This window comes from Polypterus senegalus, chromosome 9 (genome assembly GCF_016835505.1).
Source record: "Polypterus senegalus isolate Bchr_013 chromosome 9, ASM1683550v1, whole genome shotgun sequence".
Taxonomy (NCBI): Eukaryota; Metazoa; Chordata; class Cladistia; order Polypteriformes; family Polypteridae; genus Polypterus; species Polypterus senegalus.
Genome location: NC_053162.1, coordinates 102,896,369 through 102,968,457, shown reverse-complemented (window position 1 = coordinate 102,968,457; position 72,089 = coordinate 102,896,369). Strand labels below are relative to the sequence as shown.

General features: G+C 38.5%; 1 protein-coding gene across 2 annotated transcripts; it reads right to left on the bottom strand.

Annotated features, from left to right (window-relative positions):
• Positions 1-23,422: 23,422 nt before the first annotated feature.
• Positions 23,423-50,659, bottom strand: LOC120535595 (zinc finger CCHC domain-containing protein 2-like). 2 transcript variants are annotated; one of them, XM_039763536.1, is made up of 2 exons: positions 49,063-50,659; positions 23,423-23,460 (listed from the first exon to the last, which is right to left on the bottom strand). In XM_039763536.1, the coding sequence occupies exons 1-2, from the start codon at positions 49,669-49,671 to the stop codon at positions 23,449-23,451; spliced, it is 621 nt and encodes a 206-aa protein (XP_039619470.1). In that variant the 5' UTR covers positions 49,672-50,659; the 3' UTR covers positions 23,423-23,448. The 2 variants fall into 2 exon arrangements, with proteins under 2 accessions (XP_039619470.1, XP_039619469.1); XM_039763535.1 differs by lacking the exon at positions 23,423-23,460 and adding an exon at positions 35,112-35,157.
• Positions 50,660-72,089: the final 21,430 nt, after the last annotated feature.

Sequence of the window (72,089 nt, the reverse complement as noted above, 5' to 3'; positions counted from 1 at the left end):
AGACAGGTCAACATCTTAGCATTTGTGTGTGAACTTTCCAGCATGGTCAAGCTCGACCTTTTCTAAAAGCCAATAACATGGTGCCTTGTGTAACTAGTGCTATACAAAGGTTTAAAAGGCAACAATCTTATGTTCCTCATTCTTTGTTGGTGCATTAGACGCTTGTACTTGCAGATGGGCAATCACTGAATGTTAGCTCTTATGTACACAGAGCTTGATCATGACTAAAGATAAAATCAAACATTTTGTCAGAGCGAGTCACAGACTGGTTGAAGTGATTCGCTAGGTAACAACAACATGTATTTATATAGCACATTTTCATACAAATGATGTAGCTCAAAGTGCTTTACAGGATGAAGAAAGAGAAAAATGACAAAATTTAAAAATATAATTAGGCAATACTAATTAACAGTCTTCTTGGTTTTCAGTGTTCACATTAAAGAACTTGATAATGATGGTCATGTGTACCTCTGGCTTTCAAACCATCAATGTAGGGACAGCACGGTGTTTGATCAGGTGGTGGTGCCACCACCACCACCAAAGAAACCAGAAAAGAATGGCAGAGAAAGTAGTGGTTACTACAGATTTCAGAGGCACCATGAAAGATGATAATTAAATGCATATACAGAATATCAGGATTAAACTAAAATAAAACTGAGAAAGCCATGTTAAAATAATGAGTTTTTAGCAGTTTTTTTAAAATGCTCCACTATATTACCCTATGAATTTCTATTGGTAAGCTTATTCCAGATTTTAGGAGCCTAACACCAGAAGGCTACCACTTTTTAAGTTTAGCTCGAGAATTATAAGCAGACATACATTTCAAGATCTAAGGTTACGATTTGGAGTGTAAGGTGAAAGGCATTCTGAGATATAGGATGGAGTGAGATTATTTAAGGCTTTATAAACCAATCACTGGAAAAGTTGTTTAATGTGACATGGCCTTAACCTCTTAAGCCGCATACGAGTCCCGGACAAACAGCGGTTCAAAACGTTAAGTAATGTGTGCATGCCCATCTTGCCATGCATCTCGACACCCTATACATCAAATGAAACTTCAAAGTCTCGCTCTTCCGCTGATATAAACCATTTTGACACACAACAACCACAGCACTGACACTAAAGCCTTTTTTACAGAGAAGTACATACTTTTAAGAGTTGACTGTGCCTACCTTTGAAGACCCCCTGCAAGTCAAACATCAATATTTCCGAGCAGTATTGATCCCATTGTGTCCGTAAGGCTCCAGCGAATATAATCCAGTAAAACGATTTAGGTCCAAAACACACGATATATTCTCAAAGGGACAAAACTCCAGAAAATGTTTCAACTTGAGACCACCCAAGTAATTTTTTCACTTATATTGCTCATATTAGACGTAATTTGTTTCTGTTGGTGATAACCATGCTACCGCATGAAACACGGAAGTGTTAGCTTCGAAAGACACCTAAGTTGGACCCGAATGGGTCTGGGGTTGACTGGCACCTCATATAGCCAACCAGTGTCACAGAAAGCTTGCAGGGTGACGTATAGCTCTGAACTCTGGTAGAATCTACCAGTTTGATTGGACACTGTGACTGACACTCAAAACTTACAGCCAATGAGCAGACGAGCATTTTGATATGTAACTTGCCATACTAACTTGTAAAAAACAATCGAGCTTGAAGGTGGCATTTGTGCCAGTCTGCAGAGTTGGTCGCGTGGTTGTTTATTGTGATTTCGCCAAGTTTTTTTGCAGTTTAAATATGAATAAAAGTAGAAGTTTAAACGTAAATAAACGCTCGATTAAATAATAGATGCATGTACGTGTTGCAAAAGTATTCAACCGGCACACGGCATATGTAATGGGAGAGAGCGACGTGCCACGCCCTTGTGCTTTCTGCTTGCTAGTGATTGCTGCCATCAAGTGGCACATGGAAAAACGCTGAGCTGTGCTGTAACAGTTTGTAAAAGAAATATATATAGTTTGTGTGCATTTTATAAAAAAAAAAAGTAAAAAATAAAAAATATAAATATAACTAATAGAGTGACACTGTGTGTAGATATAGATTCCTTTAGGTGTAAGCTTTCAGTAGAGCCCTTATTGATATCTGTGGGTTGAAGCATTCAAAAGTTATTACACTTTTTCCATACGTTCCAAAATGTGGATAATGGTCCCTCTAAAAGCCCCTGGGCATGCCCACATAAAAACTGGTGCAAAAAATGTCATTTTTACAGGTATTCTTTTCAAAATAATGAAATTTGAGTAGTCAGCAAGTTATTCTGTTGGTACATAGTGTGTTTCTGTCCCCACCTACCTACTGCAGCTTTATTTTCCTTTATTTTCATAAAAACTCGAGAACAAAAAAATGTCGTTTTTTTGTGAGTTCTAATGTGCATAACATTTGATCAGTCACACCTACAGTGATTCTGACTACTAAGGGTGAAACTAGAGAATGTTACCTTTACAAAGAGACCAAACATGTGTTTATACTCCAGATAGTTCAATAACAGCAATGATTCTAATTTGGAGAGGTCGAATTACGCGATTTAGCAAAAATGACCCCGAATGATAAGGGGTAGTACACTGATAGAAAAATGCTGTATTTATCATCCGGATGGATAGCTGGTGAGGATGAAAAAAAAAAAAAAAAAAAGTTGTCTTGTGTAGAAAGAAAAAAAAAAAGTTAAGAACCAAGCCCTCTGACTCAACTTTTTAATTTTTTTAAATTTAATTTTAATATTAATTTAATCACAATTTGTTCAGTGTTACAGCATAAACACTTGTACATGTCTGGGGTGGGATGGGGATTCCTTATTAACGCGTTCTCCTAGCACAATACCTAATTAAAGTGGTAAATTAAAGAAGACAAGACAAACTTGAACCTGAATGTGTATTGTAATATGGTTATATATAAAAAAAAAACAACTAGTTTTATCATTAAACTAGCAAAATACCAGCGCAGCAAGAAGTAGCGTGTTAAAGAAGGAAAGAAAAAGAAAAGGAAACATTTTAAAAATAACGTAACATGATTGTAAATGTATTTGTTTTGTCACTGTTATGAGTGTTGCTGTCATTATGCTTTGCAGCGGCGAAGTACTGCATTAAAATTTTTATTAAGAAGAAAATTTAACCTTTTAAACTGAGGGAAAATATGCCAATAATTATTTGTTAAGGATCTCTTTGTATACCATGTTGTCCGTCGTCCCTCCGGTTGTAACATGTGACTAAGCTGTGCGCTGAGCTTACTCTTGAGCTTGCAACTTACAGTTGGCCATGTGAACAGTAATCTTGTCTCAAATCTCACAGCTTGGATTGCTGCCGTCATAATCGGTTTGAATTTCATGGTTTGTTTCAATTATGACAGTATTTGCAGGATTTGTTGTATTGAAGTGACATTCGGCATCTGTCAAGCGTTGTAAGCACAGAACCGGTTTCATTGATAAAATCACATCCAGCTTTTGAGAGTTTAAACATTCATAAACATCAAAGTGTGCACTACTGAAATCGTCACCTGTGAATCTAAGATGTTTAAGAGGCATTGGCGGTTGTCGAAAGGTGTAAAATATCTGGCCATTTCGGTACACTTGAAAGCGACAACCGAACAATTCAGCGGCAGCCATCAACTCACGTGCAGAACCATAGGTGAAGGGCTTAAGCATTTCACTCTTATAGTGCTCCTGTGTAGTATAATTATCTCCTTTACCGCCATCATCAGTCCACACCTTGAACCTGTCCCATTCATTCAATACACAAGACACAATGTTCCTCCGGATATCAAGAGTGAGCCTGATATGGCGTGCAATATGTAACAGAGAATGGAAAAGGTAGGTGGTATCTCTGGGCATGGAAACCACTCGGTAAGTGATAGTTCTTTGATCAATAGTGATCATCTTGATAGACATGGTAATGGGGGTTGGAATGATAAAGGAAATGGGTACCTGAGCAATGTAAAGTAAGTGTAAAATACCTATACAATACCTATAATTGTAATAAACAAACAATAAAACAGCGGAGAAGCCATGGATTAAACAAAAAGGCTGTAGTTATCAGCAGGGAGATGTAAATCCCATGGAGAAGCAAGGAAGGGAATGTAGAGACCGGAGACAGACGGCCTTATATAGGCAGGCAGCCAACAAGCGTGAGAGACGTTGGGATGGGGGACCCAACGGCGCCTCACACGGTGACCGAGCTGCAGGCTATGGACGTATATATGTACGTAAGTAGGATTCAGTTAGCGTTGGGAACCCGTGTACCAAATTTCTTGAAGATGGGCCCATAAGTAACAAAGACTGTTGAAAAGTTCAATATGGCGGCCGACAGTGGCATCATACCACCGAAATAAGTACGCACATTGGTTTGTTAGTGCAGGAAGCCGCCTACCAAATTGAGAAGATGGGGCCATAAATAAAGTTCAACATGGCAGAGCGTTGTTGACCATTATGACCATTACGTAGAATTTCGAAATGAAACCTGCTTAACTTTTGTAAGTAAGCTGTAAGGAATGAGCCTGCCAAATTTCAGCTTTCTACCTACATGGGAAGTTGGAGAATTAGTGATGAGTCAGTCAGTCAGTCAGTCAGTGAGGGCTTTGCCTTTTATTATTATAGATATATTTACTGAAATTTAACACTAATGAGCAATAGAAACACTACCATCAACAGGTTTCTCACAAATTAAACAGTCTAAAGAAAATATTTGAAGAAACAACAGTAATAATACTACCCCCTCACCACACTAACCCCAAAAAAATTCTTTTTACATTAGTAACAGGGCAAACATCCTGAGCAAAACCTAGGAGGGAAATGCAGTCAAAACATCAAGCCTCACTTTAATAAGATTTAAGAAGCAGAAGGAAGAGAATCACGCCAACCACAGGATACCTGGCTTTTCAGAATTTCCACTAATGCACACTACTCGGTCATGTGTGAAGTGGAAGACCCATTGATCACCAAGGAGACCAAGATTTCTCTGGTAGACAGGAGTCAAGTTGGGTGTTATGACCCATCTGCAGTTATGCAGCAAAATACACTTCACAGTTTGTTCTGACATCTTTCTCTCATGACCAGCATTCAGTTTGTCAGCAACTTGTGTTACAGTAGCTCTTCTGTGGATCAGACTAGACAGGTTAACCTTTGCTTCACATGCACATCAGTGAACCATGGGCAACTATGACCCTATCACCAGTTCACAGGTTGTCCTTGCTTGGACCACTTTCAGTTGATACTAACCACTACATACTAACAACAATAATAATAATAATAATAATACATTTTATTTATACAAGGCGCCTTTCAGAGAACTCAAGGACACCGAACAGACAATAAATAAAAAAATAAATACAAAACACAATTATAAACAACTTAAAACATCAAGAAATCTAAAAATTAAAACCAAACAAAACCACTATAATTAGGAGGAAGAAGAAAAAGCCATTTTAAACAAATGTGTTTTAAGTTTACATTTGAAAGATGAATATGATTTGATATTTCGGAGATCCGCAGGTAATGAGTTCCAGTGCTTGGGAGCAGAACGGCTGAAAGCTCTGCTCCCCATGGTGGTTAGACGGGTGGGAGGAACGGTCAGATGGGTGGAGGAAGAGGATCTAAGGTTATGGGATGGAATGGCAACATGTAGAAGGTCAGACAGATATGGAGGTGCGAGGTTATGGATGGCCTTAAAAGTTAGTAGCAGAATCTTAAAATCAATACAAAACTTGATGGGAGCCAATGAAGCTGCTGCAAGACCGAGTAATATGGTGAAAAGATGGGATTCCAGTGATGATACGTGCTGCAGAATTCTGGACTAACTGAAGCTTGTGAAGAGATTTGTTAGGGAGACCAAAGAGGAGTGAATTGCAGTAGTCCAGCCGAGAAGTGACAAGACTATGAACAAGAATGGCAGTAGTATGAGGAGTGAGGGAGGGACGAATGCGATTAATATTACGTAAGTGGAAGTAAGCAGACCGGGTGATGTTATTAATGTGACATTGAAAGATAGAGTACTGTCGAGGATGACACCCAGACTCTTGACCTGAGATGATGGAGAAACAACAGAGTTATCAATAATAAAAAGAAAATTGGTTTTGGATAATGATGATTTTGAACCAATGAGGAGAACCTCAGTTTTGTCACTGTTTAATTTAAGAAAATTTGAAGAGAACCAGGATTTAATTTCAGAAATGCAATCAATAAGTGAGGGTGGTGGAAAAGAGGAGGTGGGTTTACCAGCAAGGTAGAGCTGGGTGTCATCAGCATAACAGTGAAAATTAATGTTATATTTGCGAAAAATATTGCCAAGGGAAGAAGGTAAATAATAAAAAGAAGAGGCCCCAGGACAGAGCCTTGGGGCACACCAGAAGTAACAGCGGTGGGTTGGGATGTGAAAGTTTTAAGCTGTATGAACTGAGTGCGGCCTGAAAGGTAAGATCTAAACCAATCAAGTGGAGTGTGAGTAATGCCAATCAAAGATAATCTATTAAGGAGAGTGGTATGACAAATAGTATCAAAGGCGCACTCAGATCAAGAAGGATGAGAATAGTGATTAGACCAGAATCAGCAGCCATAAGGAGGTCATTAGTAATTTTAACAAGTGCTGTTTCTGTACTATGAAGGGGGCGAAAACCAGACTGGAACTTCTCATATAGATTATTGTGAGACAAGTGGGTGTGAAGTTGGATAGCTACTATTTTTCAAGAATTTTGGAGATAAAGGGCAAGTTAGAAATGGGGCGAAAATTATTGAAATTAGTAGGATCACAACCAGGTTTTTTTAATATTGGGGTTATAGCAGCAGTTTTGAAAGATGAGGGAATAATACCAGTAGTAAGAGAAGAGTGAATGATGGCAGAAATAAGAGGGACTAGAGAGGGGAGGCAGGCTTTAACCAAAACTGTAGGCAGGGGGCCCAGCTGACAAGTAGATGACTTGGATTTGCAGATGAGATCTGAGATTTCAGAGGAAGTGGGAAGCTGGAAAGAAGAGAAAGAGTGAATAGGTGAGTGTAGTTCAGAAGAAATACAGAAAGGATCTGGACCAAGGTGCTGATGTATCTTTTGGATTTTCTCATTGAAAAAAGACATAAGAGAATTACAGAAGGCAGTTGAGTGAAGGTGAGATGGTAAAGAGTCTGGAGGTTGTGTAACATTATTAAGTAAAGAAAACAAAGACTTGGTGTTACCTGTATTACTAGTAATTAACTGAGTGTAATAATTAGATTTGGTTTGAGCTATACAATCCTTGTAGTAGAGTAGATGATTTTTATACATCTCTTTGTGGACAAAGAGTCTGGTTTTTTTAAACAACCTTTCAAGTTGCCTGCCTTTAGCTTTCAGAAGCCAAGTTCAGGCGTAAACCAGGGGCAGAAAAGGAAAAGAAACAGATCTGGTTTTAGCGGAGCCAGAGAATTAAGAATACCATTAAGACAAGTGTCATAATATGAGACCAGTTCTATGGGAGAGGATAAATTATAAAAGTCCATTTGCGAATCAATTCTAGAAGACAGCAAATTCAAGTTGATATTCTTAATGTTACGAAAGGCTATGAGGCGTGGAAGCTTAGGAACAGAAAAGGTAAGTTTAGCGTTGAATGAGAGGAGAAAGTGGTCGGTTATAGTGAGTTCATCTGCTATAAGATCAAAAGGAACAACACCAGAGCAGCAAATCAGGTCCAAGATATGTCCTTTACAATGGGTAGGAACATCAGTGTGCTGCTGGTATCCAAAACTCTCCAGGCAAGATAAAAAGTCTCTAGTGAGAGGGATATTGATATTGTCCAGATGTATGTTAAAATCCCCCAGCAGAATTATATTTGGAGTAATTACAGATAGATTGGTAAGGAAGGTAGCAAGATCGTTCAAAAAATTGTTGTTAGACTTAGGAGGACGGTAGACAGTTGCAATGATGGTTGGAACTGGCCCAGACAGACACACAGTCGATTCAAAAGAGCTAACAGCAGGAGCAGGCAACGGCAGGACTTTCCACTTCTCGCAATAAATTATCGCGACACCTCCTCCACGGCCAGATGCACGGGGTTGACAAAAACCCCGGGGTGCATTCATTAAGTTGTGAAAAGTCTTGAGGTTGCTGCCAAGTCTCAGTTAAACAGAGAAAGTCAAACTTACGGTCAATGAGGAGATCCTGAATGAGATGTCCCTTGCTCGTAAGTGAGCGGATGTTCAAAGACCAAAGCTGACAATGTTGCTGTCGCATTTGACAGTGGTGTTAGTCGACCGAGTTAAGCTGGCCAACACGCTATGGTCAGCGTTCCTATCTGTGTTATGTGGAGGGTGCCGAAAATCAGACCAAAAAGAGTTAATTCCTTTCGAGGCGTCCGTTCGGAATCTCCAGCGGGACCCACATGGATGTATCTCCGACGAGGGAAGTATGGCGTCGGGTCGAAATATAGCACCGACAGCAAAGGCACAGACTGGAAAGACGCAGTCGAAGCAGCTCAGCAGCTGGGTACTGGAGGAGGCCAGTCGCAGGTTGAATAACGAGCGACAGAAGACTCCAAACAAACAGCCAAGCAAAAATCCTACCGGTCCACATTGTAGGCGAGGAGGCCGCAAGCAGCTCAGGCGTGCAGAGAATAAACCGGTAAGTTTCAGACGAAACGGAGGTTAGGCTGAAGCTAAATGCAGACACAGCATATAGTATATAGCATATATAGCCACGCAGAGATGTCAGCAATATGGCAAAAGAAATACCATCAAAATCACTAGTCTTAGCAAAAATCAATATTCTAGTTACTGGCGAGCAGCGGCGACCAGTCCCGCCAGCGTTCACTCAACCGGAAGTGAATTTTTCAACACACCATAAGATCTAGCATTTTGGAGATGTGACCTAGCTGTCACAATCTGGCCCTTGTCAAAGTCGCTCAGGTCCTTATGCTTGCCCATTTTTCCTGTTTCTAATATATCACTTTCAAGGACCAACTGTTCACTTGCTGACTAATATATCCCTTCCCCTAAAAGAGGTACCACTGTAACAACATAATGTTAATCACTTCGTCTGTCAGTAGTTTTAATATTGTGGCAGACTGGTGATACACACACTGCATATGCATAGCTTATACGAGGGAGAGTAAAACATTATCCACATTCCGGTTATATTAAAAGTTCTGTTGGCAGCATGGTCTTATCAGCGCTTTCCTTATGAGGTCCCTGTCTCCCCAGTCACTGCTGTGCAGGTGTGGACGTTATGTTTACATTAGATCATTTGTAACTGCGGCAAGAGAAACAATGGCTGTACCACTTGTGATTTGCATGAAAGAACAACAACTTGAAGTGATTCATTTTTTGTGGTCTGAGGGCGTGTCTGGTGCCAATATTTACTGAAGACTTTGGTCACAGTATGGGGAAAATGTTTTGTCGTGAAGAAGTGTCTATGAATTGATAGATAAGTTCAAGGAAGGTCACGCAAGTGTCAGCCATGAAAAAGGAGCTGGAGGCCTGTGCATTCCACGACTGATGACAACATTGAGCGCGCACATAAAATGATTCTGTTGAATGGACGAATGACAGTAGATGTGGCAAATCATTTGCAAATCAGCCATAACTTTGCCTACACAATAATCCATGACAGACCTGGGTTTCAAAAGAAGCCCTAAGAGGATGAAGATTCACATCTGATGGAGAGGTGAAGACAACGGTGCACTCGTGGCTCGCAGTTCAGCCTAAAACATTTTTAATGAAGGAATATGAAAGCCTGTAGACAGATGGACAAAGTGCATTGAAAAGCAGGGAGATTATGTCAAAAATGATTTATTTTGTCTTTTCTGAAAGTTGATTAAAACAAATTCTACAGCAGGAGTGTGGATAATTTTTGACTCACCCTCGTGTATAAACACACACATGTATACACAGTACATACACACACACAGGCCTCTTTAATAGGTACACCCGTTCAACTGCTTGATAATGCAAATATCTAATCAGCCAATCACATGACAGCAACTTGATGCATTTAAATATGTTAACATTGTCAATACAACCTGCTGAAGTTCAAACCAAGCATCAGAATAGGAAAAGAAAGGGATTTAAATGTCTTTGAACGTGGCATGGTTGTTGGTGCCAGACGGGCTGGTATGAGTATTTCAGAAGCTGCTGAGCTATCTGGAATTTTCATGCACAAACATCTCTAAGGTTTATGGAGAAAGGCCCAAAAAGGGAAAATATCCAGTGAGTGGCAGTTCTCTGGGTGAAAATGCCTCGTTGATGCAAGAGGTCAGAGGGCAATGGCCAGACTGATTAGACCAGATATTAAGGCAATAGTAACTCAATCACTTGTTACAACAGAGTTATGCAGAACGAGCATCTCTGAACACCTACCACATCGAATCTTGAAGCAGAAGGGCTACAGCAACAGGAGGCCACACTGGGTACCACTCCTATCAGCTAAGGGCAAGCAACTGAGGCACAGTCTCACCAAAACTGGACAACAGAAGATTAGAAAAATGTCTCGATTTCTTGGACATTAGGGTCAGAATTTTGCATTAACAACATGAAAACATGGATCCATCTTGCCCTGTTTCAACAGTTCAGGCTGTGTGGAGGATATTTTCTGGGAAAACCTTTTGCCCCTGATTACCAAGTTGAATATTGTTGCTAACCATTTCAAACCCTTTATGACAGCAGTGTACCTATCTTCTGATGGCTACTTCCATCAGGATAATGTGCCATATCACAATGCTCAAATCATCTCAAACCGGTTTCTTGAACATGAAAAGGACTTCACTGCATTCCACAATCACCAGATCTCAAACCAATAGAGCACCTTTGGGATGTGGTGCAATGGGAGATTAGCATTATGGATGTGCAGCTGAAGAGTCTGCAGTAACTGCATGATGCTATTATGTTATTATGGACTAAAATCCCTGAGGTAGGTTTCCAGCACCTTCATGGCATAGATTCAATAAGAATTAAGCCGGATCTGAAGGAAAAAGGGGCTCCAACCCAGTACTAGCAAGGTGTACTTATTAAAGAGGTTGGTGAGTGGATATAAATTATACTAAAAACATACTGTACATAGACTTTCATTGGTTGTATGTGAAAGAAAAAAAACTAAAAAAAAAAGCACTCAAGTCTTGTGTATTTTTTAATCACAACATTTAAATACTCTGTCCACAGTTATGAACTGAATAACCCTGTTTGCACATCTAACATCAAACTCTTGCTTGCCTTATTTGGCTGTACATCATTTCCACAAACAACACTCATTAAGTTGCATTGCAATCAATTTAATAAGACCATAAGAGTGCTTTTGCAAAATCTGAATGAAAGATTCCTGTAACAGGCACACAGCCAACAAGGCAACTTTGCACAGCATCTGAAGTTTTCTTGCATACTGTACTAAGCCAATAGTCAGCAAAGCCAAGTTTACTCCTGTAAACTACCCCAGATCTACAGTTCTGCTCTTTCATGAAATTTTATAAATACAGCAAGCATAAAAATACAAAAATAGCAGTATAAAAATAATTTAAAACATCTTCAGTAAAATATTGCCACTTTTATGTGGAAGCTAAAGAGTTGCATTTTAAGCACACACAGCAAGTACATGAATAATTAATATGTCTTAATGACTCTCTCAAATGTCATATGCTGTCATTTTAAAATGTACAATAACTAGGAAAATGTCAATTGAAATAACGGGACTATCAAAGTACCCATAGACCATGATCAGACTGACATTTACATTAGGGATGTCCAACTCTGGTCCTCGTGGGCAGCAGGTTTTATTCACTTTCCTAATCAGCAAGCAGTTTTCACTGCTAATTAATTTGTTTTCCTTTCATTTTAATATCCCTGTTTTTATGGATTCAGTCCTCTGAATTGATTCATTTCTTCATTAAATGGCGGCCAAACAGAAATAAGATGTGAAACAAGCCAACAGATGACCAGTTAAATTGGAACGTCAAACTCCAGCCAATTTAATTCCAACCACTTTCTTAATGAGAAGCTAATTTTGCTGTTAATTAAAGCCATTATTGAATATCAACTTGTTGCTACTCTCATTCTGCTACAGCAGACTGTTGATTTTTTGTTTTTCCTAAGATCACCGTCAAGATGTTTTGATGACCTGAGCAGGCCAACATGACAGAGGCCTTCACCTTTCTTTATTATCAGGTTAGTTGGTCATGTGATGGCTTGTTTTATGTCTCAATATTGTTTGGCTACTCATTAAGGGAAAAGAAACAACAAAGGGGTCCAAGTCACGTCAATTAAAACTAAGGAAAAACAAGTTAGTTAATCACCAACAGAAATGGCTCAATAATTAAGATGGTTAGAATGAAAACCTGCAGCCACTGAGGGTCACCAGGGGTACGTAGCAATTCACACTAAAATATGGCGTACAGACAAAAGCGGAAATCTGCGTATGCACCAAAAAATCCAGATGTACGAATCTAAATGAACGTCAACTTCCACGTTCTTCAGTTACATAAATCCTGGTCAGCTTGAAAAGCTGGGGTGGTCAGATTCAGTTCTGGAGGGCCACAGTGGCTGCAGGTTTTTGTTCCAACCCAACTGCTTAATAAGAAGCATTTATTGCTCAAGTAACACTTTTGCTTCACTTTGGTTGTCTCGCTCGTTAAGATTTTGAACCGTTATTGCTTATTTTAGTCTTGAACAGCTGTATTCTTGGTTTTTAAAAGTTCCTTGTGCAAATGACAAAATAAACCAGCATTTCTCCATTCAGCTTATTTCCATTTACACCTGTGTGTATTTATCATGCACTATTGGGTTTAATTAAATACATGGAAGTTAAGAGAAAAGACATGTCTGTTTTAAACTTCAAATCATTTGGATGATATCCTTAGAAAGGAAAAAAAAAAATCTAGGATATGAGAATGACTTGACATGGCAGAGTTAAAGCACTAGCAAGCCATGAAATTAAATAATTGACAAGGATTGATTTTTAATTAAGCAACGGAGTTGGAACAAAAACCTGCAACCACTGCTGCCCTCCAGGACTGAATCTGCCCACCCATGGTAAAAAGTAATGTATGTGCACAGGCCTGCTGCCACTCTTCAACCCCTGCCAGAATTGCACCTTTTTGAATATGCAAATCAATAAAAATAGTCCTTAAGCACTGCGTTCTGTGAAAAGACAATGGAAAAAGCACAGGGGAAAAGAGAAGAAATTCAGCGAATACCAAGTGGAGGTAAGGAAAACACACATATGGGGTGCGAGCAGCTGTTGCTGGCGTGCCAGAATCCATCGAGGAAGAAAACAGAATATATATAACAGCAACACTCATAACAGTGACAAAACAATTACATTGACAATCATGTTGTTATTTTCAAAATGTTTCCTTTTCTTTTTCATTACTTCTTTAACACACTACTTCTCCGCTGCGAAGCGCAGGTATTTTGCTAGTTAGTGCTATAACGTGAAAAATTTTTTTAGCTATGTGTTCAACATTTCTTGCCTTGCATTTCCTGTCATCCTGCATTTACCCAGATAGTTGCAAACACAACATGAAATGCATGTGTTCCAAATAATGATATATTATTTACGCTCCCAGCACCTCACACCCAGATAAATTGATTTGAGCTGGGAGAACTTTTTGTCCGACTTGAGCAGATACATTTGCAAAACAAAAGACGCTAATGTAGAAGTGCAAAGGAATTTAAGGTGGCCTGGGATTACGACTTTTTTCATAGGCTTCATGGATTCTAGTGTTAAATCTCTACTAGTGCCAGAATCAACAACAAAATATGCAACAAGATCCAGGGACATTTTCAAAAGTAGAAACAGTTGATGTATATTTATGGACCTTTGAGAAAATGTCTTTTGCAACAACTCTTACAAAAAAACATTTACAAATACACAATTTATAATTTGTATCAATGGGAAAATGATAGCTGTTTGTACAGCAATGTAAAGTAAGCAAACTGACATTAAGAGGTCTACCAGTTATTAGCTAAATTATGAAGTTAAACCTTTTAGTTTTGAAATATTAACATAGCAGTATCATGAGTGAAGCAAAGGTTGACTAAGAAGCTGTTAGCCAACTAATCAGATGAGACAATAGCAAGTGCAGAGTCCACTGACAAGAGCATTATCGGCTATGTCAAATGTAGGTTATGCACTTCACCCAATAATTATTTCACAAATTAAGAAAGCTCCTGAGTAATACAATAAAAAACATGTATATTTAAGGGCTTAGGGGGAAAAAAAGGTTAAAGATTATCTCCATGCTGAAAAGGAAAGAATAGACATTTTGTGCCCTATAGCCTTCATCAACCTGCAGATGCCCACTGGCACAGCCATATAAAACTCTAAAATTCAGTCTAGTATCATTTACTACACACTTTCAAGTGTTAGAACTAAGTCTTAGTGTCAAAAAGACATTCATACAAAAGGCTTTCTTTTTCCAAATGGCATTTGCTTTGTATTATGTACATGAATGAGCCTATCTGGAGAATGCCTTTCGGTAAGCCAAACACAAATGTAGGTAAATGGCAGGCTAGTCATACTCTTAACTGTCTGGAGAAAGAATGCATTTTTTTAAAAAAGCCACATAAAATGCATTCAGATTCTAATTGTGTTTGCCTCACAAATTTCAGAACATTTAAAAGCACAAAGCAAATGGATGGATTAGATTTCTCCTTTCATTTCAGAGATTTTATTTTTCTTTAGGCTATTTTATGGTTTAGAGCAGAAACAATTGAAAAAGTATGTTAAACATTATTGGTCATAGCTATTGTAACATGAATCCACACTACACAAATGGTTGACTTAATTGCAAGGTGCATGACAAGTTTTTTTTTTTTTTTTAATTTCAAACTTTGAGGGCGACAAACCCAACTGTATATTATGTGGCAATAAGCACAGTAGATTTTTCAATGGTCTAAACCTCATTTATTAGTGAAGAATATATACACCACACATTTAAAAAGTTACCAAATAACTCAACAAAAAACATCTGCAGAAAGCATTAGTGAATGACACAATTTCCTATGATGGCCAAAGAAATGCTTATTACAGAGGATAGAGAAATGGTATAGGTAGTATAATAAAAAGTGCCAGTCTGCTTTATCAAAATAATGGCTGCTGTATTATGATACCTAATAAAATTATCCTTTAAGCATGAAGTAGTTTAGTTAAATTGGAAGAAAATCCTTTATTGTTACAAATTAATGTAAAATTATTATTAGTTGACTTACTTTAATGACCAATTTGTCTTTATGTACTTTACGTGTGCAGGTGCTTTCTCTGGCACTACTTGATGTCAAGTATGCAAAACCCTTTGATTTCTAGAGAAAAATGCAGTGCTGAAACAAAGAAAACAAAGCTGCTTTGCTTGATTATTTTTGGAATTTTTTTTACTTGCTGTAATGGCAGGATGATATCGAACATTTTCCTTCTGAAAATAGCACTTTACAATGAAAATCACAGAAACAATGATGTGTGTAAAACCAAAAAACATTCAATTTGGACAACTTTGAACACAGTAAAGCCAGCCCAGACATTTGTCTTTTCATTAAAAAATAATCTGAAGAAAGAAAATGCCTGCCTGACAAATCTCAACATGAATTAACATTATTCACAATGTTAATAAATGGGACGGGCAAAAAAAAAAAAAACCTTGCATACTCTCCCCAAAAACTCTATGCTCTACAGTTTTTTAAAAAATTAGTTTTGTTAAATGCAATAAGAAAGTACCTGCTATAAAAGGATCTCAGAAATTCCATCATTCACTGGCTTAACTCAGTTCAAGGTCACAGGAATCCTACACATATCACAGATAGCTGAAAAAGCCTTATGTACTCTAAAACAAAATAAAAAAAAACTAAGCATTGATGATACAAAACAGAAGCAACTGAAGTTTGTTAGGATATTCACATATTTGTGGGAGGCACATTTCTGACAGGAGTTATTTTCTGCAATATAAAGAGGATATGAAATGCATTTTAGCTTCTTAAAAACATGCTTCTTATATTTTATTTAGTTAAACAGATTCCAGTATCATTACATTATATGCTCTATATAAAAATGTTCTAAGAAACTGTGCACTAGTATAAATAAAATGCTAAAGATAGTTTGTGCAGACTCAGTCTGACAATTAAGAATTCCTCATCAGCCACATACATTTGTAGAATGTACTTTTACCATTTAAATTTCCTAACCTTCAAAAAAAATCCTCCTTCTTAGATGGGGAAAGTGCATTAACAGAAATTCCAATTCTCTAAACACACTATTGATTTAACATCTTGACTCTTGAAAAGCATAGAAACAACAGTTATTTGGACAAGGCTTTTTACAATATCTGTCTCTCCTGGATCATAGCATTTTTTTTTAGATTTCTCTGCGCAGTACATACCACTATTCATTTGTATTTTCTTTACAGGCTCACCAGGCTCCAAAGTGAAAAGGCATCCTACAGAATGATGCTGCCACCACCACCAATATGCATCATTCGTAGGAATGGTGTTTAAGATGGTGTTTACAACCACCCTCACTCTGGGAGAAGCCAAAATAGCAGTTTTACATATTAAAGTACTAGGGATGGGCAGACTTCCTGGAATGGGCTCCAGCTTCCTTGCAACCCAGCCCTAGATAAAAGGGTTTGGAAAAATGAAGACTGTACTATATTGGAAAGTGTAATACTGTAGTATAAAAAGAAAACTAAACCATCAAACCATTGATTTTCTAAACCCACTTTATCCTGAGCATGGTTGCAGGGAAGCTGAAGCCTATCCCAGCAAGACTAGGAATATACCGAACTGGTATGTCTTTGTAGTGTGGGACGAAACCGGAGCCGCACTGAGGAAACCCCTGCGGGCAGAGAAAACATGAACATGGAAGGACCCCGGATGAGAACTCTAGTTTCTTTACAGCAAGGCAGCAGTGCCACAATGCCACCCAAAGAACTAAATGACTATTACATTTCATAACCTTCCCCTCCATATTCAAAGGCATTTAATTGCACCCATTTCAAATGATTTCACAAAAGCTTGAGAGATTACAAAAAGCCTAGCAGAGATTACTTCTATTGGTTTGCAGCCTGTTTCATTTGTGGACAATCTTAGTTTCTGTCAGTTTATGAAAGTGGTGGATGCTTGGTGCAAAATCCCCAATAGAAACTCTATGATGACTGGTGAAATTCTAAACCTGTATGAGAAAGTCCAACTAAAATTGAAAACATCTCCAGAATCTGCCAGTAGTATAGTTCCGATATGTGGACATCAAGAACAATAGGGGCCTACTTTATGGTGTTGTGTCATTACATTGATCAGAAATGGCAAATACAGGTTTAAACACGTGGAACAGTCCATGTACCCAACAATCACTCCATAGACAATACAGTTCCACTTCTCAATAGAATAACTGAAGACTGGGGGATATTTAACAAGGTCTATGCTGTGATTACAAACAAAGGAACCAGTATGGTGTCTGCTATTTGGAAAATCAATTGAAAACACATTCTAGGTTTTTCACATATGTTGAATCTTGTTGTCAAGGATTGCATCAAGGCAGACATAAGTCTTCAGTCTATCTTTGATAAATGCAGAACCATTGTTGGGGTCTTTCTCTATACTATCAGAGCAACTGACAAGCTAAAAGAAGTATAAAGGTGATTGCTGTTGTCAAGAACACAAACTACACCAGGCAGTCGAAAACAACGAAGCTCTGTGTTCCATATGCTAGAGAAACTGTCATAATAGTGAACAGTTACAACAGCACTTTGTCTTCTCTCTTGCGGAAGAGACACACACTAATTAAGTGTGGAAGAATGGTGTCAGATCAGCCTAGCCACTGATGCCCTGAGACCATTTGAAGAATTAACATAGGAAATGACACTAGAATAGTATGTATCTATTTCAAACGTCATACTTCTGATCTCTATACTACAAAAGGCAAACACATTTGTTGGACCACAACACACTAGCTTTCCCTTTTGCAGTGCAATGTAGGCACCCTTTTCAGAACACTGAGCAAAATGTTCCTCTTGCAGCAAGCTCTTTTCTGAATATATGGTTCAAAAATAGTGTTTTCTGACAGTGGTAATCAAAGTCACATCTTATTAATGAGATACACACCCTAAAAAATTAGCTCCTGCCATGGGAAGGCCCTTGCAACAATCCCTGAACCTCTGTCTACTACTGCAACATATAACTCATCATTACAGAATATTTCTTCCACAGCAACAGACCATTCAGTGGCTTCAGCAATAGCACACAGGTCAGTTGATGAAAGTGCTGAAAAAGATAGTGCAGTAGTTTCTACATCCAAAGGAGGACTATGGTAGGAATTTCATACCTGTGTAATTGCTTTCCAGATGCATATGTTGAAATGCAAAGGTTCAAAGAAGAAAGAATTATTGCAAGAATTAAGGGCCCTTTGCTTTGGTGAAAAATGTGAATGCATTTCAAGTCCTTACCAAAACTGCAAGGAAATACCTCAGAACTATTGCAACCTGCAGAAAGAATGTTTTCAAATGCAGGAGAGATACTCGGCCAGAGGAGAAACAGAATTAAGCCAGAAAACATCAACATGTTACTTAAGTTTCACATTTGTATTTAGAAAAAGTGTAAACTCTCTAAACTCTGTTCACACTGTTACTGCCCAAGTAATCCTCAGGTCTTGTGCTTATACAAGAGGTCTATACAACTGGCGTAGTGACACTCATGACTAACTCATTTAACATTGTTTTCACAACCCAAGTGGTGCATGGATCTAACACTAAGGTGGTATAAAAAAACATAAGTGCAAAATATGGGAATGTTATTTATTTATTTATTTATTTTTTATGAATGTTACTGTTGTGATGAGATCAGTTCAAGTACTTTCATAAAATCATTGTTTTTTTCACATTACCAATTTTTTTTTTTTTTTTTTAAGTTTTGGTTTTACTTATTTTTCCTATTAAAATGTGTCATGTAATAAATTTGTTCTGAAACTGTCTGTTGCAATATTGGTTAATTTAAATATAGGTTAACCAATAACAATTAATGATAGTTATTAATAAATAATAAAAAAAAAACCTCTGTTAACGGTAATAGTGATACTATTTTTTGAAACTGATACTGATTAAAAACTATGTATCACCCATCCCTATTAAGCACCACATATTCATAGTGGTTTTAGAATTACTACATATATCACCTATCCACCTAGCTCCACATCCACCGGGATGAAGTTCCAAAGAAACCATTAACCCATGCCCAATTCCACAGCCCCCCCACTTTAGTTGAGCGCTTTTCAACATCAACTCGACATAGTTGTTCAACAACTTTGATTCTAAATCCATCCAGGAAGAGACCAAGAGAATCCAGATTATCTTGTTCATTAATTCTCTAATTGAAATACCAACACCTCCAATCTTTGACACTGACTTGGTTATTTTCTCTACATAAGAAAATTGGTTTCTTGGTCACTATTACAGTTAAACAGCAAAGACACCCTGTATAAACATCTTCTTTTAAAATTTACAGAGGACGGCATAGTGATGCAGTGGTTAGCACTGCTGCCTGATATACTGTGTCCTGTGCTCAAATCTCACAATCACTTACAGCTGCAAAATGTAATCGTACATTAAATCATTATTAAAATTGCATCTGCTGTGATACACTTATGATAAGTGGCGATTTCTGCACTTCATTTAGTACTGCAGCTCTGTCAGAGATTGAGTTGAGTTTACTCAGTTACAATCTGCTCTAAACAGCATGAGTGCTGTAACCAATCAAATATACATTTCACTAGTATAAGCTCTTTGGCAAATCAGAGGTACTTACATTATATGACTAATTTCTAGCAACATGCTGAAATTCTTTTTAAGGCTTGTGATCTCCAACAACAGATTTTAAGAAACAATGCATTGCTCTTGTGTTTGTTATAATCTTAAGGAAAATAAAATTGACAAATAATTTTGAATCTAAATCACCTGATACTTTTTATGTTTTACTGCCAAAATGAATAAATGATGTTATGAATGGATAATCTACATGTGGAACATGCAACACAAGTAACATTCACTCTGCCCAAGCTAAGATTTTCAACATAATTTACCAGTGCATAGCATTGATGTAACACTAGCCAATGGTGGCCAAAGTTTCTTTATTCTTTATTAAAACAGGATATCAAAACGTTATTGGTCAGCACTACAAAATACAAAGTGCAAGTTACATTAAAAATCATTTTTGGGCAGAGTTTTCCTTGCCTTACTGTCATTTAAAAGTTTATTATCCATTTTGATCTTACATACAGATACACATGCATCTTTTGTTTTCTTAACCTCCTAAAGCCTGAGCAGTTAAGTGACTTTTAAATATAGGAGAAACCCATTTTCCCCACATTTTAGATATTTAAAGGATGGGTGGTGGTGATGGCAGGTTTTCCCAAAAGTAATATGTGATTTTTTTAAAAAAGCAATTTGTGTCATAGTTAAATTTTATTTCAGAATTATTTGAACAGCAGTTATTTATTGTATCACAAAGACAGTGAGAAACATTTTTAATAAATGTGCTGTGTCTGTATTGTAATAAATAAAACTGTTTTTAAACAATTGTAATTTTGTATCTAATCTTGCATTGTATGTTAATTTCTTAACTGTTTCGATGCTAACTGGACATTCTATTCTCTATAGATACAGAACAAATATATATGCAATTGGCAATAATTTGTATTTCACTGTAGTGTTATTAACCAAAATTCATCTCAACTATAATAAAGGCAACATCACATACAAACTCTGTGGTAATCATGCACCCATACATCCAGTCTTTATTCGTGTGGAGAATGTACGTTTGTGTTTCATGTGTGTGCATAAATATGAGAGAGGAAGCACTTGAATTTACCTGAATATCTGTAGAAGCACAAAGGAACCTGGACATGTCTTTTGCAAGAGGGCTACATAAAAATACAGCAGCCTGAGAAAATTAACTGAACAAATTGAAAATAAAAATGTAATATGACAATGTGATTTTCTTAATAAATGCTAGGCTGATAACTATAAACGAGTGTGGAATATGCACAAGTGTACCCTCTAATGAACTGCCATCCATTTTAAGTTTGGTTCCCGCAACTAATGTTGCAGGAATAGGTTTATAATTCCTGCAACTCCAAGCATGGCTAAAGGCCTTCAGGAAAAGGAAGATAAATAAACACATTAACTTAAGAAGTAGTTTATATTTCGCTTGACTAAAGGCAATAGAAATGTAAAAGTTACAATTCTGAAAAATACAATACCTTCAATACTTACATGTAAGTACTTGCAAATGAACTACCTTTGCACTCAATGTGCCATTCTGAATAGGGACTACTTGTTTAGTTTGCATATTCTTGAATAATGCAACAACTGCCTTTGACAAAGCAGCCAAAAAAAACCTAGTGACTTATTTGATCCAAATTTCAATCTACAAATCATCTTTATAATGGAAAGGTTTACTGATTTTGCAAGACAAAGAAGGTTTATCATTCCAATTGGTATTTGGATTTCTGTGCTAGTCATGGATAGACCACAACAAAGACAATGTTTGAACACAAGGAGGCTCACAAACAACACTTATACCAGAGAACCTTGGGAAAAAGGTCAATGATGGACGATGTACCTGTAGTTGTGTTATGCGAACAGAAGCCATATGCTTTGGACACTTAGAGGAAGACAGGATCAGAATTGTCAACCAAAAGTCACTTGGTAGCAAGTTGGAAGTGAAGTGAAGGGCGTAGGCCAGATAAACCAGGGAAGTCTAGATAGGCAATTAGGGTGTCCTGGGAACATTTCAGAATTCTATTTGAGAGAACTTCAACTCCTATCTCTCAGAAAAACCTATACCTTGTTCACAGCGAGGTCAGAGACATGAAATCTAAATGGGCTGTTTTCAAGAGCGGAGTAATGGAAGCAGCTTCTAAAAGTTGTAGTCTAGGACCCAACAGTGGACACCAGCAGTGAGGGAAGCTGCCAAACTGAAGAATGGTCTTTAGGGAAATGCTCTCTGGGGAATCTCTAGACTCTGCTGAAAGGTACCAACAGGCTAAGAGAATGCTGCAAAAGTGGTCATGGAAGCAAAAGCTCAAGCATGGGAGGAGTTTGAAGAGGCCATGAAGAAAGACTATCAGATGGCCTCAAGGCTATTCTGGCAAACTGTTCCACATCTCAGGAGGGGAAGTCCTGGCCTTGCCCAGATTGTGATAAACAGGGATGGAGAGGTGGGGCCTCTATTAGGTAAACTGTCTATCAAAGAAATAAACACTTTGAGGTCCTCCTCAGCCTGGTAGACATGCTGTCTTACCATAAGACAGCACTGGTCAAGTCCAGTGGGGAGAATGCCATCACTGTTGGGAAAGTCACTATGGTGGTCAGAGGACTCTGTGCTGCTAAGGTTGCTAGAATAGTTGAAATCCTACTGGAAATGTTGAAAGTGCTGTACATTGTTGGGACAGTGTGGTTAACAAGTCTATTCAATTGTTCATGAAAGGTGGGTAAAGCACCTTTGGAATGGCAGACTGGTGTAGTGGTCCCAACATTTAAGAAAGTTGACCAGAGGGTGTTTTCCAACTACAGAGGGATTGCTCAGAGTGGAGGAGATCAAGTATCTCAGGATTTTGTTTGTGAGAAATGGAAACAGGGAATATGAGATCAACAAGCAAATTGGAGCAACGGCAGTTGTTCTGTAGGCGTACTAGTTTGTGTTGGTGAAGTAGGAGCAGAGTTTAAAGACAAAATTCTCAGTTTACCACTCAGTCTACATCCTAGTACTTACCTATGGTCATTAGTTGTGGGTAATGACCAAAATAATTAAACTGTGATTACAAACATCATATATGATGTTCCTAAACAGGATCAAAAGCTCTACATTTCAGAGTTAAGTAGCTGCACCTCTGGATTGAGTGGCAACAGTAGTGGTGCTTAGGTCACATCATAAGGATGATCTCCTGTCCTTGCGTTTCACTTCCAGCTGCTCTCAGCATGTCCCACTGGATGAAGACCCTGCAGCAGACCCAGGACAGAGTGGAGGGATAACATCTCCCAGTGGGTTTGGCAACACCTGGGAATTCCCCAGTAAGAGCTGGACTATATAGTTGGGGACAGGGGAAAAAGAGGACAGACCTGGCAAACCAGAAATGAGATGAAAATGTTAATCATGTGCAAGCTCAAGAATCAATGCCCAGTGTCAGCCTTTGATTGTTTAAACATTTGAAAGAGCAGTGCATTCTAGGAAATAGAGGTTTAATTTTGAAATCCAAGCCCATGTACAGTAAGTGGGTGCAGTTTAACAGAACCACCATTTTTTTTGTAAAACTTATTTTAATAAAACCAAAACGCTGACAAGCTTACTTAAAGTTTAATAAAATACATGTTTTGTACAATAAATACAATGGACATCATTAAGGCATAGTTAACATGAAATAAAGTTATAGCAAGATTCCATTTATTAAAAAAAAAAAAATCTATATATAAAATCCATGCATTAAATCTGAAGTTTCTTGTCCACTTGGGTGTGTCGAGTGGGGATCCCATCTAGTTTCAGGTGTGTTGCTATATAAAGACAAAACTGTGTAAAGTTGGCAGCCCCTAAAAGTACATATTAAACTGTATATCATTGTGTATCATGCAGCCATGATTTTATAATTGACAAGGCTTGTTTGGAAATCACAAATTCATGTTAACTATAAAGACTGTGTGAATCACTTGACATTTACCTGAACAAATTATTTGATTTCACTATCTGTACAGGGTGGTCCAGATCTAATTATACAATTTTCATTACGCTATAACTTAAGTTTATTACACAGAAAATCATCTAAAAAATCCCGGACCAGGAAGTGTGCGAACTGACAACATGAAGAATCGTCTTCGCGCCGAACTGGAATGTCCCTGCATAAATCAAAGTCATCCAGACAATCTGGATCTGCATAATTAGATCTGGACCACCTTGTACAATAATGGATAGTTTGAGAAGTTTCAGTGCATGTAATACAACACACAAGACATTATATAGATATTTGAACTGTGTATGGTATTATCTTGATTTTACATAGACATTGTTACCTTTAAAGAGGGCTACACAAAAGGTCCAAAACTTGCTTTCACTGTATGTGTCAATATATTTGATAAATAGAACTAACCTTCTGCATATATGATGCCTCAAAAAAAAAAAAAAGACAAATAAACTCCTACAATTTAGACCTGAATAACATATATAATAGAAATAGAGATGGTAGGCATTTTTCACAAGTAGTGAATTTGTCACAGATGTAGCAAAAAAATGCCCATTTCATTTGTTCAAGTATACACCATATTTCACTTTCAAAAAGCTAGACTTTAAAAACAAATTACCTTTACTGATAGGCAGCTGAGGAGCTTCTGAAATGTGGGAGTGATAGGCGGGTTTAGTTTACTAGAAAATATTCCCTTCCACTTCCTTCCTATCAACCACTCTCAAAAAAAGTGTAAAATCAGTTACTTAAGTGGTCTCCATGAAAAAAGGATGTCTATTCGTTTAGCATTAGCTTACCTATTACCTGGTCAAGATAATGGATGGATCAATCTGACTTTGTACATTTCTGTAAAATTCACATATTTGACTGAAAACACAAATACTTGATTATGGGTTGTTTCCATTTCAAATAGGGCTGGGTGAAAGGGACCTAAATTGATGATGTGATTATTTTGTCCCAAAAAAGCAACACTCAAGATTTCTCAATATGTTCTCAAAACACCATAAAGATTAAAAATCAGCACCATATAGACATGAATTAAAAAAAAAAAAAATACGATTTTATGAATAACTGTGCCTCAAAGAAACAGATCAAACATGTTTTTTTCCCCCAACCATTTTTGCATGTCCTCTATTTTTAAGTCTTTATTGTATGTATGCATTACCTGACTCTCCTTCAGTCTGCCCATTTTACCAGGCAAGACAAAGCTCGAATCATTATTACACAAATCAGATCATAAATGTATTATACATATAATGCTTCACAGTCTACATCATTTGTATTGGTTTCACAGTTAGTATTTGCTTAAACATGCCTTTTCGTGTCTGTTACAGTCTGTATGATGCGTATGGGTATTTACTTTATAACATTCTCCAGCACAGCGAGGACTGTATTTCTAGCAACTAGCATTTTCTATCCAGTGTTCTTAACAGCTTTTCACAGTCAGCAGCAGAGAAGAATCTGTAAGGTGCCCATTGAAACTGGAGCCTTTTCAACTACCCAAAACTTAATTTCCAATCCCAATGAACAGAGAAGTAGCATCACCCCATTTACTCCTAAATAACATTTATATTCCATTAATTTATATTTTGTTTCTCTTATACTAACCTTGGTTCATAAAGTAATATGGTTGTGTATTTAATAATCATAACACATTCAAAGATGACCAAGACAAAGTGATTTAAAATGCTAATGCAAAACAGATGCACTACATGTTAAAGATCCATTATTATAATTAGGAAGTGCCATTTCCCTGCTAAACAAAATACAAAAACTCAAAATTAAAATTGCCATTAATGCTGTTAACCTCATGCGCAATCATTGAATAATTCAGATAAACAAAAACCATGAAGGCTGCGGTTTTTATTCCTGCTTGCAACATTTCAGCAGCAAAAAGCATGTAAAAAAATAGATGGTTGAGGGATTACAATATGCGGCTGTCTCACTTCTGGTGTGGTTTAAATTACTGGCTAGTGTAGTTATTTGGCCTATGACCAAGTATGAGTGTTCTCTGGGCACAAGTAGGAAGAAGTGTGTTTTGCAAATACGCCAAGCCACTACAGTGGTTATCTCCATGTCCCTGTTGCTTGTCTGATTATACTCTATGCAATTGAACACTGAACACTATGAATGTTTGCTTAGCACGGATTTATTTTGCTGGGGAGATGGGAAGGCACATTGCAGGCTGCACATGTTATTGCATGGCCTCTTCATATTCAGTAACAGGTTTTATCTTTAGATGTTTTACTACAAATTTGTCACCTCAACAAAAACAAAACCTTTACTAAACAACAAATCCCACCTGTTCAAATGCTTTCCCCCTCAGATTCTTGCTCAATGTTTTCGTACTGCTCACCATTATTTAGTGTGGGCAGAGTCAACATAGACAAGCTCTGAAAGGGCCCTGGAGACTTGGGTGAACTTTGAGATTCGGAAGTAGCTGTGGAAAATTAAAGTGCTGAACATTGCAGTATGGACTTTTGCATATTGATTCTTCATAAATATCAAACAAGAAATCTGATATATTGCCAGCCCTAACGTCCCCTCACAATAAAAATTCTGAGCATGGAATTACTTATTCCATAAAATGCACATAACTTAACCAATCTTTTTCAAAACTGCATTTTTTCACTGAATCCAAATCTCACGGAAACAGCTTGTGGTAGAAAAATTCCAATTTAAGAAATGGATTCAACACACCTAAAATCTATAAAGTACACCAATATTTATTTATTTATTTATTTTGCACAGGAGGATTTTGGTAAATACCAATGTTATTATGTTGAAACTCTTCAATGAAAAGCATATAATTTTGGTTATTCTCCTAGCATAAACTGCCTCAGTTTGAAAATTGACTTCACTTGAATGATATCCACAAAGACAGTAACAAGGAGGTTTAACAATGAACGTGCTAAACAATTTAGGGCCTCCAAACACTAAACTGCACCAGCATTCATCAATTCCCATACACTGACGATAATGTAACTTGCTACAGCAGATGCATTAAACCATTTGTTTTCCTAATATTATACTTGAAATTTATAATTCTCCAGTTAAAATGCTATTAACAGAATTGCAGCTGAATTAGCAACTAGACAGCATTGCAGGTAGTTACCAACTCCATTTCTAAAATCCTGTTTATTAGCTTTCCAAAGAGTAGAGGTTTGGCTATAGAAGGAACAATAACTGCTTAACAGAGAAATTTGTTTGTCAAAAAATATGTTAACCTGTGACTGTCAATTCAATAGCATGTTTTCATATCAAAGTGACAGACAGATCTTTAACCAATAAGATAAATGAAAGCCTCAGGCTACCAAGGGAGGATGTGCAAATATTTGAATGCTTCGATGGATTGGTGCTGTCTAGGACTGCCTATTGCCTTGCACTTAGTATTTCTGGATAGGCTCTAGCCCTCTGTAACCCTGAAATGGATTAGGAAGGTTTGACAATGTATGTATGTATGTATGTGTGTTTAACTAAAATTCATTCCATGTATATTTTTCCTAAACTAGACTTGGATTTCTATTTGTTTTCCTACATCTAGTACATCTTTCAGTAAATGGTGCTAAAAAAATGTTCTGCAGCATTTCATCACTTTTATGTATGTGTAAGCATTGTTTTCTACTATTTTAATACAAAATTGGTTTATAAATTTCAAATGAATAATTCATGCAATATATAAAAATGTGATACATCAAGTAGTTTACATATTTTCAGTACATAAATAATCTGCTGTTCCTTTCAGATAATGTTGATGCTCCACTACAATATGCCAATGGAAGACTACAATTGACACTTAATGTGTGTATTTGTGATATTTCCTGCTTTCAGAAAAGGGAAACAAGGAAATAAAGAGCTAAAATAGGTTAAGCAAATGCAACAAGGTACCAGTGAAAGCCTATTTTCAATGTTTACATGTTAAACGAAAACATACTGAAGAAAAAATAAAATATATACACTTACTGTCCCAGGGCTCCAGACTGTGACTAAAATGGTTGCAAATGTGACCAAAAAACCTTTGGCAATTATTCTTTCTACTTAGTTCGCAAGTGGTGAATGAAATAATTGAAACATTATTTTGTAACAGATATAAAAGGCCATATAATGTTCTATTAACACAAGTGCCATTAAGAGGTGGGATGATTCTCCCCCTTAGAAATTCAGGAGCTGCATTCTGCTAAAGGCTGGTTTTTATACTTGACATTACCCTGCTGGGTGCAAGGGCTGTGTTTTAAAAATTACATCAGACTTGGGGACAAATTCTTCTAACCATGTGACACGGCAGCAGTGTATCCTGTACGGCAAATTTTAAAGACAGGCTGGTTACGTGCCACAATGATGAATAAAGGGCTGAATATGCAAGGAAGACAAGCAAAACATTAGAAATGCATCTGTCCATCATGTAGGTCCCCTGTTATGAAGTGCCCCATGGAACTCGGCATCCCTTCTAATTTTGTGCAAGTGCACCAAGAGAAATTTGTCACATTTCTGCACATCTTTGCACACCATTTCCCTTTTGATTCAACACATACTTCCTTCAATATGCTGGCCTGTCTGTCAGTAAACATGCACACATAGCCACCTGCCCGCTGTTTTTGGGTAGTTAAAATGGTGTGCAATGTCTTTAATAAGCCTATCAGGCAGTCTTGTACTATATAGAACTTTCATATCTAATGTACCTCTCCATCCCTTCCACCAGAGGTGACATTCATTTCCACAGTTGAGTTGTTCATGTAGAAATGTATGCCCCTGTACACTGCTTGCAACATAAACACTATATAGGAAAAATTGTTCTAAAGATTGAAAAATTTTGAAAACAGGAGGAGCCACTCATTTCCAGAGCCAAGGCCCTTGTCACTGAAATACTCTTCTCTTTACAGAATGAACAACGGACAGCTAAAATTGAGCTAAACTTATTTATAAAGACTCTTGTCTTTTGTCACTTTTTCTCCAAAGTGCACTTTATCCTATTTACCGGAAGGGTCAATTATTTCCTAGCAGAAGTAGATGACTAGATTACTGTATGTAACGCACTCCTCTCAGGATTACCCAAAACAGACATCAATCAATTGAAACTAGTGCAGAATGCAGCTGCCAGAATCTTAACTAGGAAAAGAAACTCGAGGACATCTCTCCAATTTTGATGTTACTACATTAGTTACCTGTGCCATTTAGATTGGTCTTCAAAATACTTCTTATGGTTTACAAAGCCTTGAATAATCTCACTCCACCCTATATTTCGAATGCATTTTACCTTACATTCCAAATCATAACCATGAGCATCTGCTTATAATTTCAAGAGCTAAACTTGAAAGAAGTGGTGAGGCAGCCTTTTGCTGTTAAGCACCTAAAATCTGGAATTTGCCAGGCTAATACAGTGGATCACTTCAAAAACTGCTAAAAAACCATTATTTTAATATGTCTTTGTCATGGCTTCATTTACGTGTAACCCTGATATTCTGTATATGCATTTAATTATGTTTTTTTTCCATGGCTCCGAAATCCATACTAATCCCTTCTTTTTCTGTTGTTCTTTTTCCGATTTTCTATGGTGGCAATGCCACAACCACCTGATCAAAGCACTATGCAGTCCCTACATTGATGGATTGAAGGCTAGAGGTCCACATGCCCATCGTCATCTAAATTTTTCCATGTGAAGCCTGAAAACAATGAGGACTGAATGAGATCATTTATGTTAGGCAGAATGCATACTGGGGACTGGGTGATCTCGTGGCCTTGGAACCCCGCACATTGTTTTTTTCTCCAGCCCTCTGTAGTTTTTTTTTTTTATTTTTCTGTCCTCCCTGGCCATCAGACCTTACTTTATTCTTTGTTAAATAGCATTGCCTATTTTTGTATTTTTTCTTTTTCCTTTCTTCATCTTGTAAAGCACTTTGAGCTACATAATTTGTATGAAAACATGCTATATAAATAAATGTTGTTGTCGCCTTCTGTCCCATCACTGGTGGGCACTCATTTCCACGACTGGAATGCGTGCCCCTGCCTGCTGCTTGCATTATAAATACTGGAATTATAAAATTGTTCAAAATGTAAAAGGAAGTCTACTAGATCACTTTCATGTCTATTATATCGCTCTGTCCCATCCATTTGAGGAGACACTTATTTCCTCAGCTAAGCCTTTGCCATAGAGATAAGTGTCCCCAGTCTTCTGTTTTCAAAATGAATACTATACAGTTAATGATTGAAAAAGTCTTGACATACTACAGCTGATACAGCCCCAGAGAAAACATGAACCAAGAGTGATCAGTGTGGAATTGGGCTGTTCTATACACACAACTTCTGCAGTGAAGACCCAGTGTTAGTTGTGCCACATTTACTGCGCACTTTGTTTGTCTACACTCTGATCACACAGCACAGCTGTGCATCACCATATGGATCACCTGGCTAAAAGCTCAAAAAACAGACATTAAAGGGAGAGCAAAACACATTGTACAGCAAAAGGGAGACATTGCCTTTTGTGGCATTTTGTTCCTTTCTCCATGACTTGTTTGGGAAATCTCAAAGTGTTATACTTCAAAAGAAGTATTTGATTTTGCCTCAAGCTGTATCAGGTATTGACAGTTCTGTTCTCAAGGGCATGTCAGACAGACCACTAAGGAATGGAAAGTTGCAGGAGTTTCTGAAGCACACTAGACTCTAATCACTTGCTCAGCATAAAAATATGGTGCACCACAATAGCACACAAATCTCAGGCAGACTGAAAACTAAAAAGTGGGGAAGGTCAGTGACTGGTACTGATACAGCATTACCTTTCAGAATAACCAACTCAAAGGCGCAAGACTTACCAAGTTTAGAGATGATCTTCAATTGCATGTTGAGAAAACGGTGGAGGTTAAAGTCAAGGAACCATGTTTGCCAGTTTGAAAAATGTGAGGAGTAATGCACAGTAAGGAATATCACATGGGTCTGCGATCATTTGAAGTTTCATTGACACTTTTAATTAAGTGGTATCAAGAAGTCATGTTGAAGGATGCATATGATGTAGGGGCTATAGATGTGGAATGGAGATTACAAAAAAAAAATCAGATTAAAATCTGATCTGATCTACCCTCGCTCCTACTCGAGATGACAACAATGAAATATGTCTGTTTCAGCAACACAAGTGGGGGGCTCAAGGCTAGATCACCTCCATTACCTCAGGCAAGAATCACCATCCACAACCACTTTGACCCACTCCACTCCCCAACTGTGCTGGCAGACTTGGTGATGTACAGTACTTAGTAATTTGGATTCAACTGTACAACACCTCAGTATTTCATGGTGTAAATTTAACTTTTTTTCTTTTTTTCATGCTTTCCCAACGAGATATTATAAAAAGAGCACTGACCGTAAAAGCAGCACAAGGAAAAAACTACATTCAATATCAATAGTTGGAGGTTCTTAAAGACCTAGAAGGTCGGGTGAAGCCTACTGTCGACTGCTGGCACTGAACAGGATGAGAGGCTTTCAAAAGAGACAAAACATTGGTTTTGAGGATAAAACGGGATCTTTTCTAGGAGAGACCACAAATAGATTGCAGAGCTTCCTGTGTTTGATTGACACGGCCATGCTCATAAAGTACATGTGTAATGCCATGAAAAGTGGATGCTGGTACTTCACTGCGTGAGCAATGGTATGAGAATACAGTCAGACTTCTTTTTTTGGGCAAAACACTAAAACACTAAACACTAGCATGGAGAGTCTACAGCTGCAGATGGAAGCTGCCGTCCATTGTACTTTATGAGCATGCCCTTGTCGATCAAACACAGGAAGCTCTGCAGTCTACTTGTGACTTTACACTGTAGGAAGATAAGTAAATAAACCAAGGTAAATAGGAAATTAACATTCAATCTGGATTTTATATAAGTAACATCTAAATGTTTTTCATATAAAGACCATCAGAAAACAATCAAAAACAAGCACGATACCTTGGCAAGCTTTGTAAGTGCTGCTTTTTCTTTAAAGGACACGCGTGTGGCACTTTGACTGGCAGGATGACGCCAGACCTGTTCCTGCATCCAAACGGTGCCATCGTTCATCTTTACGCCTGGTGCAGCTGCATTGTTCTTATGTGTGAGAGGGCTTCTGATCCCTTTCTCTGATGTAGAGCCCTCATCAACATCGGAGCTCACCTGTTACAGAACATCTTTATGTGAAAACAGCAGTGTCAGATCGGGGGAGCGTGAACGTGACTGGGAGTTTAAAATTGAATTAAAAAAAAAAACTTTTACAAGTACCATAAATTTACACTGGCAGTTACAGATTCAAATCAAACGTATATTTTTATTGTATAAATAGTAAGAATAAGAGCAGCTCACTCCTCAAAACGGTCGATTGGTGTTGAACCAGCGACCTTTTGATTACCAGTCAGCCGTTCTTACTGCTGCGCCAACAAAGCTATCCTGTAAGCGTTGTACCCTAAACAGATTTCTTTTTCTGTGGTTATATTCTTGAGTAAAAGCACACTTGTTTTGCTAAATTTGTACCTTTTGTGAAAGTGTTTATTTGATATTTGGACTCCAGTCTTCACACATTATACACTTCATGTGTAAATTGTTTCAATTACTAAAATATGAAAAATTTTTTTTTTTAGTTGTGTTCAACGATTCCTGCCTTGCACTTCATTCTACAATTTACACAGATCATTGTAGACATAGAACACACATGAAATTTACGTGCTCCAAACAACGATATATTATTTACCCTATACAACTCCAGGCACCACACATGCAGATACCAAGCCTTGGCTTGAGCTGGAAGAACTTTTGCCCATGATGAGCTCCCGGTGGGGGATGGGATAGCAGGCTGCTTGCTGCTTGTGCTAGACACATTTATAAAACAAAAGGTGTTGATGGAGAAGTGTGAAGGAATTTAAGGTGAGCCGGGATTATATGTTTTTTCGTAGGCTTCAGGAATTCTAGTGTTAAGACTGTTGTTGTTAAGCCCCTTCTCAAGAAACATAATCTCAACTCCTGTCTTTTTAAAACTTTAGACCAATTTCTAACCTACCTTTCTTAATTCTACAAAAGGCAGTTTTTAAAAAGAGCTAAACGATTACTTGAATAAACATTCTATTCCTGACAAGTTTCAGTCAGGTTTTAGAACAGGAGTCCCCAACTCCTGTCCTGGAGGGCCACAGTGGCTGCAGATTTTCATTCCTACCCTTTTCTTAATTAGTGGCCTATTTTTGCTGCTAATTAACTTCTTTTGAATTCATTTTAACTGAATTGCTCTTTAAGACTCAGACCCCATAATTGTTTTTCCCTCAATTAGCAGCCAAATAATGAGCAAAACATGACCAGCAAACTATGACCATCATACAATATCTGAAAATAAAGAAAGATGAAGGACTCAGGAATGTTCATTTGCTCAGGTGTCCAAAACATTTTAACAGTGCTCTTAGAAAATAGAAAATCAGCAGTTTTGTACTTGTGCTATTGCATAATGACAGTAGCAACAAGCTATGGAATTAAAGGACAATTTTATTTAACAAGAGTCAATGACCAATTAAGCAACTGGTTGGAGTGAAATTGGTTGGAGTTTGAGGCCCGGACTTAGTTGGTCTTCTGTTGGCTCACTCACTTCACATTTCATGTCTGTTTGGGTGCCATTTAAGGATAGAAATGAAGCAATTCAGAGGAAAAATGAAGATATTCAGGGGAGCAGATCATGTCAATTAAAATCAAAGGAAAAGGAGTTAACTGACAGCAAAGAGTGGTCACAAAGAAAAGGATTTGAATAAAACCTGCAGCTACTCCTGTCCTCCAGGACCGGAGTTGTAGACTACTGTTCTAGAACAAATCATAGTTCAGAAATTGTACTGCTTGAAGCAGTAAATGACTTGCGTGTTAATGTGTACACAGGCCATATTTCTGTTCCTGTTCTCTTAGACTTGAATGCAGCATTTAACACCATAAACCACACTATTCTTATAAACCACCTTAGACAATGGATAGGCCTCTCTGGCAGTTTCAGTTAGTTTCAGTCTTATTTAACAGGAAGAAAATTGATGGTTGTGGTTATTGTATTTCAGAGATCCACGATATTATATATGGTATAACCCGGGGATCAATTCTGGCTCCACTGCTTTTTTAATCTACATGCTCCCATTAGGACAGATTATCTGAAAACATAAGTTGAGTTACCACAGCTATGCAGATGACCCATACAGTAGCTCTATTCACTGATAGTGCCTGATGACCCAGACACTCTTGGCCTCCAGATCCAAGTTCTTCGCAGCATTTCCGATTGGATGAGCAGAAGCTTTCTCAAATTAAATAAGAAGAAAAAAAAAAAAGAAATAAAAATCAAGGTAGAGTTAAAGAATTTGGGGGTAGTTATTGACTTGACCTAAAGTTTAAAAAAAAAAAAAAAAAAAATCACATAATAACCAGATTACTAAGACTGCATTTTTCCACTTAAGGAAGATAGCAAAAGTTAGACCACTTATAATAGGAAAAAAGATTAGTGCACGCTTTTGGTTTTAGTTCACTAGCTTACTGTAATGCACTCCTAATAGGTCCATCTAAGACAGACATCATCCATCCATCCATCCATTTTCCAACCCGCTGAATCTTGAATCTGAATACAGGGTCACGGGGGTCTGCTGGAGCCAATCCCAGCCAACACAGGGCACAAGGCAGGAACCAATCCTGGGCAGGGCGCCAACCCACTGCAGGACACACACACAAACACACCCACACACCAAGCACACACTAGGGCCAATTTAGAATCGCCAATCCACCTAACCTGCATGTCTTTGGATTGTGGGAGGAAACCGGAGCGCCCGGAGGAAAGCCACGCAGACACGGGAGAACATGCAAACTCCACGCAGGGAGGACCCGGGAAGCGAACCCGGGTCTCCTAACTGTGAGGCAGCAGCGCTACCACTGCGCCACCGTCGCCAGACAGACATCAATTGGTTGTAATTAGTGAAGAATACAGAAGCCAGTAACTTAACTAGAAAAAGAAAATCTGAGAACATCAAGATTTAGTGTCACTATATTGGTTACCTTTGTCAGACTGAATTTTAAAATACTGGTTTATAAAGCCTTAACTCTTGCTTTGTCCTACATTGAGAATGCCTGTCCCCAACGCTCCAAGTCATAACCTTAGATCTTCTGAAGGTGGTCTGCTCATAATTCCAACAGCCAAGCTTAAAAGAAGGTGAGGTGGTATTTTTATGTACCTAAAATTTGTAATATTTTACCAACAGAAATTCCCAATGCCTATACCATGGAAGAAAAAAAACAGCAAACATTTTAATTTGGCTTTCTCATACCTACATTTTAGTTGTATTCCTAATTTTATGACCATAGAGTCTACTATATACTTCAGGGATTTGCAATCTTTACTAATCCCCACTATTCTCTGCTGTTTTTGTGGTCTTTCTGTTGTGGCGCTCTATGCCACCATAACCTGATCAAGGCACCATGCGCCACCTGTGATGATGGAATGAAGGCAAGTGCCTCAGCTGTCCATGAAACAGACTTCATCAAAACCTCTCATATGAAGCCTAGGAAAAAAAAAAAAAAAAGGAGGATAGACTTAAGAACATTTATGTTAGGTAGAATGCCCAGTAGGAGCTGGGCAGTGTTTTGGCCTTGGAACCCCTGGAGATTGTTTTTTTTCCTTCATCTTAACTGGAGTTTTGGTTTTCTGTTCTCCCAGACATCTCAACTTATCGCGGACTCATCCTTAGAGACCTGCATCATAACACTGTATATAAAGATGCTACTCTTTATCTAAGATCATTTAGATTAATCATTTCCCTTCTTTGATACATAATCTTTAATGTTACTGCCTAACCTTAATTTCTCTTTTCTTGTAAATTTCATTTTGACATCTTGTAAAGCACTTTGAGCTACATTTTTGTATGATAATGTGCTATATAAATGTTATTTGTGGGAAGTCTTTCCGTGCAATATTGTCAGTTTTCCACAATATAAAACATCTTGTTGAGATCATACTTGATGTGCCTTTACTACTAGCACAGAGTAGAATAAAACCAAAAGTGCTAAACTCACTCAATGTCTCAACCTTAGAGGATTTAATCAGGATCAGCACAGAAGGCCCATCACTTGAGTAGTAAAAGACCAACTAATTACACTGGATGGCCCTCTGACACAGACATTGTGATGGTCAGTGACACAGAGCCGGAGTAAAATACACTGTTCTTAAAGTGTAAAACTTTCAAACTATGTATAATGATATTCTTTTACTGAAATCATAAATATGGACACAAGAACAAGAGAAGGATGTACTACAGAGGAGAACAAAAATAATTAGGCACACATACAGTACATGGAGGTTTGAAAGGTATGGGAATGAAAGATTAATATTTCACACATTATGTGGCACCTACATCAAATATATTGACTCCTAATTTTTTCCTTTTAGGAGCCACTGGCTCCTTGAGATGAATTTTGTCTTGAGCTCCATTTCATTAAATGTTTTCAGAAAACTCATAGTTCAAACACACCAGCAGTATGGGTACAATATGTAGAAGTAAATGTTCATCTTTGCTGGCCATCAATCAATATCATTCATTCTCAAATCGCACGCTGGTTGGGCAGTAATCAGTAATAGAATTTTTAACTATATCTGAACTTGCTTTAATGGAGTGAAAGACTTGGACAGTAAGTTTTATTATTAACTTTTGCTTAGCTATCAGGTTAAACATTTTTATTTTGCAGAACTGAAACATATTCACAAATGTACTTCTTAAAACTAAATCAAAAATAAAGCTAAACCTATTCAAGCAAAAGTAATAACTCCAAGTATCAAACACCAGCTTATATGATAATTAATCATAATTCAAAACATAAGTGACCAGGAAAGGTCAATCTGTGAAAAACACTGAAGTTCTTTCCAGTTTTTAAGCTGCACAGTTTTGACATGTATATAAACACCTCAGACAGCTGTACAGACTTGTCGTTCTTTCTTCAATTCCAGTACTTCACCCACCTTCGCCCCCCCCCGGCCCAAAATTTGCATATGTGTTTCTGCTTTAGGTATACTATATCTCTGGCTAAAATTTCCACCCAACAACATGGGAAGATGGATCGCAAGCAGTAAACTTAACTTAACTCCAAATCATTTTAAAAACAACTGACAATTTTGTCTCATTAAAAAAAGCCTTTGACAATTTCTCAGAGCATTTACGTTTGCAAATGGTCACATCAAACATTTGCTTGTTTTAATGGGAAAGGATGTACGGTTTTATTAGCCAAAGTGATCCAAGATGCATCAATATAGATATCTGAACCACTTAAGTTCAATAAAACTGTGTTTTATATAAATCAGAAAGATTAACTTTCCAAGAACTTGGACAGAAGCAAAAACCAGTAAATTTATATGAAAAGTATAAAATTTTCATAGTCTGTTTTGTAACAAAGCTGACAGTTCAATTTATGCAAAACATTAAGTTTGGTACTGTATGTTATACTAAATAGCATTACTCTGCAATGGAGTGTGTGCACTGCATACACAGTTTTAATAAATGCATATTTCACTAATATTTATTAGCCCCCAAGGACATTTTGAAACATGTTTGGCTCCCAAATGTCAGTAAATTTTAACTGTATGTTGCTTATTTCTTTGAAAAATTCTGTTGAAGAAATCAAGTAAAGAAAGATTGTCATGCTTCAGGGCCTGGGTCATCATACACAAAACAATATGCACACAGCAAAAAACAAATATCAGATTTACAAAATAGTTTTATAAATCAGAATCACTTTGTAAATGTGTACGTAAATGCACCTCAAATGCCACCCTGAAACATTCATACTGTACATTCAACCTGATACATATGCAGTCTCAATGCTGCAGAACTACACTGGCCGGCAGAACAGCCTCCCTCCTGATGTGTCAAGATCCTGCCAGAGGTTTCACAGGTAGTCCAACTTCTCCAGGATGGCACATCAATACGTGTCAATGCCAGAAGGTTTGCTGTGTCTCCCTGCACAGTCTCAAGGGCATGGAGGAGATTCTAGGAGACAAGCAGTTACTCTAGGAGAGCTGGAGAGGGCCATAGAAGGTCCATAACCCATCAGCAGGACCAGTATCTGCTCCTTTGGGCAAGGAGGAACAGGATGACCACTGCCAGAGCCCTACAAAATGACCTCCAGCAGGCCACTAGTGTGAATGTCTCTGACCAAACAATCAGAAACAGACTTCATGAGGGTTGCCTGAGGGCCCAAATGTCTACTGCGCCCTCTGCTCACTGCACAGCACGGGGGAGCTCAATTGGCATTTGTCATAGAATACCAGAATTGGCAGGTCCACCACTGGCGTCCTGTGCTTTTCACAGATGAGAGCAGGTTCACCCTGAGTATATGTGAAAGACGTGAAAGGGTCAGGAGAAGCCGTGGAGAATATTATGCTGCCTGTAACATCGTTTAGCATGACTGGTTTGGTGGTGGGTCAGTGATGATCTTGGAGGCATATCCATGGAGCGACTCACAGACCTCTAACGGCTAGACAACGGCATCTTGACTGCCATTAGGTATCAGGATGAAATCCTTGGACCCATTGTCAGACCCTACGCTGGTGCAGTAGGTCCTGGTTTCCTCCTAATGCACGACAATGCCCGGCCTCATGTGGCAAGAGTATGCAGGCAGTACCTGGAGGATGAAGGAATTGAAACAACTGAATGGCCTTCACGATTCCCTGACTTAAACCCAATAGAACATCTGTGGGACATTATGTTTCGTCCATTAGCGCCACCAGGTTGCTCCTCAGACTGTACAACAGCTCAGGGATGCCCTCATACAGATCTGGGAGGAAATGCCACAAGACACCATCCATCGTCTCATTAGGAGCATGCCCGACGCTGTCAAGCATGCATACAAGCTCGTGGTGGCCACACAAGATACTGAAAAGCATTTTGAGTAGCAGAAATTAAGTTTTGAAAAATGGACTAGCCTGCCACATCTTCATTTCACTCTGATTTTAGGGTGTCTACACAATTGAGCCCTCTGTAGGCAGAAAACTTTTATTTCCATTAAAAGACTTGGCATCCTTTTGTTCCTAAGACATTGCCCTGTCGTTATTTGTATAGATATCCAACTTCATATTGAGATCTGATGTATCTAATGTGTTTCTTTAAAGTGTTCCTTTAATTTTTGTGAGCAGTGTATATATACACACATACATATATATATATACATACATACATATATATATATATGTATATATGTATGTATATATATCTGTATATACATGTATGTATATATATATATATATATATATATATATATATATATATATATATATATATATATATATATATATATATACACACAAAATGTTTCTGATCATCAAACACATTTAACCATTAGTCAAATATAAACACAAGTAAACACAAAATGCAGTTTTTAAATGATGGTTTTATTATTTAGGGAGAAAAAATCAAAACCTACATGGCCCTGTGTGAAAAGTAATTGCCCCCTGAACCTAATAACTGGTTGGGCCACTCTTAGCAGCAATAACTGCAATCAAGCGTTTGCGATAACTTTCAATGAGTCTTTTACAGCGCTCTGGAGGAATTTTGGCCCACTCATCTTTGCAGAATTGTTGTAATTCAGCTTTATTTGAGGGTTTTCTAGCATGAACCGCCTTTTAAGGTCATGCCATAGCATCTCAATTGGATTCAGGTCCGGACTTTGACTAGGCCACTCCAAAGTCTTCATTTTCTTTTTCTTCAGCCATTCAGAGGTGGACTTGCTGGTGTGTTTTGGGTCATTGTCCTGTTGCAGCACCCAAGATCGCTTCAGCTTGAGTTGACGAACAGATGGCGGACATTCTCCTTCAGGATTTTTTGGTAGACAATAGAATTCATGGTTCCATCTATCACAGCAAGCCTTCCAGGTCCTGAAGCAGCAAAACAAGCCCAGACCATCACACTACCATCACCATATTTTACTGTTGGTATGATGTCCTTTTTCTGAAATGCTGTGTTCCTTTTACGCCAGATGTAACGGGACATTTGCCTTCCAAAAAGTTCAACTTTTGTCTCATCAGTCCACAAGGTATTTTCCCAAAAGTCTTGGCAATCATTGAGATGTTTCTTAGCAAAATTGAGACGAGCCCTAATGTTCTTTTGCTTAACAGCGGTTTGCGTCTTGGAAATCTGCCATGCAGGCCGTTTTGCCCAGTCTCTTTCTTATGGTGGAGTCGTGAACACTGACCTTAATTGAGGCAAGTGAGGCCTGCAGTTCTTTAGACGTTGTCCTGGGGTCTTTTGTGACCTCTCGGATGGTCGTCTCTGCGCTCTTGGGTTAATTTTGGTCGGCCGGCCACTCCTGGGAAGGTTCACCACTGTTCCATGTTTTTGCCATTTGTGGATAATGGCTCTCACTGTGGTTCGCTGGAGTCCCAAAGCTTTAGAAATGGCTTTATAACCTTCTCTGTGTCAGGCGCTCCTATTTAAGTGATTTCTTGATTGAAACAGGTGTGACAGTAATCAGGCCTGGGGGTGGCTACGGAAATTGAACTCAGGTGTGATACACCACAGTTAGGTTATTTTTTTAACAAGGGGCAATTACTTTTTCACACAGGGCCATGTAGGTTTGGATTTTTTCTCCCTAAATAATAAAAACCATCATTTAAAAACTGCATTTTGTGTTTACTTGTGTTATATTACAATTATTGCACACTTTCTGTAAATCCAATAAACTTCATTTCACTTCTCAAATATCACTGTGTGGGTCTCCTATATGATATATTTAACTGACATTTTTATCGTAATAACCATAGCGATTTATACAAAAATAATGACTATTAACAAGGTTGCCCAAACTTTTGCATCCCACTGTGTGTATTATATATATATATATATATATATATATATATATATATATATATAATGTTTGTTAAAACAAACAATCACACCGTGCCAGACTGCTAAAACTTCAAATGCAGCAATACACAAAATGAACTAAATGTGAAAGGAATGGTAGGCTGAACATTCTGGCACTTTCAACTTGAAATGTAAAGAGGGTACAGGAAAATGTCTGCAAGTTTTTAGCTATGAGCTGAAAACAAATACAGGAGCAAATTACTGTGATTAAATAAATGAAAGTAGGTTCCGATTATGAATATATTCATGCATGGAATTCAGTAGCGTGTTGAAGTCAAGCGAAACTGTAATTTCCAAATTCTGCTAAAAAAACAAAAAAACAAGAAGGTTAACTGATATATTGTATATTAATCACAACACTGTAATGTAACCTTAAACCCCGAGATTTGTCATTGAAGGTGCAAAACCGTTTATAATATGTATTACTCTTTTCCAATGAGCAGGGGGATATATATTTATCTTGTTTCTAACTAAAACACTCATCTTTTAGTTTTGGCCTTCAGCTTTGTTACATGGATTACAACTCATTTCGTTTACATAAAAGGATTTGTCCATAGCTAAACTATATCATGTGCCAGAATTCATTACACTGGTCACTTGTCCTAGAAAGGTATCACAAACTACCTTGGCCAACATTCCAGTTAATACCATAGCATATTATGGATGAGGACAGTTATAATGTTGTAAAATGTCAGTAAACAAACATATGAACTCAATTGATAGTTTACGGCAAAACTGGCCAGATTTTAACCCAAAATAAAATAACCACTTTACGATTCATTGATCGATATTGTCAAAAGCAAAGAGTACAGTGAAAATTTGTACTTGCATGTATGGTTGCCATGTTAATTAGTAAACGCATGGTCTAACAGTACGTCACCAAAACAGAAGAACAGCACTTTCAAATTTGGTTCCAGTTCCAATGCTGTGGTTACAATGATTCTTGTGTGAATGTATACCAGGACATGTACATTAGAACTACTCAAATTTAACCACTTAACTTAATAATCAATAAATTAGTTACGTCTATGTATGTTTGTCTGATTACTGAGGAGGTTGAACCAAAGCAACACAGAAACTTGCATGTGATGGTGTGATCTGTCCAGTGCATGCAACCATGCTCATTTACACTGGTCCATCAAGTCACTAAGCATGTTTTTGGAAACTGGAAGAACAATCTGGAATTATCAAAGAAAACCTATACAAACATGACCATCACATATAAATTCCCCATAGAGAAAGACTTGAATATACATACTCAATGACTCCATAACACAGTTTTTGAGAATTACAGAAATTTGTATTGATGTCCCAAAAGGTTAAGGACATATTTCCTCATGTAAAACAGAAAAGAGTTCAGCTATCAGTTTAGCAGCACACTTCAAGTGAAATGTTCATTGAAAAATGTAGATGCATTTCTTAGAAAATAACATTTGTGCAAGCACAGCACTTGAAATAACAAACAAATACATTGCATACACACACATTACTTTTAATTTTTGGTATGTCACTTCTAATGCAGCTAAAAATCTGTACGCTGAAGAAATGGTCAAAAATGGAAATGGAATTGAGGATATTGAAGGACAAACTTCAACACTAGAATCCCCGGAGCAAACTAAAAAAGTCGTAATGCCGGGTCACCGTCATTCCTTTGCACCTTTTAATCAGCATCTGTTTTTCAATGTGAAAATGAGCACAAGCAGCCCGGTACCTCATCTCTAACCCCAACATAAACAGACTTGAGCTGGGAGAATTTCAGCTGCGTATCTGGGTGTGAGATGCCTGGAATTGTATCAGGTCAGGTTGGGGAGCATGCACTGGTAAAGGGTAAATAATATATTATTTGAAACACATACATTTCTTGTGTGTTCTGTGTCTACAATGATCTGGGTAAATGGAGGATGACAGGCAATGCAAGGCAAGAAAGGTTGAACACAACTAAAACAAAGTGCTGACATGAAGTGTATAATGTGTGAAGACTGAAGTCCAAATATCAAACACTTTCACAAAAGGTATAACAAAACAAGTGTGCTTTTATTCAAGAATATAACCGAAGAAAAATAAATTATTAAATGTATACATTACTGACAATGAGTAAAAACTGAAGCCCAACTATCAATTGACAGAGAATCAACATGTCTGCTTGGCTGGTGCATGACATGTATGTATTCCAAATAACAATATACAGTGATCCCTCGCTATATCGCTTCGACTTTCGAGGCTTCACTCTATCGCAGATTTTAAATGTAAGCATATCTAAATATAGATCACGGATTTTTTGCTGGTTCGCGGATTTCTGCGGACAATGGGTCTTAATTTAGGGTCCTTGCTTCCTCATTTGCTTTGCCCAGTTGATGTCATACAAGGGACGCTATTGCAAGAGGGCTGAGAAGCTACCCAATCAGAGCACATATTACATACAGTGGTGTGAAAAACTATTTGCCCCCTTCCTGATTTCTTATTTTTTAGCACGTTTGTCACACAAAATGTTTCTGATCATCAAACACATTTAACCATTAGTCAAATATAATACAAGTAAACACAAAATGCAGTTTTTAAATGATGGTTTTTATTATTTAGGGAGAAAAAAATCCAAACCTACATGGCCCTGTGTGAAAAAGTAATTGCCCCCTGAACCTAATAACTGGTTGGGCCACCCTTAGCAGCAATAACTGCAATCAAGCGTTTGCGATAACTTGCAATGAGTCTTTACAGCTCTGGAGGAATTTTGGCCCACTCATCTTTGCAGAATTGTTGTAATTCAGCTTTATTTGAGGGTTTTCTAGCATGAACCACCTTTTTAAGGTCATGCCATAGCATCTCAATTGGATTCAGGTCAGGACTTTGACTAGGCCACTCCAAAGTCTTCATTTTCTTTTTCTTCAGCCATTCAGAGGTGGATTTGCTGGTGTGTTTTGGGTCATTGTCCTGTTGCAGCACCCAAAAATCGCTTCAGCTTGAGTTGACGAACAGATGGCCGGACATTCTCCTTCAGGATTTTTTGGTAGACAGTAGAATTCATGGTTCCATCTATCACAGCAAGCCTTCCAGGTCCTGAAGCAGCAAAACAACCCCATACCATCACACCACCAGCACCATATTTTACTGTTGGTATGATGTTCTTTTTCTGAAATGCTGTGTTCCTTTTACGCCAGATGTAACGGGACATTTGCCTTCCAAAAAGTTCAACTTTTGTCTCATCAGTCCACAAGGTATTTTCCCCAAAAGTCTTGGCAATCATTGAGATGTTTCTTAGCAAAATTGAGACGAGCCCTAATGTTCTTTTGCTTAACAGTGGTTTGTGTCTTGGAAATCTGCCATGCAGGCCGTTTTTGCCCAGTCTCTTTCTTATGGTGGAGTCGTGAACACTGACCTTAATTGAGGAAAGTGAGGCCTGCAGTTCTTTAGACGTTGTCCTGGGGTCTTTTGTGACCTCTCGGATGAGTCGTCTCTGCGCTCTTGGGTTAATTTTGGTCGGCCGGCCACTCCTGGGAAGGTTCACCACTGTTCCATGTTTTTGCCACTTGTGGATAATGGCTCTCACTGTGGTTCGCTGGAGTCCCAAAGCTTTAGAAATGGCTTTATAACCTTTACCAGACTGATAGATCTCAATTACTTCTGTTCTCATTTGTTCCTGAATTTCTTTGGATCTTGGCATGATGTCTAGCTTTTGAGGTGCTTTTGGTCTACTTCTCTGTGTCAGGCAGCTCCTATTGAAGTGATTTCTTGATTGAAACAGGTGTGGCAGTAATCAGGCCTGGGGGTGGCTACGGAAATTGAACTCAGGTGTGATACACCACAGTTAGGTTCTTTTTTAACAAGGGGGCAATTACTTTTTCACAAAGGGCCATGTAGGTTTGGATTTTTTTTCTCCCTAAATAATAATAACCATCATTTAAAAACTGCATTTTAGTTGTGTTATATTTGACTAATAGTTAAATGTGTTTGATGATCAGAAACATTTTGTGTGACAAACATGCAAAAGAATAAGAAATCAGGAAGGGGCAAATAGTTTTTCACACCACTGTATTAAATAAAACTCCTCAATGATATACGATATGCTTCCCATGCGGCGCTTCACATACTTGAAAGCCCAAACAGCGCATATTGATTTTTGATTGTTTGCTTGTCTCTGCCTGCCTCTCTCTTTCTCTGACATTCTCTGCTCCTGACGGAGGGAAGTGGGAGAAAAACAAAACCAGTTCAAGCACAATACATCAAAGTGCTTGCCAAGAAAAAAATGAAAGGTTGTACGCTCCACAAATTGCAAAGTCAAGGAGGCTACTGAAATTCATATTTGCACACAAACAATAAAGAACAAGCTGAACGAACATGGCCTGCATGGAAGGGTCCCTCGTAAGATGCCACGTATAAGTAAAAGAACAACTTGAAACATCTTAAATTTGCCACAGAACATGTTGACAAGCCTAACTGCTTCTGGAAATCAATCTTATGGTCCAATGAATCCAAATTTAACATGTTTGGATTAGATGGTCATCAGAGAGTGTAGCACAACTCGAAGGAGGAGTATAGCCCATGGTGTCTAAATCCAACCATCAAGCACAGTGGTGGGAGCATGATGGTTTTGGGTTGCACGGCTGCTTCTGGCGTCAGCAATCCGCATTTTATCAAAGGCATCATGAATTCCCATCTGTTGGAAAAGTGCATATGCATCACCACATTTTCCAGCAAGATAACAATCCAAGCATTATGTAAAAAGTGTGTGAAGGCTTTTCTCAAAAAAATTTAAATAAATAAATAAAAAGGTGAAAGTGGTTGAGTGGCCTCCACAAAGTCCAGATTTGAATCTTATTGAACACCTCTGGTATAAAATAAAATGAAATGCCCAGCAGACCCACCAAGCAACAAACAGAATATGAAAGACAAGCTCAAGTACACATGTGAGAGCCTTGATCCAGCCATTTGAAACACCCCTGTTGGAAGCATACCCAGGAGGCTGCATGTTGTTATTGCTGCCAAAGGAGGAAATACCAAATACTGAGCAGGACATTGAGAAAACCCCAGTGACCAGGGGCCTCATGTATAAACAGTGCGTACGCACAGAAATGTTGCGTAAGAACGTTTCCAAGTTCAAATCGATGTATAAAACTTAATACTTCGCGTAAAGCCACGCACATTTCCAAAGTACCTCATACCCTGTCGCAAACAAGTACTGCACTCGGTTTTGCAGACTGGCGGCACCTAGCGTCAAAGCAGTGCTACTGTTCCTGTGTGGTTATCCTTTCTTTTTTAGATCAACATCCCCGAGGCAGTTTTATAAATACACTGAAATTAACTGCATATTGTTTATTAGTTTAATGCATCTGATTGTAATTAACCAGTAATATAATGGTCCACGGAATGGTCAAACAATTCTAAATACCATAGCTGCTTTAGCTTTGTTAAATATACTGCACCTTCTTCTTTCAGCCGCTCCCGTTAGGGGTTGCCACAGAAGATCATCTTTTTTCATAATACTCTCACTGCATCACTCAGCGTATTTATATCACTGTCTCGAATGGGGAATCAAAGATTTACAGAAGCTGCGAAAGATAATTATCGGTATGCAGCATCAAGCACACGCTGCCTCAGCCATGCTGTCTATTGAACTGCTCTCACACGGCAAATGTTTCAAAGCCTTTTCTGTACAGACCTCGCAGTTCAGAAAGAGTTTTATCCCAAGAACTATAAAACGCACTCAATCAAGTGCTCCTTGTAGAACTGTCTGTACTCAGAAGTAGAATTACCTCATGGTAAACTTGCACTACAGTTACAATATTGCACAACTTATTCCACAAACTTCATAAAGCATGTATTTACATATGATGATGATGATATCATTTTTAAGATGAAATGCAGCAAAATGTTTATTATACAGATAAAACTTTAACTTCATTTAAATAATCTATATTGTCAATAATTAAACATGCCAGGACACAGTGCCGCAGCACTAGCTATTAGCTTGTGCTCTGTTCACAGATTCGGCCTGCCTCGTGCTGTATTCTTACTGGGACTGGTGTGACACTGGAAGGATAGATGGATAGAATAAAACACGTACTATGAAGATATTTCAATGTTCCTTAAAAGTTTTGAAGAATAGGCTTTCTAAGCTTACAGATGGCTTAACGTCTATTACAGAGCTGATTGTATGATGATTGGGTATTGGAGAAAGAAAAGCAAGGACAGAAATTGGAGGTTAGTACGTTTGAAAGAGACAGTACTTCTGTACTAGAGCATTTCATCGAAGGTCGCACATGGCGCAGCAAGCATCCGAGACACGAACAATCACTGCACCACCATGTTCAATAACATGATTTAACTCCTATCATCACGAAAATATCATGTATACATCTCAGTATTTTAATTATTTAGAGAGCTGTAGTATCACAAATGTAATGGATTCTGTGTCATGTTGGAGAAAGAGAAAGCCAGTTTAAAAAGCACGTAGTGATCCTCACACATACAGCACATAGAAGTTCAAATACAAAACAAAGCATTTAACTTGCTACTTTAGTTACGATGGGATTTGAGAAACTAATAAACAATTTTAAGATGAAGTTTATGATGTTCTACTTTAATGACAAAATAAACTACGTGATTAAAGTGGAAATTTCGAGATTAAAAGTTGACATTTTGTGCTTTTTCCCACCCACTGTGTGCCTTTTTTTTTTCTCTGTACCCTAATAAGCTTTCATATGACACTCAGCCGGTGGGCTACGACTCGCCTTTTCATGGCGACTTTGATATGTGACAACTTCTTTTTTATTTCGAGCACTTTGCGACTTTGTGAACTCGAGCTTTCGAGTTTCTCCAACACGCTATGTCACTCGATCGACTTCCTTTTGTTGTTTATACCACTGTTTAAACCAACAAATAGTATGTTTTTCCTTGCCTCCACTTGGTATTTTCTGAAACTCTTATATTTTCCCCCGTGCTTTTCACAGAACGCTGAGCTTAAGGGCTATTTATATTGATTTGCATATTCAAAGAGGCGTAATTCTGGAAGGAGTTGGAGCGGGGCAACAGGTGCGTGCATGGCGTTACTTTTCACGTTGACCGGGATTTATGTTGCAGAAGAACGTGAAAGTTGGCGAATACACAGATTCCTGCATCTGGAATTTTTTGTGCGTAAGTACATTTAGGCTTTTGTGCTTACGTCGTTATAGTGCGAATTCTACACACAGCCACAGGTGTACAAATAATTCTTTGAAGGCAATAAATAACATAATTTGAAAACACTTCCAGAATGTGTTTTGAATAAAGTTTTCTTCTCATTTCTTTACATAATACACAATTGTAACATTTTAAATAGTTTTTTTAAGTTTGTACTTCAATATCATTTCCATTTGTTACCAGTTTTTCCACAGTGAACAAATAATTTTTGGCTGTACTATTTTAAGACTAGTGAAAAAACAAAAGACAGAACCTGGCTGATGTCGCTATATGCATGTAAAGTACTTCTCATCCACTCTGGTACAATGTGAGGGATCTTTTGACCCATTACACATAAGGAGTACCATGACCACTGAATTTGAAAATAAAATCCTGCCAAAAATCATGTCAGGGAGGGAAGGGTTTAACAAAAAAAACAAACAAACAATTCAGGTAACAGTGTATTGCTTTAATCACAAAGCTCTAAACATGCCGTTTTGAATATGAATGTGCAATAATACTTAATTTGAAACTGAATAAAATTAGCTTCATATAAAAAGCATACAAGGAGAGTATGAGTGTCCCCTGGTCATATATAGGTTTGGAAGCCAATTATGATCGAAGAACACTTAAAAAAGTCTCAATTGGCAATTTTTAAAATGATGCAACCATGAATGTACGCAGAAAACATTGACAATAGAATGGAAAGCAACTACAGTAGGAACACTGTGCACATTCAAGCATACTGGCCATGATTTATAAAAACACTGAATGCCACAGTTTTGCAGACTACCATTAAGCCAGCATAGTCCATTGAAATTTTAGCCCTATCTGGAAGTAAAAACAGTCCTTAAACTACACACTACACAAGACAGACTCCTTTATATAAATAAAAAAAAAAAAAATGTGCACTAACTTCACTTATTACAAAAAAAATGTTACAAACTTCAAAAACTAAACCTGAACTTTTTTTTGGTTAGTATTGGGGGAGGTGGGGGACCACATTTAAAAAAAAAACGCACACATAGCAAGTCCCTTACAGGATCAGAAAATAAGATAAATACCAGCACCACTGGGCAGAGAGCCAGGAACTAAACCTAGAGAGGACACTGGCCCTTCCTGCCCACTGCACCACCGTTTCAGAATCACCAATGAGTCTACCAGGCACATCTTTTACAATGTTGAAAAAGAAAAACCAACAGGGCTGGAAAGAGTACCCAGAACTGAGAAACTCCAGCTTTAACCATTGACATTTTTGCAACAACCTTCTCAAAACCTCTTAACCCATTCACAGTTGAGAGGATCTGTAGCCTATTCCAACAGCTTGAGTGCAAGACAGGAAAACAAATTCTGGTCCGCGGCTATAAAGAGCACTACACAGCAGCTATGCGCACACACTTAACTCACCTTGTGCAAGAAGTGGCTGCCTGCCACGCAAGGCGTGAAGGTTGTAGTTGTGGTGACGGTAGTTGACGTTGCGGTGCTGCTGCTGGTACTCAGGTTAGCGTTGTTGCAGCTAGTAATTACAATGCCTTGGATCTGAGACAACTCCTTTCTCAGCACTTGCTTCTGGTGGAAACTGAAAGCAGGGTGATTGGACGCCATTGTGAAGAGTAGGAGAAACTGGTCCCCGGTCTGACCGTCATTAAGCTGCAACCCATAATTATTGATGATGGAATCGATGTGCGTAAGGGTTCTGAAGAGGACTCCGGCTGCCTCCCGATTGTCCGAATTTAGCAGGGCTAATGAGATGAGAAGCTTGCTGCGAACAACTTCGTCTGTGATGTTGGTCAAGGTGGCCAGATCGGCAGGGTTGTTAGCCTTGATCTCCGCGTCACGCAAAGAATGGTAGTCCTTACCAGCTAGATCCTCCAAGCAAGATCCCAGAAAGCGCAACTCGATGGGCACGCAGAGGTCGAGCAATCCGCACAGAAACTCAACCCGCTGGGCAGAGTTGAGCTCCGAAAACCAGCGGTACACGTTCTCTCTCTGGATAACAGACCGCTTCTCCACCATTGCTGCCCGTTTTTATTATCGTTTGTCTTTACCTCTAACTCCTATTTTGGAAAAGACGTGAGACGTCAAGCAAGAGTATCCCTTTAAGAGGCTATTTTCCCATCAGCTTTACTAAAACGAAAAAAATAAAAAGGGCAACCTGATAACGCACACAGAAATGCAGGGTTTCCAATGTCGGCGTTACTCCCCGCTAAATGTCTGCAGCTACTCCACTTCAATTTTCTGTACATGACCGGAGAGAAAAAAGCTTTATTTCCATGCGATTCCGCGCATCGCAGCTTCGGCAGCTGTTTACGATCCACCTTCTTGAACCTCGACTTCTTGAACCCTCCAGCAACAGCTTATCGTCTTCTTTGAAGCTCCGTACCAATTTCCAGAGAGCATCTTCTCTGCAACGTTTAAATGCGACTTGCACTCACAAGCGGCATTGTTATTACACCGAGTCAACTCCTAGACAGGCCTGGCCCTTTAAAATTTTCCTCCTTTCCAGTTCACATTCCCCTAAACTCCCGAGTTGAATTGCTTTTGTCAGAGCAAATAATGCCGGCAGGGGATGTGCGTGCGATAGGCAGCAGCTGATATATATATTATTCCTTTCGTTTGCAATCCAGCAAGCCCCACGTGTCCATTTTTAGTTTCTTTTGTATGTCCACTTTTTTGCGTTCAGATTTTCCTTCTTGTTTTACCTTCCTTCGGTTCTTTCAATTTTCCACTAGCTTTGAACGACTGTCAATAACAACAAAAAGTCCAACAACTCTGGTCATGGTTCCAATTGAATTCCAATGAAAAGCCAAGTCGTTTCACGCTGACACGTTTCTTCAAAAGCTACTCTCTTTTTAATTTCAAAAACGAATAACTGCTACACGCATTCTATAATTTGCTAAACAGTTTGTTGTTGTGTGTGTTTTTTTTCTGGAAATACAATTCGATTAGTCGCTTTCATAGGAGAACACAACACTCGCACACCAACCAACCCCAGGCGCACATAAAGCAAGACCGTATTTGTCGATTTCGGCCTCCTATTGGTTACAGGCGATGCTTTTCAAAGAAACCTTTACGGCTTGATTGGTCGAGCCAACTCAATCAAAAGTCACTCACGCACCCCTTTGGTCAGAGGCAAGTAAATGCGCACGCAGGGCTGCTGTCTGGCCTTTGATTTTTTTGATGGAGATTTGATGAAGAATTAACGCCCATTTCTTATATATCATATTTTCAACCTTTATTCGTGTATTCTTTTCAGACGTTTATGGGATCTTTAATATTACTATTTACATTGTTTGCATCTTATCTAAAAAGCAGTGTCCCATTGACCAATTAAGTCTTATTTTACCAGAACGTTTATAACTGTAATTCGTAACGAAACAGGCTTATATCAAAAGGAAACTTGCTGGATTCTTTCCAACTAACATTTGTTTCTTTATGTGTAAAAAACAATGGTTTGATTTTTTAAAAATGATGTTCACCAAAGAGATGCCCACGGACTAATATCAGATCTTGAAAGGTTGAGAACAATTGTTTCAATTACAGAGACGACTATGGATGGCCGTTGTTTTTAAGCACCGTTTTTTAATTGTGTCTCAATGAGACGGCTTCTTATCGAAAAACGATGCGCAACCAAGCGAACTGCGCCCTCTTCTGACTTATTAAAAAATTTCACAAATCCTTTAATTTCGAACAAGATCAGTTCTAAAGCTATCCCTGTATTAATCATATGCATGCTTACTCTTTTTGAATAGTTTCCTTGAATACAGAATCATCTCGAGTCTTTCCTAGCAGCAAAGCCATAGGACAGGAACCACCCTTGGACAGAATAATATTCACATCCTGAAAATATAAAGATTTAAATCAAGGTTATTATGAAAAAACAATACATTTTCAGACGTAATACAGCTATTTAATCCAAGCAGCATCAGATTCAAGGCAGAAACCAACCCTGGAGAGGAGACCAATTATTGCACAGCCCGCTCACGTACAGCCACATTCATACATGGTCAATTTAGAACCCCCAATTAACTAACATAGATAACTGTGTAAAAACGTGGGAAAGTCGCTATATAACTAAAATGTATTATTATTATTAAAATGCAGAACTCAAAGTACAAATGAATAAACAAAAGGAAAAAATGGTGTCTCTCTGGGATAAAACTCACAGGTCTTCAGCACCTGTATACCTGATGAGTTGCCTTGCCCAATTGCTTACCACATGCACTTATTGTACTCCTCTAGTATCTGCCTGGCTTTTTCAGACCCTAGTATCTTTCTTTCTCAGCAGCTGAGTGTTACTAGTTCTCTGGACTTAATTCTGGACCCTACTGGCCTCAGCTGGTTAAAATGGCTTTAAAACTTGTCCTTGGTGTTCCCACCAAGCTCACATCTGGGATGACCTTTTTTTCCACAGTGAAACCAGGTTAGAACTTCCTGTAGTACAAGCAGCTGCTAGTGTCTTTGACAATGTGAAGCACAAAACAGTACAATAACAAACAGCAAGTAGCCATCATTTTCATTTTAAGCATGAGTGGCATGAGGATGCCAACTTAGTTTGGTCATTTTACAAATTCTTTTTGCCTTATAGGATACTGGTATTTCCACTGTTTGTCCTTTACTAAATTTTGAAAGAAAATGCAGTATTGACTTCTAGACAGTGTAGAGAACCTCCAAGCATTAACAGCTAATGGCAGTGCTACTATCTACAGAATAAAGACAAGGATTGCTGATTACTCCATTTCCTCCAAATCCCCAGTCTCATCTGACTGGCTTGAATAAATGCTCTTTTAAATTGGTGACCTCAGTTCTTGGATATCTAATTTTCAAGATCAGCTTTATACGCACAAAAATTTAATTAACAGACTTCAAGTTTTTATGCACTGCCTGTCTATATTATCAATGTATTATCCATCCATCCAATATCCAACCCACTATATCCTAACTACAGGGTCACGGGGGTCTTCTGGAGCCAATCCCAGCCAACACAGGGTGCAAGGCAGGAAACAAACGCCGGGTAGGGCACCAGTCCATCACAGATCAATGTATTGTATGAACTGAAATATTTTAAACTAGACATTAAGCCCGGTTAACCCGATTTGGTCGTGAACCGAAGTAATTTCCCCCATAGGATTGTATGTAAATACAATTAATCCGTTCCAGACCGTATGAACTGTATGTAAATATATATTTTTTAAAGTTTTTAAGCACAAATATAGTTAACTATACCATAGAAAGCACAGCGTAATAGTAAACTAAATGTAAAAACATTGAATAACACTAAGAAAACCTTGAACAACAGAGAAAACTAACACTGCAAGAATTTGCGCTATAGCCTTATGACCCGCTCGCTAAAAACTCTTTTTTTAATGAGTTTTAAGCACAGGTGAAAAAATGAACATTTGAAAAATCTGTAATTTAATAAACAACCAAGAAAAGTAACATTGCAACAATGCAGCAGCTCTGTGTGTGTGTGTGTGTGTCTCTCTGGCCTGCGTGTGTGTGTGTCTCGCGTGTGTGTCTCTTTTTTTTTTTTCTTCACCGTGTCATGTTCGGCTGTGAAGCAATCAGAATTGATGTCTGAATGCCGGCGACTAGCCTTACAGTTTTTCTCTCAGGTGCAGCGTTACAGCTTCTGCTGACGTCACGCCTGATACCAAAACTTTATTAAAAATATTTTGTTTTTAAGATTCGAACCTGACACGGAGACAAAAGTGAAAGAAAAAGAAGAGAGAAAAGGAAGAGATGGAGGTAAAGGGGAAGGGGGGGTTTTCATATAGAATAAACAATAAATGAACCAGAATCCGCTTCTAGACCTGCAGAGAAAAAAAAAAACCACAAGACAAAAACATTGCTGCATCAGCTACATGAAGATATATAAAAGTAAAAATGTTTGCTGACAATCATACAGTAATTATTACTAAGGCATTTAGGCCACCACAACCTTAGATCATGTGCTGAAGATGTCCAAGTCATACTTATGAAATCACCATGTGAGCACCTGTGTGTGTCACACACTTGTATGTGTAAGGTTTCTCTATAGGAGCATCCAATAGTGAGTGTGAAGGGCCACAGACCTGCCCCCAAAACGTCGCGGAAGATGGAGGGAGTTCCAAGCCCAGAGATCCAGAGGTCACCCCAGAGCGTGGAGACCCCAGGGAGGCCGTCACCAGAGAAGCCCCAACCCCCACACAGGCAGAGGATCACCCGGGGTCACAACCAGCAGCCGGCAGAGTCCCGGGAGATATCAACGGCAAGCCCTCAGGCCGCCGCAGCCGCTCCCCGAGTCGGCGGGCCCGGAACCCAGCAGCCCGGGACCCAGGGACCCACCCGCCGAGGACCCAACAGAGCCCAGGGAACCAGATCCCACCAGGCAGCCACCGGGAGCGACCAGACAGATGCTTAAGGCAGGGGGAGGGTAGGCAAAGATGTTGTAGTATTGCCAGATGTCCCAGGAGAGGGGAGGAGTCCAAAACCCCACCTGACATATACAGTCACACACAAACACAGTCATACACTCCCTCCCTCATGCTCTCACATACACATACAACCCAAGACTTACAAGGATGTACGCCAGACACCCATTCACACTCCCCACACACACCCTACCTAACTCTGGTCCCGGTGCTGCCGTACCTGAGGTACAGCCATTCCTGGACGCCAGAGTTAGCCCCGTTCCGCAGGGGTAATAGTGAGCAGGCACCCCCGTCCAACGCAGAGCAAAGCAACCCACCACTCCAGACCACAGGCAGACGGCCAGCTCCCACTCCTAGCCTCCAGCCCCGGACAGCTAACTGAGAACAGAGGTGTAATAAGACCTCTAGTCTCCCTCCGCCTGCTCTAATGTAGTGTTGGTGTGTGCTGATAAGGTGCATTTTGTGGTTGGGGCGCAGGCAGTGCCGGCACCATGTGGCCTACACCAGCTGATGCCAACACACAGCCCCACCTCCCCAAAACTCTCCGTGACTAGGTGCAGTTTAAAATTGGAAGTGGACACCGCACTCGGAGTGAGGCTGAAATTTCCCCACCGGATGCCGTTGAGTGTGCCCACTCCCAAGGCCCTAAGTGTGCATTTGTGTGGAATGTTTTTTGTGGAAGTGTTTAATGTGCAAATAAAATTGGGGTGTAGGCTGCCACAGGACTGCGGAAATGGGATCCATACCCGCACCCCCTGACTTACCCACACCCCAAGGCCCTATGTGCATGTTTGTGTGATGATGTGAAGGAGCAGGAGGAGGGAAATGTCTGAGGATGGGGAGGAACGGCTGAGGGGCCTGAGCCCTCCAGGGAGCCAGCTCCCCTACTGGCCCCAATAGGCACCTCCGTTCCCAAAATCCACCCGGGCACGGAGGCCCCAGCCTATCTAGCCATGGCCGAAGCAGCAGCATCACAGAGCCCCACGGAGTCTGAGGCCACCAACCCACACCACCCCAGCAGAATATTTACTCCCATCCCCACATTTACTCAACATTCAGATTAAGTAAGACATAAGACACCCAGGTAAAGCTGGATCCTCCCTCCCGGACATCCCCTCCCCATGGTGGAACTGCCGCATGTTCCGCCCTCTTCCCGCAGCGTACATGCCAGGACCCAATCCCCAAGGCCCCACCCATATCCCCATCCGGGGACGGCCCCCCATACCCTAAGCCACCAGGCCCACACCCAGACCAACCCAGGGGCATTGCAGCCACTAGGCAGCACCCGCAGCCACCGTCAAGACCCCCTAAGGCCCACACACAACCACCAGAAGCCCACCCCGAGGTAACCCAAGCACCACCAGAGTCGGGCAGCAGCCCCCCAGCCCAAGACCCCCCTAGTGAACCCACCCCAGGGATCCTCCAGATACTCCAAGCTCAGACTCTCCACCACATCAACCACAGCATCCCGCAGGACCATATCAATGACCCTCCATCATCGCTATGTGATGGAACCGATCAAAGGAGCCCAGAGAGATTGATTTGAAGTGGAGGCAGAGGCTGTCTCAAGTGTAATATGATCCAATAAAAGATTTCTATACTGGTTAATGCAAAGATTATCTTTGTTTTTCCAGTTTATGAGGATAGTTTTCTTAGCGATGCATATGGCAGTGAGAACCACGTGAACCAAATTTGTTTCAATCGGGACATCCTCTAGGTTCCCCAGCAAGCAAAATGAGGGGGAAGTTGGGATATCACATTTCAGACACTTTGACAGGTCTTCACATACTCTATACCAGAATCCCTGAACAGGTGGACATGACCACAGTGCGTGGATATAACTGTCAGGAATGTTGTCTGTGCAGGTGTTAGATGGCACAAATCCCATCCTGAACATCCGATGACCTGTATAGTGTACTCTGTGTAGAATTTTGTATTGAATTAGTTGTAAATTGGGGTTTCTGATCGTTTTAAAAGTTTTTAAACAGGTTTGGGACCAGAAAGTCTGATCAAAGCTAACTAATAGATCCTCCTCCCATTTGCCTATAGGAATTGCTATTGTATCATCTATTTTGGTCAATGTTTTATATACTTTAGACAGTAATTTGGGGTGTTTGAGATTACAGAAGTCTAATACCCTTGATGGTGTTTGTAATTCTACTTTAAGCTTAAATTTTTCTTTAACTACTGATTTAATTTGGAGATATTCTAAAATCTATTCTTGTCTATCCCAAATTGGGAGACTATTCTGTTAAATGGAATGAAATCCAATCCTTCAACTATGTGTTCCATGTATAGAATTCCTTTACTTTTCCAGTATGGGAGGTTCATCATTTTATTGTTTTGCAATATGTCAGGATTATTCCAGATGGGTGTGTCTGCATGGAATTAGTGAAGACTCGTCATTTTTAGATATTCCCACCATGCTGTCAGTGAGGTACTGATATTAATACTTTTAAAGCTTTCATGCTTTCTTATTTTTGAGCTAATAAACGGTAGGTCCGAAAGCTCTATAGTATTGCAAAGTGTCTGTTCTACATCTAACCAGGACTCATCCAGCGGGTTATGTTGCAACCATCTTGGTATATATTGGAGCCTGTTGGTTAAGAAATAATGATAGAAGTTGGGTAGATCCAACCCTCCTCTATCTTTGGTCTTCTGTAGTGTTTTTAAGCTAATTCGTGGAGGTTTATCCTTCCAAAGGAATTTAGTGATGGAGGAGTCCAGGGATCTAAACCAATCAGATGATGGCTTGTTTGGGATCATAGAAAATAAGTAATTGATTCTTGGTAAAACCATCATTTTAATTGTGGCAACCCTCCCCATAAGTGATATCGGTAAGGATTTCCATCTAGCAAGATCATCTTCCACTTTCTTTAATAGTGGGATGTAGTTTAGTTTAGTTAGATCTGCCAGCCTGGGAGACACATGAATGCCCAGGTATGTAATATTCCCTGATTCCAATTGTGTATTAAGGGAATTGACAAAAGAGAAATTAATTGGAAGAACTGTGGATTTTAACCAGTTTATTGAATAATCTGAAACTCTTGAAAAGGAGTTTATTAGTTCAATTGCCTGGGAGAGAGAGGATTGAGAATTCTGAAGATAAAGTAACACGTCATCTGCATAAAGACTGATTTTATGTTCTATGTTCTTCTTACACTTTATGCCTTTAATAACTGTAGTTTGCCTGATTGCTGCTGCTAGTGGTTCAATAAAGATAGCAAATAGCGAGGGGGAGAGAGTGGTTACCCTCTCTAATCTTTTTGCAAGGGCTTTACAAATTATTTTCAGGTCAACATTAATAAGAGAAATTGGGCGATAGCTGGTAGGAAATATAGGATCTTTGCCTGGTTTTAACAGGAGACTAATGTTGGCTGAATTCATGTTTGGCTGTAGTCTACCATTTTCTTCTATTTCACTCATCATTCTGAAGAATGTTGGAGCCAGAATGATCCAGAATTCTTTGTAGAACTCTGCTGGAAACCCATCTGGACCTGGAGCCTTCCTATTAGGCATGGAGTTAAGAGCTTCCTGAAGCTCATCTGATGTTAATGGCGAGTCCAGGACTGTAGCTTGGCTATCTGATAATTTAGGAAGTATTATCCTGTCTAGAAACTTATTGATCTCATTATCTGATGGGTTAATCTGTGGTGAGTACAAGGTTTTGTAAAAATCTCTGAAAGTGTTGTTTATTCTTTCAGGATCATATACTATATTCCCAGTTGAGTCTTTAACAGCAGATATGGCAGTTTTCTCTTTGTTTATTTTTAACTGGTTGGCTAAAAACTTGCCTGATTTATTACCGTGTTCAAAGTTTTCTATTTTTTGTCAATAATTCATTTAAGTTCTAGTTTACTTTTACGCAATTTGTTTTGTAATTCTTCTTCTGGGGATGCCTCTAGAGACTTAATGATTTCTTCTAATTCCTGAATACGTTTGTTTTCTATTTTTTTCTTATGTGATAAGAAGGAAATTATTTTACCTCTCATCACTGCTTTCCCTGCCTCCCAGAGAACAGATGCTGATGTTCCAGGAAGGTCATTGTGTTCTAAATATGAAGCCCACTCTTTTTTATAATATTCCACAAAACCTTCATCTTTAAGCAGTGACGTATTAAACTTCCAGTTTTTACCTGATGGGATTGTTTTCTTATTTAACAGAGTTAAAGAAACTGGAGCATGATCGCTGACAACTATAGGGTGTATCTCAGTGTCTGAAATGTCAGCCAATAATGAGCTGCTGACTAGAAAATAGTCCAAACGTGAGTGAGAGTGATGAACGTGTGAGAAAAAAGTATACTCTCTACGGCTGGGATAAAAAGATCGCCATGCATCACAAAGCCCATAATCACTCATATACTGTTTGACTATATTAGTGGAATGCCAATTGCGCTGAGTCCCAGCTGTACTGAGCCTGTCTGAAGAATAATCCATCCAAAAATTAAAATCTCCTGCAAGTATAAGTGGACAGTCCAAGTGTTCGGAGAGTACAAAGAAAAAATTATGAAAGAATGCGGGGTCATCTATGTTTGGACAGTATATGCTAACAATACATAAGCTTTGATTTTGTATAGATAGTTTTAGTATTATAAATCTACCACCTGGATCTGAGACTGTGTCCAATACTGTGAAATTGGTATTTTTGTGTATTAAAATAGCTACACCTCTTTGTCTAGAGTTATAGGGGGCAGAGAACAGTCTGGGAAACTCAGACTTTTAAGTTCATCTGCAACTGTGGCAGACCTATGAGTCTCTTGTAATAAGACAACATCTGCCTGCATTCTTTTAAGCTGATCAAAAATCTTTAATCTCTTCTCTCTAGAGCCAGTTCCGTGAACATTCCAACTGACAAACCTTAGTGTACCCATAGTTGTGTGTGTGAGTAGCTAATGTATGGTGCCTTCATGTGAATAAATTAAGTAAATAAATGTATAATTTAATCTGAAAAAATAAGCAATAAATAAGTAAATAAAAAATATATGTATAATAATGCTAATAACAAAATAATATTATTAATGCTGATGATAATAATAATATTAATGCTGAAAATAATAATAATAATATTAATACTGAAAATAATAATAATGCTGATGATAATAATAATAACAATAGTGCTAATGATAATAATAGTACTGATAATAATAATAATAATACTAATGCTGATAATAATAATAATACTAATAATAATAATAATAATAATAATCAGACAGAACCAAGAGTGTTTGTGGTTGTATGATAAAATGTAATAATTATAATCCAGTGTTTGTATGTGCACGTTGTGTGTGTGCTGACGCAGTGTAGGAAAGTTGTGTGATTGTGTCATGCGGATGTAAAGCTCCAGAAGCAGGTAAAAGAAGGAAAGGAAAGAGTGATAAAGGTTAAAAAAGGAAAAAAGAAGTAAAAAGAAAAGGTGCTAGAGGTGTGGAGTGGTGAGAGAACAGGTGATCCCATCATCTAAACACGGATATAGCAGCTTTTATCCTGACATGCTCATACCCAGTGAATCCCGATAAGAATAATAAACTTATGACCTGATGTTGGGCTAATAAAGCCAGTCTGTTACTCCTCGCTCCTTGTACAGCCTGTTGTTGACGTAGAGCTTGTCCACAGAAATGACAGCGCGGCTCCCTTCTTGGATGAATTTGTTACGCATTGGGAACAGAACTCTGCAGCGATCCAAAATTTCTTTAGGAAATTGATCGTTCACGCTGAAATCTTTCCCTTTGAGCTCTTTCCCGTGGCTCTTAACAAAATCCTTTTGTTTAAAATGCTCAGATTTGGCCACGATGGGACAAGATCTTCTGCTGTCTGCTCTCTTGGCTCCAAGGCGATGTACCTGGTGAAAGGTGATGTTTTTTACCATTTCTTCGGGTATCTTCATGTGGGTCTGGAGAAAATACTTGATTGTTTGTTCGCAATCCGGCAGGCCCGTGAACACCAGATTGTCTCTCATGCTGCGGGCCTGAAGATCCAAAACCGTCTCCTTCAGGGCCTTGTTGTCCTGGGAGATCCGTGTCAATCCCTCTGTCAGGGAAGATACAGTCTCCTGCAGAGACGCGTTTTCAGCAGCAAGCCGCTCTACCTGTTCCTAGCTGAATTCCAGAGATTGTCAGAGGTTCTGGAACTCCTGGTGTAGAACCTCGAGCAGGTGGAGTCGTCCCTCAAATCCCAAAAGCCTTTTATCTATAGAATCTAATAATTCTAATATATCCTTGCGGGGAGATGAGGTCGCCTCGGGGGAATCCTGAGGACGGCTTCTCTTGGTAGCAGGTGTTTCCATGTTAGCTGCTGCTTTCTTAGGCCCCATGACAACAGACTCAAAAACTTGATCAATATAATTTTGTAGACTTTCCAAATTTTCTTCAATTACCTCCAGGTTGAGTGTGTTATACCTACAGGATTAATTGTGTTTTCAGTAAATAAATTTGGCGTAAATGTGTCTTAATTGTTTAGAATGTTTGCTAACGAGCTGCCATCTGCGTCAAACGCTGCCGAGAATCTGTGATCTTCCTAGCCAGCACTTCTCTCTCCCAGCATGCTTCACCTCTCCCAGGTGTGTGTCTCTTAAGCGAGTGCCTCTGTGTGTGTGTGTGTCTGTCTGTCTCTCGCCTGTGTGTGTGTGTGTGTCTGTCTGTCTCTCGCCTGTGTGTGTGTGTGTCTCGCGTGCGTGCGTGCGTGTGTGTGTGACTCGTGTGTGTCTCATGTGTGTGATGCGCGCGCGCCTGTGTGTGTGCGCGTGACTCGTGCGCACCTGTGTGTGTGTGTGTGTGACTCGCGTGCGCCTGTGTGTGTGTTTGTCTCTCTCTCTCTGCACAGGGAATGCACAGGAAGAGACTGAACACGTGCTGTGTGGCCCCGCGCATGCGCACTTCACCAGAAGACACACACACGGACACCTGGACACACACAAGGGTTTTATTAAAGAGGATGAGGAGCAGTACAGTGCTACTTCTCACCAAGGAGACCAGGGTTTGTATCCAAAGAGCTCTCAAATTGGGGTTTGTATGTACTTCCTATGTCTGTGTGGGTTTCATCCATACTACTCTTGTTTACTGCCACAGTCCAAAGGTATGAGCATGTGAGTGTGTTTTTGTTCACTTTGCGATGGACTGTTCAGGAATTGTTCCTTCCCTGCGCCACGTGATCCTACCCTCTATAAGCAGGTTAGGAAGATGGAGGGATGGATATTTTAAATGATTTAGAAAGTGTTCTATTAAACTGCCTTCTCAGTTCAAAGAATATATGCAGTATGTACTAATTAGATACAACTATTAAGTACCAGGTGGGACCTCCTTTTGCCTCCAGAGTGGTCTTGACTCTTCAATGCACAAATTAAACAAAATAGAACAAACACTATTTAGTTAGCAAGGTCCATGCTGAGTTGACAACTTCATGCAGTTTCTGCAGAGTCTTCAGCCACACTTTCATGCTATTAACTTCTCCTTCCACTCCATCTCAAAGGTGTGTGAAAGAATTGGGACAAAAAACAACGTAAAAGAACTGAGTTTCCAGTGAAATAACATATTTGCCAGATGGTAGTATGTTATCAATTTGCAATAAATAAAGTTTCTGGACAACACCAGTGTTTCCTATGGCTGTTGAAATCAGTGACTGTTGTCATTTAAAGATGTCTGATTTTATGCTATGGAGACCAGAAGAGGTAAGTAGTGATGGATTATATTTTTTATTTAAAATGATGACACAACCATCTACAGATTGCATGAGAAATTGAATTTGAAAAATCAGGCGACATTTTTCCAAATATTCATTCATCCCGTTTTGCTGACTACGTGCTCACTTCACCCTCATCTTCATTTTCAGAGCTTACTGGATGCTTTTTCATTTATCACAACATTTCATATTAACTCTAGAGACCATAGTTGTGCTTCATCTGGCATGAACAATCATCCCACCATTGTAGTTGCTTAGATCATATATCTTATCCATTTTAATTTTTTAGCAACAGTTATTCCTTTTTAACATGTCTGTATATTATACATCGTAATTTGCAGCCACATGTTACACTGCTTGGATACACTAGCTATTTGCATTAACAAATGGATGTACTTAATAAGGTGGCTAATAAAAATTTTAATTTTAGCAATTGTTTGTTGGCTTTATTGTACTTTATTATACAGTGAAGGTGGTGAGGTGGTTAGCACTGTTGGATCATATCTCATGGAACCAGACACTTTCTGTTAGGCATTTATACATTCTTTTCATGTCTAATTTTGTCTGGATATATTGCTTTCCTTCCACAACCCAAATTCATGTACAGTAGATCAGGATGGTAAGAAACTCTGATTTTTCATTGAGCGTGGGTACTATATGTGCATAAGTATTCCCTGTGATGAACTGTTCTGACACTGACAACTCTTGACAACTTTAAATTTGGTATGCATGATCAGATAATGGATGAATGGATGTCTATCATAATAACGTCTTTAGTGGTGCACTTCAGATCAGGTCATCCACCTGAAACTAACCATGTTCAGGCCCAGCCAGTACTTGGATGGGAGAGCACCTAGGATCAGCTTATGTTGCTGCTGGAAAAGGTTTTGGTAAGGCCAGCAGGGGGAGTTTACCCTATAGTCTGAATGTGACTCCAAATGCCGCAGTGCACTGACTGGGACGCTGTGCTGTACAAATAGCATGATCCTTCATGGCAATGACAAAAATATGAGCATAAGTATGTGCATGAGTGAACATTATGGTGTACTGTAATCTTGTCCCAGGATGTTTCCTCTGTAGTTCAGCAAGTATTCTGCATTGTATAAAATATGTAAAATATCCATTACCTACAGTAAATGTGTAATACTTAGTAGACTTGCATGCTTGTGTAATATTCAAGTAAAAGTAAAAATACTATATCAATTAGATTTTCCTTCTACATCGAACTCAACATATGTAATATAGGTAAACAATGAAAGTGTACAATGATTGCATATAAGACATAACAAAATAAAATAAACAAACAAGGCAATTTTAACAGGATATTCACTTGTTGAGTTAATTTATTGAGCCAGACATGAGTTTTATATTTAGAATGTTTGTCAAGCAGAAAAACAGACATGCCAAAAATGTTATACATTGCCCAGCAAGAAAGTGATTGTCAAGAGCAGAGGGGTCACTACAATGTGCTTGGTCATAGAGTGAAAGATGCTTCTTTCTCTAAACTTTAATTCCATTTAGCAGAAGACATGCAAAGAATAATTCATTAAAATATTAGTAATTTCAGGATGCCTGCTTTAGCCTTCCCAAGAATTCTGTCCTCACTAAGACCTTTCAAATGATTGATTGACCATTGCCTGTTTTCTGATGTCTGGTTTCAAACTTCTGCCGATTAGACATTTAAACTAATTAAATATATTTTTACTGAATAGACACACTTGTTGCTTAAAGTGATAGATAAAAAATGGTCATGAAGAATATTGAAATTAATTAAATATGAATCATATTGATTGTAAAAAATAATTATTTTTGTACATAAAATGTACTTTGTTATAAAATGAAGAATGCTGTTGAAAACTAAATACTATTTACAATAAGACATAAGGTGGGTCATATCAAGAAATAATGTAAGGAATTCTAACAGATTTGGGGCATATTAGATGTTTTTAGTAATGTCTGTGAAATTCTAAAAGGCTGAAGAAGGGAAACTAGAAACTTTTTCCAGTAGCAAAAAATTCTGTCTTTCCTGGATTGGTTAATTCGGAACAGAAGATTCTAAAAACCATACAATAGTGGATATGATTTGGGAGAGGATGAAAGCCTGCCAATGGGCTTTTCTTCAGGAAGCAATGCAAACTATCAGCATTAAATCAAATGCATGTTATTATGTTTGAACTGAAAAATGGAAAATCACATTGGACAAAGTTATTAATAAGGTAGTGGTGGAGATGAACAGATGTTTAGTAGTAATGAGGTGTCAGGGATGGGGCAAAACTAAAACAAAACCAAAAAATGAGCCAGTCAAGACACAAATCAAAAGTAGAATTGTTCTTAAGTCATTTTTTTTAATTGCTTGAGCATTCTGGTGGTCTAAAATGTTGGGCAAAGCACACAAAATGACTGTGCACATAACAAAACAAAGGCACACGATTTTGACTTTACCATATTGGAAATCAACTTGAGGAAAAATGAAAAAAAAAATTAAGCTAAAAAAGCTAAAATCATAGTAGTCAATGAAACTTAGATCCCCGGGAACAATTTCCCCCTGCTGGATGGTGAGGACTGGCAGGAGGCTTAATAAGTTGACAACATGCAGCAAGAGTATTGTGATATAGCTGGGGCTATTTTTTTGGTACGAAATGTAGGCATCATCCAAGTTGTCTTGAAGTACTGGCCCAGTAAGGAGTATGATGATTTCTAGGCGCTCCAGCTGTAATGATCATATAAGATTGAATGAGATGCAGCAATATGGGGATAAATGATCATGCTGGAGAAGCAAAAACAGAGATGAGTGGGATTAAGAGGTGTGATACACTAAATGACCAAATCTGTGCTGAAAACTAAACACACAATAGAGAGATACATTAGAAGTCTTTGTGCTTAAGTCTGCTTGGAAGCCCCATTAAGCTTCCACTATTCTATGGAAAAAGAATCTGTCAAATAGGTCTGAGACCAGGAGGAGGTCAGGAAAACAAGTCAGAAAGAGGGCTGAATAGCAAAATGCTAGAAAAAAATTAAGATCAACAATTAAAGCAAAGGTAATTTTACTATCTTTTTCTAATTGCTACTAACTAAAACACTAAAGAGTTTTGTTTAGGTATTAAAGAAATTGTGATGTACAAATATGAGGAGCTGTGTCTCACCATATTTTATTTGCTGGGAATGATGACTCAATACATCACACGAATACCCTATCTCATGATTGGCAACAGGCATTACAACAGTGAACAACATGGCCACAGTCATGTGCTTCCAAAACATCTTGAAAATGATGTTTTTAGATTTTTGATAAAATGATGTACTGTAACTATGTCAAAAACAAAGTACCAGTCTACATCAAGTCAAAAACTGAAAACCGCAAGACCCAAAACCAAGATTTTAGTGCTGGGACCCTAGACATGTACTGCAGCTTGAATAAAAATTGAACTCCAGGTTGGATTTAAAGGCATTGACATAAGTATATGAGTGTGTTTGGAGGCAGTGGTGAACCGGGGTAGAGATTCACTGGCAAAGGAGGGGGAGAATTCTGAAATTTGAGAGAAAGAGACAGGAGATGGGAGATAAGAGAGTAAGTATGTTTTTAAGGTTATTGGAAGAGAAGTTGAAAAGTAAAGTTAATTAGCGATTGTAAGTTGAGTTTGGAGGGGTGTGTAGTTAGGTAGTGTGTTGTAAAGGTTTAAGCTTTAGACTTTAAATAAAAAAAGAAATGTAAACAACTGTATCTCAAATATTGTAAATGTATTAATAAAGGCACCCGCCAAATAATAATAAGTAAGTAATAAGAGGTGTGGCTGTCTGCACAAGTATTGTGTGCCACATTATGAACAGGTCTGTTTTTTTACATTTTTATAGAATTTCCTGACTTTTTTATAATGACATATGCATCTAGCTAGGGTATTTTTTCTTTACCCCAAGGAATCCAATTATGGCATCGGTTTTTCTCAATATATCTTATTCATTATGGAGTCTTGCTGTGATGCCATTTTTGTTTTGTTACAGATACTGCTATTTGCATCAGTTAGTTTTTACAGCAGTCTTACCCAGTATGTGCACCACTTATTATATCATCAAAAGCAACTGTATAGAGGTGAAGACATAATGAATTATTCAAAATTTGGATAAAACTTTATGTGACTGCAGATTACATTGAGTGTGTTATTTCTGGTGTATCTGACCTCTCCTTCTGACTAATGACTTTGAATTTGTGTTTTGGGCATAACAAAAGTAGACATTATGCTATGGGATCAGTTTGTTATTTGACTATATCTCATTCTCATGGCCCTCTTTGTGTTTGTCAGAGACAGTACAGTATCTGTCTATTTTTATGTTATCAAATTTTTATTAAGTAAATATTCACGTACACCACAACAACACAAATTAGTCAAAGAGGAGAGAAGGCACAGCTACACGAAGGAAAACCTGTATGGTGTGGAGCCAACCCAGACACAGACAGGCGGACATGTTGTCTTCAAAACACCACACGTTTATTAAATACACAATTTACAATAAATGGTCACTAAGACCCAGTCCAAAAGTGCACAATACCCCAATAAACACAGTCCTGGCCACAAATGCCTTCTTCTCGGGCCGCCTCCACTCTCATCTCTTGCCTCGTCCTTCTTCCACCCGACTCTAGCCCTGAATGAATGGAGACGGCCCCTTTTATACAAGTCCCGGATGAGCACCAGGTGTTCCCGGCATTCCTCCTTTGGCCACGCCCCAGCGTGGCGGAAGTGCCGGCTGTCCTCCCGGCAGCTCTCCGGGTGCCGTCCAAAGTCTTCCCCTAACAGGTCCCCAAGGCATTGGGGCGCCTCCTGGCGGTGACCACGGGCCCCTACAGGGTGGAGCTTCTATGCCCTGTACCCGTGGCCCCCAAAGCAACCAGGAAGGCGACCCCCACGTGATCCAGGGTGGGCACAGACCCACATCCGGTCCCTCGTGACGTCCCGGCCAGTTCATGGCCCCTGGCATCCTTGACAATGGTCATTAAGTAAAGCTCCCATCTAAGTGACTTGAAACAAGTTGCATATATAATTGAAATATTTGAGTGCGTTGCACCATTGGTTCAAGGAGCAGATAGCTCCAGAAGTAAAAAGATAGAGAGTCAGGAAACTTCCATCTTAAAACTAAGGCTAACTTGTATTTGCCTCTAATGCTGTGGGGATATAGTCCAAACATCTTGTAATAGTTAAAGAAATTTGGGAAATGGACGGATGGAGTCATTCTTTGTTATAGTTCAACTAGGCTCATTGCTATGGCTTAAAGTTATGATTTATTTAATTAGTCTTTTTTATTATCTAAATATAATTTTCAATTATTTTTTTAGTATGTATGTTTGTGGTTTTGTTTGGTATGTATTGTATTCATTAAATATGGCCTTATTTATTTATTCTTCGTTTTTGTATTATGTTAAGTCTCAATGTAATGTTTTTATCAGCCCTGTCACCCTTCTGTGAACCCAAGGAAGTGGGACCACCTAACAATGCAGCTTGTGCAGCTGCCTCTTGTGGTATTAAAGGGAAAAAAGAAGTTCTTACATCAACTTTGGTATTGTTTTATTTGGTTTCCTGCATTCCACTTTTGATTTGAATGAATGTTATTTTGGCATTTTATATTGGTTTTTGAAGGCTTAATCCCTTTCTGTGCAATTTTGTGGAGGAGACTATAATAGCTTTTAATTTATGTTTGACATATCACACAAAAATGAACATCTACATGTTGTCTTTCCAAGATAAATATTTAATACAAAATGAATTAAAATGTTTAACTTTGTAAGATATAGCTATACATCCATCCATTATCCAACCCACTGAATTCTAACTACAGGGTCATGGGGGTCTGCTGGAGCCAATCCCAGCCAACACAGGGCTCAAGGCAGGAATCATTCCCAGGCAGGGCGCCAATCTACCGCAAGACACACACATGTACACCCACACACCAAGCACACACTAGGGCCAATTTAGAATCGCCAATCCACCTAACCTGCATGTCCTGTGAACTGTGGAAGGAAATTGGAGCACCCGGAAGAAACCCACGCAGGGAGGACCTAGGAAGCGAACCCGTGTCTCCTTACTGCGTGCAGCAGCACTATCACTGCGCCACCGTGCTGCCCTATAGTTATTCAGTATACATGTTTTCATTTACTGCAAGATTTGTTTATTGTGTCATTTTAAAGAGTTTTTTTTTAAGGGATGATCTTGGACTCCCACAACAAAGTATTGGAAATGCAGACAAATGTTAAGAAAACCTTACAATGCACATCAGTGTTGCTTACCCCCTGTAGAGTTCACTGCTGCTAGATAGCAAGGATTAACGTTCTCCTCAAAGAGCATGATAAACAAGATGATCTTGGCAAATCTGAGTAAAATTGGCCACTATTGAGTGTACTGTAAAATTTAACAAACATACCTAACAGGATTTTTTAAAGGTTATTTATATGCATCCATTAACATTATACTTGTAATGATTTAAATTAGTTTTATTAGTTATTTTTATTTCTATGTATTCTGTGGCCACTTGACCTTTTAATGCTGCTTACACATTGCTTTTTGAATAGAGGCAAATTATCTCCACTCCTCTTGGTTCCCATTAGGTCAGTTTTACATTTTACAGGTACCAAGAAAAGCAAGCATTACAAAACACTGATCAGCAGTAGGTATTGATCTACTTCAATATTAATGTCCTTTAATGTCCTTTAATGATTTCATGCTTCTCCTTCCCAAGCAGGACCTGTCTGAGATCAGGATGTAGCCATCTTTTAGTCTGGTATATTATACTTACTGCTCAAGGTGTTTTTAATGCATTTCTCTGATACAAAATATGATGGATGATGTAATATACATTGACTAAAAGGATCAAAAAAGAGTGGGGATTCAAGATGTAACCTTGTTTTATTTACTATATTTAACATAATATTCTGAACTGAGAATATATCTGGTGAAGGAAGGCGCAAAAAAGAAAAAGAAAGATAATGGGAAGAATGACTAAGCTGTGAGAGTTAATTGCTGCTACTATTGTTCCCTTCTATGAGAGGCAAAAGAGAACAATCAAAAAATTAATTCTGTTGTAGCAAATTGTGTTTTTTTCTCAATTTTGGAGACTTTGTTGAAACTGTTATAAAAAGGAATTGCAATGCCACTGTTAAACATGATTCTTGAGCATCATCTTGAACTCATTTTCCATATGCATCAGCTGAAGTGACGTTAATATTTCAGTTAGTTACCTGAACCCTTTATTTCTTATAACTGCTATAGATTAGGCTTGGAGTGGCCAGCTGAGTTCCTGTATGCTGCAATGGCCACAAGCCTTCATTACTAATCAATTTCCTAAACAGGAAACACGTCTTGTATCTAAAGGAATATGAAATGTAAGAATTATTTGGCTGCATTACAAATTCCTGTAGTGCAAAATACGCTTGAATGGGAAATGTTATAAAATGTTTTGTGAACTAGTGTGTAATGGCTCCTTAGTATTTTTTTGCATTTTTTAAAAATATACTAGTTGTTTTCAATTATTAAATGTTAACCTGTAAATGATTAATTAATACATTTTGCTAAAAAATCATATATGAATAAATGTACATGTATTTTAGATGGCAAAAGTGATTCGGGGTACTGTGACAGAGTACTAGAATACCTGGGGCCTCATACATAAACGGTGCGTATGCACAGAAATGTTGCGTAAGAACGTTTCCACATTCAAATCGCGATTTATAAAACCTACACTTGATGTAAAGCCACGCACTTTTCCACGGTACCTCATACCTTGACGTACGCAAGTTCTCCTCTCGGTTTTGCAGACTGGCGGCACCCAACGTCAAAGCAGTGCTACTGTTCCTGTGTGGTTACCCTTTATTTCTTAGAACCACATTTATGACCCAGCTTTATAAATACACTAAAACTAACCACATATTGTTTATTAGTGTAATGCATTTGATTGTAGATTACCTGTAACAATATAATGGTCCAGGGAATGCTTTACCGTTGTTACTCTCACTGCACCTTCTTCATCTTCTTTTTCTTCTTTCAGCTGCTCCCTTTAAGGGTTGCCACAGTGGATCATCTCACTGCACCAGTTGGAGTATTTATATCACTGTATCTGAGTGGAGAATCACTGCAGCAGCTGATCGAAAAGAGAATTATTGGTATACAGCATCAAGCCCACGCTGCCAAAGCCACGGCAAAACGTTTCAAAGCCTTTCCTGTACGGACCTTGCAGTTCAGAAACAGTTTCATCCCAAGAACTATAAATGCACTCAATCAATTGCTCCTTGTAGAACTGTTTGTACTTATAAGTAAAATTACTTCACTGTAAACTTGCACTACAGTTATAATATTACACAACCTGCGCCACTTTATAAAGCGCGTATTTACATATGATGATGATATAATTTTTAAGATGAAATGCAGCAAAATATGTTGATTATATTATACAGATAAAACTTTAACTTCATTTAAATAATCTGTATTGTTAATAATTAAACATGTGAGGACACGGTGCCGCAGTGCTAGCAAGTTCACGTATTGTTCCTGCCTTGCGCTGTATATTTGCTGAGGCTGGCGTGACACTGAAAGGATAGATGGATAGAATAATTAAACACGTACTATGAAGATATTTCAATGTTCCTTAAAAGTTTTGAAGAATCGTCGTTGTAAGCTTACAGATGGCTTAACGTCTATTACAGAGCTGATTGTTTGGCGATTGGGTATTTGGGGAAAAAAAAATAACGACAGAAATTAGACAGTACTGCTACAATAAATTCATCGAACAATCACTTCGCCATCGTGTTTCCATGTTTAATAACATGCTTTAATTCCAATCATCATGAAATGATATCATGTACTGTATACATCAGTATTTTAATTATTCAGAGAGCTGTAATATCATGAATGTAATGGATTGTGTCTTGTCAGAGAAAGAGAAAGAACGGAAGTATGTAGTGATTCACACACATAGAGCACATTGAAGATCAAATACAAAACAAAGCATTTAACTTGCTACTTTAGTTACGATGGGATTTGAGAAACTAGTAAATTAAATGAATTTTAGGATGAAGTTTATGATGTTCTACTTTAATGACAAAATAAACTACGTGATTAAAGTGGAAATTTGGAGATTAAAGTTGACATTTTGTGCTTTTTTCCCACTGTGTGTCTATTTTTTTTGTCTGTTCCCTAATAAGACAAGTGGGCTACAACTCGCCTTTTCACTGCGACTTTGATATGTGACTTCTTTTTTATTTTGGCACCGTGCAACTTTGTGAACGTGAGCTTTCGAGTTTCTCCGACACGCTATATCACTCGATCAACTTCCTTTTGTTGATTATACCACGGTTTATTTGAACAAATAGTATGTTTTTCCTTTGCCTCCACTTGGTATTCACTGGAATTCTTATATTTTCTCCCGTGCTTAAGGGCGAATTATATTGATTTGCATATTAATAGAGGCGTAATTCTGGGAGGAGTTGGGGCGGGACAGAAGGCGCGTGCTCAAGCGTTACTTTTCACACTGACCGGGATTTATGGAGCGGAAGAATGCGGAAGTTGGAGTACGCACAGATTCCTGCATCTGGATTTTTCTGTGCGTAAGCACATTTCAGCTTTTGTGCTTACGTCATGTTATAGTGTGAATTCTACGCACGGTGTTATGCATAAGGTCCCAGGTTTGGATTCTGTGCTGTATGTTTTTTCTGGAGTTTGTCTACTTTTTCTACTTATGTATAGGGCTTTCCCTGCTAAGTCTGGTTAGATTAACTGCCGACTCTAAACTTGTCTGGTGTGAGTATAGTTATTTTGAATATACACTATGATGAATTAGAGAACTGTCTAAAGTTCATATACATCATATGCAGATCTACCATATAGCATCATTGCAGCCTAAATCTCTTAAAAAGCATCACCCATAGAAAAACAAATGCAAAATCACAAAACACTATGTAATCAGTATAATAGTGATAAAAATAATAAAAAATAAAAATTAGAAGTAATAATGCACAAAAACAAAATTAGTATGCAATAGACACATTTTTAATGAGGCATGCCTGACAAAAACAATTTACCTTCATATTAAACTATCCCATTTTAATATATCTTAGAGAATATAACTGGCACAACAAACAAGCAAGAGACATATTCAGCATTTTGATTGTCCTTCATTCTATCAGATTTGGGTTTTGGTAATTGAAACAGGTTGAGGAGAATAGAAAACTGTAAAAAAAAACAATTTTTTCATCATGCAATGGAATATGTTATTGAAAGTTTAGTAGTAGTTTGCACATGTTTCAGTGGTAGTGTGGTGTGGGGTATAAACACATAATGAAAAACATAAGAGTACTGTTCAACATTCAAGC

Bases quoted from the DNA above. Each gene is read 5' to 3' on its own strand.
- LOC120535595 (XM_039763535.1), bottom strand. From the start codon at position 49,671: ATGGTGGAGAAGCGGTCTGTTATCCAGAGAGAGAACGTGTACCGCTGG. The intron at 35,158-49,062 runs GTGAGTTAAGTG...TTTTTTTCCTAG, and splicing joins GCAGCCACTTCTTGCACAAG to GCTTCATATGAGAGGTTTTG.